General features: G+C 43.3%; 1 protein-coding gene across 3 annotated transcripts; it reads left to right on the top strand.

Moving 5' to 3' along the window:
• Window positions 1-27524: 27524 nt before the first annotated feature.
• Window positions 27525-67509, top strand: SLC22A15 (solute carrier family 22 member 15). Of its 3 annotated transcripts, XM_063118984.1 has the most exons (13): window positions 27618-27703; window positions 28583-28984; window positions 32937-33155; window positions 34312-34444; window positions 35887-36051; window positions 38936-39065; window positions 43061-43276; window positions 46217-46357; window positions 50281-50366; window positions 56943-57063; window positions 59193-59265; window positions 64788-64976; window positions 65962-67509. In XM_063118984.1, the coding sequence occupies exons 2-13, from the start codon at window positions 28928-28930 to the stop codon at window positions 66043-66045; spliced, it is 1614 nt and encodes a 537-aa protein (XP_062975054.1). In that variant the 5' UTR covers window positions 27618-27703; window positions 28583-28927; the 3' UTR covers window positions 66046-67509. The 3 variants fall into 3 exon arrangements, with proteins under 3 accessions (XP_062975053.1, XP_062975054.1, XP_062975056.1); XM_063118983.1 differs by lacking the exon at window positions 28583-28984 and having other exon boundaries at window positions 27525-27703; XM_063118986.1 differs by lacking the exons at window positions 27618-27703; window positions 28583-28984 and adding an exon at window positions 31091-31117.
• The last annotated feature ends 4580 nt before the right edge of the window (window positions 67510-72089 follow it).

The following is a 72089-nucleotide window of genomic DNA, read 5'->3' as shown; positions in this document are numbered from 1 at the left end:
TCAGTAGCAATACAAAGGGCAGAATGGATGCCCATTATCGCAATGCTAGACAAGGATCTTCCCCTCCTTTTATCCAAATATCTCCTGAATTTACACTGCCTCCGTGTGCAGAGAACAGAAATCCCAATCAGAATCCCAAAGAAACCTGCCCTAAGAAACTTCAGAAATAAAACTTACTCCCAGATAAATGAATACGGGATTGCAGCCTCCTCACATCTGTTCACCTTACTCTAGCAAATGCAAGCCCCTCCTGTCAAGGACAACTATGCACTCACAGAATCTGGACTTGTGGATTAGGCAACCAGCAGGTGCTCTCCAGAAAGATGCTTTCGGAACCAAGGAGATCCAGGCACACTGAAACAATATATGCACTATGCCCCAATATATTATCTTGCTGGGTCAGAAAAATTCTGGGACAAGACTCTAATTTGCAATTGACCAGACATATACAAAACAAGTAAAACACACCTACCTCATTGACATAGCAATACCTAATGACAAAAAAGGAAGAAGAAAAGGGGGGGGGAATATACACCACTGGCTATGGAAGTTAAGTAACTATGGCAACAGGAGAAAGTTACAATTATTCCATTAGTCACATCAGTCACCAGCATCATATATATATCCTTCAGAATCTAGGACTACCGAAATACATCCACACCAACATCCAAAAAGCAGCCATACTTAAAACATATTCAATAGTCAAGAAAATTCTGAATCAGTAAAAGACAGCATGACTTGGCAAAGCCCATCATGTTTATCTTGAAAAACCACCACAAGCAAGAAAAGAGAGATGATGATGATGATGATGATGATGATGATGATGATAAGCGACAATTTTATTATTATTATTTAAGAACAATGAACAATTTTCAGCAATTGTTAAAAAATATACGTCATGCCAATTATATAAAAAAAAATGGAGAGGAAGGTCTATGTGTCAAAATGAATTATTTTTTAAAAATAAATTACTGTCTTCTAGCACCAGCTAGCGATCCACTTCTTCCTTTGCACTACGGAGCAAGTAGGCAGAAAGAAGTCAAGCCAGCCAGCCAAACCACAAACCACAGAGGATGGGTAAAAACAATTATCTATGTTGGGAAAGAATTTTGTTCATGACTCAAACTTCCTGATCCCAAGTATTGTTGCGTAAGTTCACCTGGAGTCAGGGCCGGTGCTACCATAGAGGCCACTCAGGCGGCCGCCTAGAGTGCCAAGCTAAGAGGGGCGCCGGGCACAGCGCAGCACTCACGCGCGTTGGCTGTGAGCCGGCCCGGCCCGAGGATTCAGCTGGGCCTGGGTGGGTGAGATGGCGTCCCGCACCCACCCAGCTGAAGCGAAGGCAGGGACGCTGGGGTGGGGGTGGGGCGGCTCCACGTTTGGACTTCTGGAACGCGCCCGGAAGAGAGAGAGAGAGAGAGAATGTATGGGTGAATGGGGTGCATGGGGTCTTTGAGTGAATGCATGTGTTCATGCGTGTGTTTGTTTGGTGTGAGTGATGCTGAGTGTGTGTGTGCGCGCGTGTGTGAGTTGGGGGGGATTATTTGGAGGTGACATTCCTATTAAATAATGCATTTTAGACCCATAGACATCCTTTCCAATTTGTTTGCTATAATTGGCATGACGTATTTCTTGCATTTTAAAATAAATTTAGCAGTTTCAAGTTTTGTGCTTATTTTTTTCCAGGAAACATATGTTCTTAAAAATCAAAGTTGCCATTTTTTTGGAGTGGGTAGGAGGGTGGGTGAAAGCAGCTCACCTTGCCTAGGGCGCAAAACAGTCTGGCACCGGCCCTGCCTGGAGTGAACCCCCGATATGTCCATTTGCTCCCCACTCTGTTTTCCCTCTCCGTAAGCACTAGAACGCTCTGTACCAGCAAACGATAACTTGATACTAGCTGCGGTTTAGCAGCGCTCCAACGTAAACAAAGACTTGTAACATTGTATCTCTTGGAAACCGCAAACACATGCTTACAGTCAATCGAGTCACAGTCCGTTACCCAAGCTTGCGTAACATCCCTCTTTTGGCTGCACATCAGAGGCTTTTCTAGCAGTGCGATTTAGACATATAGAAATCACTTATAGAGGTCCAACTTGTACAGTGACGGTGAAAATAAATACCTGGGATGCCTAAGAGGGGGGCGCACACCGAAAAAATGGCCACGGTAAACACATACCCTCCCATGGCTCCAACGCCACCCCAGACATCATAGGTCATGAAACTGACCAGTCAAGCCCAGCCAAGTCCTTACAACTGCCCCCTAGCCACATCACCTTATTAGGGGAGGGGCTACAAGTGCAAAGCACACCTGGGAGCAAGGAAACAATGCACAGGGCAATGGCGGCAGCCAGGTATTTTCGGCTGCAATTCTCCTTCTGACCACTGCATGGAGGACTTCTTCCCAGGCTTCAGTGACGCAATGGGTGATGTGGGCCAATAGGAGAGGGGCTAATGACGTGTAATATCTAGATGTATATAAGCTATTGTCTTGCCTCCGCACGCCCTGATTCAGCAGCATGAGCACCAGGAGGTCACCTTATTCTCGAGAATAAAAGTTGTTAGCCCAATGCTTTGTCTGTGATCTTTCACAAGTGTACTAAAATTGGATATTAGGTTGCACTTGGAAGGAAAATTAGCATATTTTTGCAACAGTATGAAAAATGTAATTGGGTTTTGAATAAATATTCAATTATTACAGTTTTGAATTTTATTGTTATTATCTTCCTTAATGGGTCGTTGAAAACCACTATTCTGAATAATGATTTTTATAGTGTAGGGTAGGGGGCACTGGGCATGAGTTTGTGGAACCAAGGGGGTGGTTACCTGAAAAGGTTTGGGAACCACCGGATTAGACCTTCTTCAGGTGGGAAGAGATGTTTATTGCTTAAATAAAGCTTTATGGATTACTTAGCAGGTGTTGTTTTTTGTCTCCTAAGAAGGCAGGAGGTTTTTTAAGAAACATGACACAGGCTGTGCACTTGTGGCAAGGGGTACTGCTTATTGCAGCTTATTGCTTGGCCATGTCCGGTGACTTACTTTAAAAACCTCCACCTCCAGCCACCTCCACCTCCTCTCCTCATGCACAGCTGCTCGACTCTGATGCACTCTTAAAACACTCTGGGTGGCAAGCCAGCCTCTCAGGGCCAAGCTACAGGTGCATCTGGGTTGCTTTCAGCCTCTCTCTGCCTTATGCCAGCCAGCCAGCCAATGACTCCAGCCTCCAACAATCTCCCCCCACCTCTCTGCCAAAGTCTCCCAATGGTCCAGCCAGGCTGAGTACTTGTACCCTGTGGCCAGGGGTAGGGTGCCAGCTTATAGGTTGGCCGCATCCGGTAACACTTTTTTTAAAAAAAACCTCTGCCACTAGCCACCTCTGCTTGCACCAACACTGGACTCTGAGACACTCTTAAAAGGCTCTGTGTAGCACGCCAGCCTCTCAGGGCTAAGCTACATCCATCTCTGAGTTGTGACCCCGTCTGAAAATGATGCCAGCCAAAGCCTCCAGATAGTCAATGGCTGCACCAACACTTGATTCTGAGATACTCTTGAAAGGCTCTGTGTGGCACGCCAGCCTCCCAGGGATCAGCTACAGAAATCTCTGAGTTGTGTCTTCAGTCTAACTCCATCTCTAAGAGATATGCCAGCCAGCCAAAGCTGCAAATCTATCTATTTTTCTCTGACATGCACTTCAAACATTCTGCATTGCATGCCAGCAGTGCAGACAGAGCTTAGCTCACAAGTGAATAAAGTGAAATGGAAGGGAAGGGATAGCAAAGCAAATTAATTACATGCCAGGTTATAACATCCACAGCAACAGGACATTCACAAAGACGAGGGCCTCTCTCTTGACTGGCACCTCACTGTTGGTTGTGAGAATTTTTTTCTAAGGATGACCCTTCATCACCCATCACCTCTGGCCTGTTCTGTTTTGCCCTGTGGGCTGTTTTGACTGACTTCTTCTTTCCCACATTTTGATCTTTGGACACCTCACCTCTGCTGAGGTTCAGGTGCCCGACTGCCCACCAAATCTGCAATAGGAAAGGTGCCCTGTCAGCCCAGCACTTCTTAGCTAAAAACTGGAGATCCCCTTGATGCCAAGGGCTGAAACTGCTCAAAGTGCAGAACCCCAAAGAGGAGGTTTGACAACTTGAGCTTGAAGGATATGGCTCCAGCAGTTTTTTAAAATAATAATTTTAAAACCTCAAACTTTTAAAAAAATTCCTAAAAAAATCAATGGACGAATGGATGTACCTTTGTTTTGTCCCCCCCGCCCTACATTAAAGCAATGTAAGGCAAGTATATGCTATTGTCATTAATTTCTTAGACGTATTCTAGTAAAAAAAAAATCTACATAAAGTGTAGAATTCTACATAATATTTCAGGTCAAATACTTGTGGTGGGACAAAAAAAATAACTTTGTTTACTAAGTACAAGTAAAATAAACACACTGAATTAGATCCTTCTCTGGTCATTTTTTGATGCAAATTGAACATTTTCTGATGTAAATGATCCTATGCAAATAATCTCGATTTGCACTGGGAAATTTTCCAATTCAAAATTCAATTCATCACTGTCAGAGAGTAACAAGTGCTTTCAAGTGATACTTTTATTTTGCCATTTCTCTCCATCTTTCACAGAATTCTATGGAGATCTGGATAATCATTTTCAATGTATAACCCTCTTGTTTTCCCATTACTATTCTACCATTTTTTTATTTGGGGGGAAAAACTGTTACAAAAGTAAAGATCATAGAATAGTAGAGTTGGAAGGGGACTATAAGGCTATCAAGTCCAGCCCCCTGCTTAATACAGGAACCCACCCTAAAGCATACCTGACAGATGGTTGTCCAGCTACCTCTTGAAACATGGAGGGTGCTTCAAGGTGGAGGGTTCCTAGTGCTACCAATGAGAAGACACTGTGCAATCTTCCCTTTCTTAAGGGATTCTTGGCTTAGAAATGCAGCAGCAGCAGCATGAACCAAAATATCAAAGAATGAGGAGAAAGGGTGGGTGGCACTAGGGAGGGACAAGGAAGAGACTATATAGAACAAAGAGCCACTCGGGAGTTGGGCTGCTCCATGTAAAAGTGGTTTCGGTCAGAGCAGATCCCCTCCCTAGCTGGCCTGGAACCCAAATCCTTCACATGCCTGAAGAGATGAGTGGAAGATGCTTGGAGAGACGGGTTGGCAGTATGCTCCCTCAGCCTCTCCATGGCCTCTACATTTTCCAGGGTGGGGGGGAGCATCCATGTGTGTGAGCAGGCTGCTGCTGCCACTGCTTCTGCTACTACGGCCCTGTTTCCCCAGGCCTATTAAGGTTATGGCGTCTCTCTGTTTTTACTATATCTATGGCCACAAACTATGGCCTCTTTATGGCCACCATAGTTTACAGCCACAGACATAGTAAAAATAGAGAGCCATCATGATCGTAACTTTAAATCACGGTTCGGCTTTCTTCAAGGAGGATGTGATAGATAAGTCCTGGTGGTGGTACCTCTGGATTGGGTATTTGGGAGGGGAGTGGGGAGTGGCCTGGGAATGGGCAGTGAGGGGGCTGCAAGCAGCTGGGGGGGGGAGGTAGCGGTAGGAGGGAGAGAGAGAGACTGACCAGCCAAGCAGCAGCAGGCCCTTTGGGTAGAGATTGTAAACCGCCCAGAGAGTTTAGGCTATGGGGCGGTATATAAATGCAATAAATAAAAGAAAGAAATAAAATTCTGAATTTCCACTCAAATTTCTCAAAATCCCTCCTGATTTTTTCAGGAAAATCCTCACAAATCTGGGGGAAATCCTTACATTGCTCAGCCTAACATTGCTTTATACATTAGTCATAGAAGTTTGTGACTTGTACCAACTGTCTTATTCCTTATAAGGGAACTAGGTGACTGGTCAAGGGTTATAGAAATCCCCATTCTGGAAGAAAAGAGAAGTAAACCAAACTGTTGACCACATGAAAAGCAGAAGTGATGTCCAGTTTAGGGACAAACAAGTATTTATTTATTTATTTATTTATTACGTTTCTATACCGCCCAATAGCCGGAGCTCTCTGGGCGGTTCACAAAAATTAAAAACATTCAAAGTATAAAACAACAGTATAAAACCATAATATAAAATACAATATAAAAACTCAACCAGATAAAGTATGTAAGAAAGGATGGTCTAAACCTATGATGTGGACCAATACTTAGATATTTTAAAATAAATTAATATGTATTAGGCGGGAGGCCATTAACTTTGAGAAGGGGTTTTAAACCTGAACACAGAGGAGGATCATAGAATCATAGAATAGCAGAGTTGAAGGGGCCTACAAGGCCATCGAGTCCAACCCCCTGCTCAATGCAGGAATCCACCCTAAAGCATCCCTGACAGATGGTTGTCCAGCTGCCTCTTGAAGGCCTCTAGTGTGGGAGAGCCCACAACCTCCATGTGGAAGATGTCTTGCTTTTCCCTCAGGCATGAGATCCAGGATTGTTGCTCTGAGCGTAGCATGTAGGCCTCAGTGACTCCTTGGTTTTGCCTGTGAGAGATGAAAGTCCCTCTGCAAAGAAAGAGCTCCTTTCCAGAATCCATGAGTGGTGCAGGATTTGTGAGTATACAGCTGCAAGAGTTGTGAGTATAAGTTTATTTTGTTTTGCTTCAGTGAAAGGTTTTTAATTATGTGAAACTTAATATTTTCTTTAATAAAATGCATTTTATGCATTTTAAAGTTTGAGTAGATTTTTGAGTTTTGCAAACATTCTGTTTTGAATCCTCAAGCACACCTGCACCTACACGCTTGGGCCAAACCAAAGATATTTGAGATGGGTGTGCCTGAGTATCTAATATCAGGGGCCCTGGAATTTTAGCTTTTCAGTTTTTCCCCTACAGAAGGATGAACTTGCAAAAAAGGACATATTAGTTTCCAGATTCTTTGAGCAATCTCTACACCAGCGATATATAGCACACTTGTGATTCACTGAAGTTTGCGAGTCCTTTAGATGATAGTTTAGCTAGGGACGGTAAGCACACTGGCACCCATTTTGGGGTGATTCGCATATCCAGATGGCCTGCTCTGTGGGGCTCCGGGGCTCACGTGTCAGGATATGGTGTGCCTTTGGAGACCCTCCTGTTTCATCTACTCGCTGTCGTTGTGGCAGCGAGCGGGGAGAAAATATGGCGGTCTCCCCACACTTACAAAGTGACGGATAAGATAGGAGCTGGGGAACCGGCTCCTGCCTTTGAGTGTGGCTTGCCCATAGTAACAGGCCAAGGGGCCTGAGTCAGCAATTAATTCCCGCACAGTCACATGAAGAGCCAGGGAGGGATGCTGCTACCAAATTATAAATAAAGAGGCCCAAGTTGAACCCAACCTCTGCGTCTGTGTCTTATTTACTGGTTCCTCCTCCAACACGCAACAATGTATATCTGCATATGTTTATGTTTGTATGTATTTGCACATTTGTTTAAATAATAATAATTTCTATCCCACCTTTCTCTCTAAAAACACACACACTAAGTTGCTTACCAAGGTTAAAATACAAAATAAAAATAGTAAAACAGACAAAAATAATCGTTCTATCACTATTGCGGCTTGAAAAATATATGGGGAAATGAAGTAGATTTAATTAGACATGTTAGGACTTTAAAGACCTTGCTGTCTTGGAGGATAAACTTACAGGGCTGGCATGTAGAGGGAAAGGGCTGGCATGTAGAGACAGACATGGAGGGAACCAAACATACTCTGAGGCAAAGTGACCCACAAAGTAGGTGCCACCACTGAGAAGGCCTTGTGCCATGTATCTCACCCAATGGTGGGACACCAAGGAGGATGGAGCGAGAGGTAAAATTTCTGCTCGTTTTCTACTAGTGGCACTTGGGAAGAAGAGATGGTGCCTAACGGACTGCCCCAGAGCCCCTCAGTGCCTCCTACTTCACTGGCCTACTACTTAACACATGAGTTATATGATTCATGAGCGCACCTCTATTAATGCTCAATACTATTGGAAGGGCCCCTACCCATGCACACCTGCAATACTGATTTTGCTGAGGTGCTTAGAATAAAATCTAATCTAATGATCATCCAACAATACTTCTGAGCATATCTGCAGAAACATTGACGTAATCCTTACTGAGATGGTAAAACCCCACACACAATTATATCTGAGCTTCAGACTGCATGTGAGGGCTCCCATGATTTAATGTCCACTTATTTAACAAGTCACCCTCCCTATTTAAAACAAACAAACCTAATCCATCTTCTCCTTGACATCTTGTTTTATGTTTTGTTTTTGATGGAGTACTCAATCATCTAAGTTCCTACTTGCAGTCTAAAGTAGTACACAGTGAGAATAAGCCAAAGTTAAAGCCTAATAAAAACACTGGTCTTCTTCTGGACCCCCAAACAGAAATAATTGGGTGGTGTGTCCTCTTCAAATGTCAGTTTCTATGTGGCATATACTATTTCATTATACACTTAGAAAGGTAAGGAATATCTACAATACTTGTTTCAGCACCAAGCAGGCTGGACATATCATGAGGACCACAAGAATAATTAATTGTGTCCCAGGTTGCCCATTCACTTAATCCCACAGAATACAGTGGGGACCATTGAGAACCAACTCTACACCTATCTTGAGTTCTCTTTCTTGGACATACAGGGATATGACAAAGAGAAGGAAGGGTCTTGTTTATTATACTTTTTCTTTGTAAAAAGGAGGTTATTGTTGATTTGCCAATTTATTTATTTCAGGGCAGAAGTTCTCCAAAGGTGGCTTACAACAATAAAATACATAAAAATAGTTAAAATAGTTAAAGCGATAAAAACATAAACACAATAAAATAGCAATAATAACCAACACTAAAACCAACAGCAACAGCAATAACAGAAACTTTATCAAGAGAAGCCCAAGGTAAAATAATATGTTTTCAAGGCCTTCTTAAAAGCCTGCAATGATGGACCTCTATTTTATTTATTTTATTTATTACATTTTTACACCGCCAAATAGCCGAAGCTCTCTGGGCAGTTCACAAAAATTAAAACTGTAATAAAACAACCAACAGGTTAAAATCACAAATACAAAATACAGTATAAAAAGCCTTCACCCATATCTTTAATGGCAGCCTCTGATGGCAGCTTGTTCCAAAGACAGGGGCAATGGCAGAGAAGGCCCTCTCATGTGGGTAAATGAAGAGGGGCTCTCTTTCTGATCTTAAAGATATGGGTGAAAGTAGTCCTTCAAATCGCTTGGTCCTAAACCATTTAAGACTTAAAACCAGCACTTTAAATTGGGCTTGAAAACACTATAGACACAGGACAAACATACCGCACAGCCAGTTAAGCAGGGATGAGGGAACACATATTTAAAAATGATTCATCATTTACTACCTCACTCCCCTATAGTCAGTCTGAGTCAGTCAGGATTTAAGAAAACTAGGAGATTCATCATGATGTACACAGTAGTTTATAGCATATGTCTTTTCCAAAGGATGGACCTCAGTAGAACTGCTGGAATTTAATATTTTGTCCAGTCTCTGATCCCCAATTTCTAGGGATTGAGAGACTAGGGGTCCTACTAGTACCTTTAAGAACTATAATGATAAGATTACTTATTTTTAGAGCAGGGATGGTGAACATGTTGTCCTCCAGATGTTCTTGGACTGCAACTCCTATCAGTCTTAGGTGAGGGATTACTGGAGTTGCAGTCCAACAACATCTGCAGAACCTCATGTTCCCCTGCAAAAATGGAACAGTAGAAAAAGAGTCTCAGAAAAGGAAATTCTTTAGTTTTAATTTGTTCCACGGATACCAAGACCCTCAACTTTCTAAGCAAAGAGCAAGATGAGAAAAGAATGGATATTCTGTCTGCCTTCTGTTTTGGTTGCAGGTGTGTTTACCAAGGTAGGTGAACACAAGACCATTTGTCCATGTCACAGCCACAGAGTACACATTGTGTCACCTCATTCGGCTTCTTGCAAATTGAGTTTGTCAGTGCTCAGCCACAGAGGCAAGCAAAATGCTGCATTATGTCTGGGAAAAGCAGTATAAGCCACCTCATAATGAGATCAAGAAACAAAGAAGCGTGAATGAAGAGCTAATTGCATTTATAAAGACATTAACAAAGGAACTGAAGGGGCTTCTGGTCTCTCTCCCTCTAGATATGAATAAGCAAATATGTATTAAGTATCATTGATGGTTAGTATTATCAGGGTAACCTCACAATTAGCCCTTGCATCAGAATCCGAAAGGCAAAAGACTTCTATTTCTGAGTTTTGCCATTTGCCTTATTTACTCTTCAAAATAAGAATGAAAGTCAGGTTTTATCCTTTAAGACGTCCCAAGCAATTAAATGTCCGTCTGCCAGTCAGCCTGCCTGCCTGCCTATCTATCCACCTGTCTGTCCCTTTATCCTCATCTCTCGCTGCTCCTAATGTTAGGGACATTCTCCCAGTCAAGGAAGACGCACAGTCCAGGCAAGTCCAGATGCAAATGCTTTTATTCAGAGTACTGCCCCTGTAGGAGAAAGGCAGCCTCCAGCAAGCTGAAGGCCAAACTCTCTGACTACAGTCCATGTTCAGCAATCTTAAACATTCAAATTGCTTTGATGAACTCATTCTTCCCTCCTCCCTCCCCTGATTGATTGCAGGTTCCATAAACATTGTAAATCGAAACTATTCTACATAAACAAAGTTCTCTACCATTACAGCTACCATTACAGTCAACAGTGTTACTCTCTGTTCCTGATAGGCGCCCCAAGGGCAGCGGAGGGTACGAGAGCCTGCACTGGTCACTTGCAAACTGCCTAGGGGGATTCCACACGTCGTACTGAGGGCGCTTCCATGCGCCCCCAGTGTGCCCCCAAAGCGATCGTGTAGCTTGCCTTTCGAAGAGACGAGGAAGAGGCGTCCTCGCCGCCGCCGCCGCCACCCACCTACCTCCTCACCGGCCGGGTCGGAGAGCTCGGCGGAAGAAGGCTCTCCGACCCGGCCGGCAAGGAGGTAGGTGGGTGGCGGCGGCGGCAAGGACGCCTCTTCCTCGTCTCTTCGAACAGGCAAGCTACACGATCGCTTTGGGGGCGCACTGGGGGCGCATGGAAGCGCCCTCAGTACAATGTGTAGAATCCCCCCTAGTCAGGGGCCATGAGGTGTTTTGATAACGGGAGGATGAGCCCTTCCTGTCCGAGTGATATGCAGTTTGGGGACAGGAATGCAAGGTTCTCTGATATGGAGCACAGGAAGGAGGAACAAATGGATGGGAGTGGGGAGGAGTCAGAAAATGGCTGAGAAGTCAGGGCAGAGCCGATTGTGAATCCACTGGCTATTCTCAATTTTATTCCTTCAGGAGGGTTGGGGCCGGTGCCAGGGTTCCGGGGTGCTTGTGTGCGTTTTCTCATGGGAAACAAAATATTGGGGATTTATCAGATTTGTTTGTCACTGCTATGAAAAGCGTTAACCAATAAAAATTGCAAATTTGGTATACACAGTCCAAGGTATGCTGATTACTAGAAACATCTGACAATCGGAAATATCTCTCTCTCTCTCTCTCTCTCTCTCTCTCTCTCTCTTTCATCAATGAAACATTGGCATGGGATATGAAGTCTACTTCATAGAATCATAGAACAGTAGTGTTGGAAGGGGCCTATAAGGCCATCGTGTCCAACCCCCTGCTCAATGCAGGAATCCACCTTAAAGCATCCCTAAAAGATGGCTATCCAGCTGCCTCTTGAATGACTCTAGTGTGGGAGAGCCCACAACCTCCCTGGGTCATTGGTTCCATTGTCATACTGCTCTTTCAGTCAGGAGGTTTTTCCAGAGGTCCACCTGGAATCTGGTAACTTGAGCCCATTAGTCTGTGTCCTGCACAGACTAATGGTTGAGATGATTGAGAAGAGATCCTGGCCCTCCTCTGTGTGACAACCGATCAAGTATTTGAAGAGTGCTATCATTTCTCTCCTCAATCTTCTCTTCTCAAGACTAAACATACCCATTTCTTTAAGTCTCTCCTTGTAGTGCTTTGTTTCCTGATCATTCTCGTTGCCCTCCTCTGAACCAGCTTGTCTGCATCCTTCTTGAAGTGTGGTGCCCAGAACTGGACACAATACTCAAGATAAGGCTTAACCAGTGCTGAATAGACAGGAACCAGTACTTTGCACGATTTGGAAGCTATACTTCTCAATGCATTTTTTTTTTAAAAAAAAAAAAGTTGTTACAGTAGTTTTTAAATGTATGTGTCTATTGTATGGTTTTGTGGGGTTTAATTTTTGTATATTGTTTTAAGTGTTTTTATCTTATGTAAACTCCCAGAGAGCTTCAGCTATGGGGCGATATACAAATCCAATTAATAATAATAATAATAATAATAATAATAATAATAATAATAATAATAATAATATTAATCCCAAAATATTATTTGCTTTTTTTGCAGCCACATCATGATCCCTGTTGGCTCCTATTCAGCTTATGATCTACAACTATTCCAAGATCCTTCTTTCTAGTAGTATTGCTGAGCCAAGTATCCCCCATCTTGTAACTGTGCATTTGGTTTCTTTTTCCTAGGTGTAGAACTTGGCGTTTATCCCTATTAAATTTCATTCTATTGTTTTCAGCCCAGCGCTCCAGCCTATCAAGATCACTTTGAAGTTTGCTTCTGTCTTCAAGGTATTAGCTGTTCCACCCAATTTTGTGTCATCTGCAAATTTGATAAGCATTCCCTGCACTTCACAACAGCAGCCAGGGAGCTGAGCCATACATCTAGTAGAAAATGCCGGGGTATGGTTATTCCAACTTCCTGTACTTCAGCATTCCTTAGGCTGGCCATGGGATTCTTGCATTGGGGGGGGGGAATGGGGAAATATGGAATGAATAGGGTGGGGAAGCCACTTTTTGCCAATCTGAGCAAATTAGACTTAGCAAATTAGTATTTAAATATTTAAATTAGTTGGCTGGTTCTGATACAGCACAAAAACAAATCTACTACTCAATAAACTAAACGAATTTGATAATTCAATACTTTCAAAGCTTGTATCTCAGGAGAATGTCATAAATAATCTCTTCAAGGAACGGAAAATGCCCTGCTGTCAGTGTCATCGTATTGAGCATGAATGTTGTACATTTGGGGTCCCCCGGCAAGTGTTTTGATTCCAATTGAATGTTGATCCACCACATAATCACCTGAGAGCAGAGAAGCCCCTGCCAGCAGGGAGGAAGAGCAGGTGCTGCTGTAACCCCCTGTCTGTTTTCCAGGTTTGGAATTCTAAGAGCCCCTTGAATTCCAGCTGCACAGCAAATAGCAGCTGTGGGAAGGATTTTCAGTGCAAAAGTAGAGGGGTGAGAGAGAATTAATCCTCCTTTCTACATACCACAGTCCCAATCCAGATTAATTTTAAAAAATTAAAGACATGGGGAATCCCAAATCCAGATTTCAATATGCAGCAAATAATGCCAAATTTGTCCCTCACCATTTTTCCACAAATGTTGATATTTTTACAATGTGCTGAATTTTTTTTGTTGCTTATATAATAGAGGTGTTTTGTTTTTTAAGAATACTCCCTATTTTTATGTGTTTACAAATTCTCTTCATTCTGCTGTTCTGGTACATACTCAGCACCAAGAATTTAAATTCAGAGACAAGTGTAGTTAAAAATAGAAACAGGAGACCCTTAAGGGATGCAAATACTATATCAATGCAATAAATGCTCTTGGTTTTATATTAAAACTCCCTTTGAAGCTGTGACATTTCCCTCAACCTAGGCCACGTCTACCCCAGCCATCCTTCCTGGGGTCAAGCTCGTGGTCGTCCCTGTGCATCTAAATGACGCACAGCTGATCAACGAGGGACAACCTCTCAATTGTCCCAGGATTGGGACAATTGTCCGAATTGTCCCACTGCACTTATCCTGATTTTCCTAGCGGTCCAGGGACAACCCCATGATCCACGGGTGCTGTGCCACTCGCTCTTGGGTCCTCCCTCCTTCCTGTGAGTAGCAGGGCTGAGCAACCGGGCACAGAGCCCTGTGGGGGGAGTCCATGCCCATTGGGGGTGACGGGGGGAGCATTTTCGCCATCCCTGGGATGGCTGTCAGCATTTTGCGGTGCCAAGTTTTTCATGGTGTTTTTTTTTTAAAAAAAACGTACTTTTGGCTCAGGATCGCACCTTTGCAATTGTGCAATGTCTCCTTTAAAAAAAAACACAACCCGCTGCGCCAGAATGTCCCTCTTCCGTTTTTGGATGATGCGCTGGCATTTGGACCCTGGAGGACGAGCCCAAAAGCTGGAAAACCCAAGATCCTCGCCCACTCTGTCCTGGAAGGCCTGCAGGTGTAGATTAGGCCCTGGTATCTGCAATGTTGCAATCACTTAGAGAAAGATAACAAACTGTCCAGCCACAGGCTTGTGTAAATTAGCTCTCCAAGTGATCAGAAGCAGAATATATAACTGAGCTGTAGGTGAAAAAGAGAAAAAACGCCAGTATATATTGGTATTGGTATTTCTGCTTTACTTGTGTATTTCTTTATATAGTCTGCCTTTTTGTCACATATAGCAGATGCCCAAGGTGGCTTCCACAACCAATATAATTAAAATAAGTACACAATAAGAATTTAAACACAATAAAGCCGAGAAAGAAAAAATAATAATTTCAATAATTGACCTAGAGAACAAACAGGCCCATATCCTCAGTGGAACAGAATACTCCTAACTTGTTGCTGAAATGCCATCAGGGAGGAGACCAACCAGTTCTCCCAAGGGAAGGAGTTACAGACTTTGGGTACCATTACAGAGAAGAACTTCTCCGACATACACACCCGCTAATTGATCCTCTCATAAAAATACTAGAAAAAGCACTCTTACTGCTGGTAGAAGAAACAAAATTTTGCAAAAAATCCTGGTAGTTTCCAGAGGTTGAACGGGTGGATTTAACAAATATCCAAGTTTGATCTGAACAATTCAGGGATTGTCCTGTTTTTCACTGCCATGAAAAACTACAACGGTGTTTCTCAAACAACTTCTTTTCTGTGCAAAAATCATTTTTCTTCACTTTAAAGGCTTATGTTGAGAGCAGAGATAAGCAAAAGTTGTGGATTCATGGGTGCATTTGGAATTTTGAGGACGTGTCATGAGCAACACAAAATAATTGGCTGCCATTGTGGTACGGCGAGGAAGAGCGGCACAACGGACAGACGAATAGGAGGAGGATCAATAAGTGAGTGAAGCATAGAGGAGAAGGAGAGGAAGGAAAAGGGAGGAAGTAGAACTTCCAGGCAGCGAAGGAATGGATGGATGGGAGGAGGAGATTTTAATTTTTGTGAACCGCCCAGAGAGCTTCGGCTATTGGGCGGTATAAAAATGTAATAAATAAAATAAAATAAATAAAATAAGGAAGGGAGTGGAGGGGTTCGCTGGGGTCCAGCAGGTGCTCCGGGGAATCTTGATGAGTGTAGGTGTAAGTAAGTAAGTGGGTAAGGGGGGCAAAATGGCATCCGAATATTGATCCGGACCTCTGTATCTCGCTCCGGATCAGGGAAGGTCCAGATAAGGATCCAAAGCAGTTCGGGGGGCCTGTTCACAGCCCTAGTTGTGCTTGCTTTGCTCACAGATCTTTCTTGGTGAGTTTCCAGAACATATGAGGTTGCCTCATACTGAAGGTTTTTCTCAGCCCTGCAATTCAAGATTCTTTTAACTAATGTAACTGGGACCTTCTTGCATGCAAGGCATGTGTTTTACCATCCAACTATGACCTCTTTCAGAAAATTCAGAGCCCTGGTCAGAAGCCCAATTCTTTTGCAAAATCCAATTAAGTAGAGTGTTCTTTCAAAAGGAATATATCATTGGCTGAGGAATTCAGGAGAAAATATACTTTCCCCATTAACAATAATAAGTTATAATAACTTATATATAATAACTTATATATAATAACTACTCCATAACTCCTAATGTGTGTCCAGGTCCAGCTCCCTTCTCATCAACTACTACCTGTTAAACCAGATTTCCCCAACCTGGTGCTCTCAAGATGTGTTGGACTACACCTCCCATCATCTTCAGCCAGTGTGGCCAATCCATGTGCCTGGATTTTGTGATGGAAAATGAATGTTCAGAGCCAGGCAGGAGAAAGGTATCATATTCATATTTATTATACGGAATGCCATACTCATTATAAAGTTTTACACTGTTAAATAGACAGACAGATGGATGATGGCAGGAATGTATGTGTCAAATGTTCTTTTTGAATTGTCATGATGCCTGAAATATCTCAACAAGTATCAATGTATATTTAAGACTCTCCTTCTAGCCTCTTTCTGTTGTCTGTCTTGCTGAATCACTTTTAATTTGAACTTGGAAGAGATTCACTCTATTAGATTTTGCACCTCTTGCCAACAAACAAACAAACCCCAAAATTGGTTTCTGTCAGTTCTATTTTCTGTTGAAAAATTACTTTTGTTTTACTTCAGAATCCATTACCTTCCCTTCTATTAAGAAGCAAGCATTCTCCAGCTACTAGAATCTAATATGCACTTAGCTGATTTTTAGGTTTGCTAAAACTTGCTTTGCAAACTTGTTAGAAACTCTTTAAATAAAAGGAGTGATTAATATGGATAAGCTCCTTATTTACAAATTAATCAGTCATAGAATCATAGAACAGCAGAGTTGGAAGGGGCCTAAAAGGCCATCGAGTCCAACCTCCTGCTCAATGCGGGAATCCACCCTAAAGCATCCCTGACAGATGCTTGTCCAGCTGCCTCTTGAAGGCCTCTAGTGTGGGAGAGCCCACAACCTCCCCAGGTAACTGGTTCCATTGTCGTACTGCTCTAATATTGTTGTACTGCTCTAACAGTCCCTGTACCCTCCTAATTAACACCAGGGTTGTTTGGTGTTAATCCAGTTTATTGATGTTGTTATTGCTCCTGCAGAGGGTATTTTACACTCCAAGAAAGTATTTTCACCTAGGAATCCCTAACTGCTAGAATGTGATTGCTCAGCAGATCACATAAAACAGTCTGCAGTCTGCTGAAGGCTGAGAGGACTAATCACCTGTTTAATGGAAGTTATGAAATACTAGTAATATTTATTTATTTATTTATTTATTTAAAACATTTGTATCCTGCCCTATATCATTAAGATCTCAGGGCAGCATACAGACAAAAGCATACAGTATAAAACAATAAATATGCACACTTAATAATAGATTTACAGGCTTCACTACCCCAAATTGGACATGGAATGGAACCTGACCCTGGGTGCTGACATGTGTAACTAAATAAATAATAAAAAGGAAACAGCAAACTACAAAATGTCCTAGTGGTGCTCGGTGAACAGTGATGATCACAGAAATCCCTAATTACAGGAATAATCACTAGCAACCTGAAGAAAAGACAGTTGCCTGCGTCTCTGAAAGAGCAAAATCTCAAAGCTAAAAAGAGCTTCCTAGAGGGCAGAATGCGAAAGCTATTCAGTTCAAAGGCTCTCAAGAGTGGGTTGGGAAAGAACATCAAATCTGTAAAGTAGACCAGCCGTGGAATTAAGCAGCAACAAACTATCTGCATTGTTTGAATCCAACTACATGTGTTCTGATGTTCATATATCTTCACAATCAGCCCTGGGCTCCATATCTCACCTGTACCTGCACTGCAAAATGAGCTGTTCTGGTTACAGGAATGGTGAGGGCAAGGTTCTGTGTAATGATTTTAAATGTTACTGTTAATCTCCTGTTAACCTTCAAAGCTTTTCACGGTCTAGCTCCTTCCTATCTCTCCTCTCTCATCTCACACTATTGCCCCGCTCGTGCTCTTCGCTCCTCTGATGCCATGTTTCTTGCCTGCCCAAGGGCCTCTACTTCCCTTGCTCGGCTTCGTCCATTTTCTTCTGCTGCCCCTTACGCCTGGAACGCTCTTCCAGAACATTTGAGAACTACAAGTTCAATCGCAGCTTTTAAAGCTCAACTAAAAACTTTTCTTTTTCCTAAAGCTTTTAAAACTTGATGTTGTGCGGACTTTATACTGTTAGTTTTACCCTACCCTGTGCCTGCTTACCCTACCCTGTGCCTGTTGGCATTCTCTTCCCTTCCTTATTGTTTTACTATGATTTTATTAGATTGTAAGCCTATGCGGCAGGGCCTTGCTATTTACTGTTTTACTCTGTACAGCACCATGTACATTGATGGTGCTATATAAAATAATAATAATAATAATAATAATAATAATAATAATAATAATAATAATAATAATAAATGCAATCCCACTCTTTTTTGTTGCTGCTGTTACAGATTTTATTCTTGTTCTTAATCTGTTTATATTAATTTAAAGTTTTTATATATATATATATATATATATATATATATATATATATATATATAGTCTCCATGGGCCAAAAGGCCACTCAATGGCCATCTTGTGCTGGCACTCACTTGCCACCTCCCCTCCTTTTCAAGGCAAGGTTCATTCAGCTCCTAAGAGCTCCCTCCTACCCCTCCCCATCTGTAACACTGTCTTTATTTTTTAATTCTGGTCAGGCTTCTCTCATCTTAAGAGCTCAGGTGGTCCTGGATTCCAGCTGCAGTTGACTGCCAATCTCTATAACTAACACCTGCTTGGCACAGAGTGGTGTTCTTCACTTATCATTCCAGCCGGTCTATTCCAGGCTCAAGCCTGACTTAAGAGGCCAAAAACATCTTTGCACTCACTCCACATAGTTCAGTGGCTACTGCATTTCTGGAAGAATATTTTTTCTGCTAACTTTCCATATGTCCTGCTTTTAGATGTCCAAATTCCCAGGTCACAGCTTGCCTGGTGAATTAGGGATTTAGCTCCTCTTTTCCCAGTGCCATGCATCTGTCTTCACCAAAGTATACCAGCTTGTTAATATTTTGAAAAGAGTAATTGTTTTATAATAAAATATAGAAATCAGGAATATTCCTACTAACAGAGAGAATCTCATCTCTCACTGCCACTGAGAGATATTATGCAGCGACATTCTGTTGTTCATGGAATTACCAGGAAGTCCTCATCTGAAGATCTTGAAGTGTGGCTGGATATATATATGGGAAGTTAGTCTACTAGATAGTGTGGTCCCAAGTTGTTTAGGGTTTTGCATGTCAACAACGTACATGGCTTGGTAGCTCATAGGCAGCCACTGCGCTTCTACTAACTCAGGTGTTATGTGAACATAGATAGGTGTCCCCAGTGATCACTCTAGTAGCTGCTGCATTCTGCACTAGTTGCTGCTTAAGGGCAGCCCCACATAGGGCATCATCAGACTAGCATTTCATCACATGCTCACTACTGCCCACTTATGGATGTTCGCGCGTCCTTTAGATGTTGCTGTCCACCTCCCACTCCTTCCACCCATTTTCCTGCAAAATAGATTTAAAATCTGACTTTTTTTAAAAAAAAAAAATGGAATGTGCTGCCATCTCCTGCTGTGCGCAGGAAAAGCAGTGCGATAAAAATGGCCCCTGAATGGGTCACGTGGTCTTTGTTTACTTCCTCATTCCTCTCCGGGAAGAAAGAGGAAGTAATGAAGGGCAAATGTGGGGGCAGAGAAGCAACGGTAAGGAAACATGATTTTCCCCTGTGTGATGACGCTCATAGTAGTCTAATTGTGAGGTTAACAGCGCATGGATCACCATGGCTGTCCCTATCCAGAAAGTTGCTAATGAGTGCTCCAAGCCACTGAGGTCACTGAGCCTCAGTGACAAAAATGGATCTAGGATCGCCCCCAAACCATGTACCTGCTCTTTCAAAGAAAATACAATCTCATCAAGAAAAGGCAAACAGTCCAGTTCACACATCTGGGAACTGCCCACCCATAGAGTCTCATCAGCATTCAGCTTCAGATTATTAGAATCATAGAATCATAGAATAGCAGAGTTGGAAGGGGCCTACAAGGCCATCGAGTCCAACCCCCTGTTCAATGCAGGAATCCACCCTAAAGCATCCCTGACCAAGGGTTGTCTAGCTGCCTCTTGAAGGCCTCTAGTGTGGGAGAGCCTACAACCTCCCTAGGTAACTGATTCCATTGTTGTACTGTTCTAGCAGTCAGGAAGTTTTTCCTGATGTCCAGCTGGAATCTGGCTTCCTTTAACTTGAGCCCATTATTCCGTGTCCTGCACTCTGGGATGATAGAGGAGATCCTGGCCCTCCTCTGGGTGACAACCTTTTAAGTATTTGAAGAGTGCTATCATGTCTCCCCTCAATCTTCTCTTCTCCAAACTAAACATGCCCAGTTCTTTCAGTCACTCTTCATAGGGCTTTGTTTCCAGACCCCTGATCATCCTGGTTGCCCTCCTCTGAACACGCTCCAGCTTGTCTGTGTCCTTCTTGAATTGTGGAGCCCAGAACTGGATGTAATACTCTAGATGAGGCCTAACGAGGGCCAAATAGAGAGGAACCAGTACCTCATGTGATTTGGAAGCTATACTTCTATTAATGCAGGCCAAAATAGCATTTGCCTTTCTTGCAGCCATATGGCACTGTTGGCTCATATTCAGCTTGTGATCTACAACAATTCCAAGATCCTTCTCGTTTGTAGTATTGCTGAGCCAATAGCCTTCTTCCAAGCCATAACTACATCCAGGCACCAGTTCAGAACATGCATGGCCTCTCCTGACTTAGATATCACAGAGAAATAGAGTTGGGTGTCATCATTGGTGACATCCCAAATCTAATAACTCCCAATGGCTTTGTATACATATTAAATAACATTGGGGATAAGATAGTGTCCTGCATTGAGCAGGAGGTTGAACTCAATGGCCTTATAGGCCCCTTCCAACTCTACTATTCTATGATTCTTTGATTCTACACCCTAAAGTTCAATTGCGAAGGGGACGAGGCACAATCACCCAATATTGTTCCCTGGAACTGATCCTGGAAGTAAGAGCTGAACTTTTGTAGAACAGTAGTTCAAAACCCATGGAGGCAGTCCAGAAGGATACCAGGCTGTCAGGCTGTCAGGCATGGTGAGTGAGAAAGTTTCTACACCTACGTTGGGAACAGGCAGACTTTTAATTTCAGTGGCTGGGTGCAGAGGGGGGCCGCTTCATCCAATAGATCTGGAGGGCACCAGGTTGGAGAAGGCTGAAGTGGGGATTTTTTTTTTAAAAAAAAATCATTTAAAAAATCAAGACATGAATGGATTGGATTTTACTTGCCGTGGCTAAAGCCCTCCTTAAGAGCTATCAACTTGCTATGTTTCATCTCTTTACCTTTAAAAATTATGTAGATGTAAGCATTTTTGTTAATTTCCATTTTAAAATTCCTAAAACATCAAAGCATGAACCGATCTGATTCAATCTTGGTGAGGCTAAAGTCCTCCTTAAGAACTATCACTTTGCCTAGTTTTATCTCTTTATCTTTAGAAATGAGGGAGCCGTAAGCAGTTCTGTTAATACCAGTTACCCAAATACTGAACGGTTCTTCGAATGGGGGGACTCCAAAATTGAGGCAGAGAATCACCTCTATGGAGCTCCAGATCTATGGAGCTCTATGAAGCTCTATGGAGCTTCTCTGCCTCCAGATCAAGGCAGAGAAGACCCACTTTGTACACCTGCTATTAGATACTTCTTTAAAGATGGGGAGGACCTTAAAAGACTTCCTGTTATTTTCCCATAATTTTGGCCCTCCCCCACTCCCATTACTTACTAAATTCTAGCAGTCCTGGGTCAGCAAGTGAATGCATGGCTTTCTTCCCTCCTTCTACACGTGGGATGCCTTTCTGTCAAGAGGAACCCTACCCAGCCTAAAATCCACAGGGGGAAATGATTGATCACAGCTGCAGTACTGCTGCCAGCTCCAACCTTTCCTGCACCATGATGCCTCTCATTCGGCTGTGTCCATTCCTGTATCCTGGTCTTGATTAATTCCAGTAGTTTTGGGTCGGTTGTGGCCTTGGTACCCCAGAGCATAGGCAGGGCAGGATCTCGGGGCAGTGGTCCTGATCGGTGAATGCGTGTATATAAGAGAGACTCTCAGAAAACTACTAGTGGGGCTTTAGAGACAGGTGCCATTCTTCCTGTAAGGCCACGTTTAGTTCGCATGACCTTACAGAAAGAGCGCCATCCGTCTCTACAGCCTCCTAGTACTTCTCTAAGAGAGTCTCTTGTATATGTCTTGTGCACAGCTATAGCCGTGGGGAATGTTCTCTCCCTGCTGTGCGTCTTAATCGCTACTCTTTTGCCACTCTGAGAATTATTTTTGCCATCTTGCCCCTGCAATCACCCAAAGGCCAAGCCAAGTGTGTTAGTTATCAGGCTCAAGGGAACTCAGTCACATCTCTTCACACCTCTGCTTCCATCCTCTCTCCTAAAGCATCTTTTGCCTCATCAACACAATTCAGTTTAATAAATGCAATTTTTAAAGGCATTGGGGGATGCACTCTCTGAAACTCTTCTGCTTCCACTGAGCCTCAGGTGCTGCACCCAATGAACCAGTTAGAAATGCCAAATCCTTTTAGAATGTCAGGCACTGAATTTATATCCTACAGCAAATTTATGACAGAGTCAGAAGTGGGGCATGTTAATATTATTGAAGCATGCAGGTTCACTTTGCTCATGAAACTCGACTGATGGCTGCTCTGTGCCCCATATTAAATCAGTGGATGGCCCTAAACACATATCTGGTAGCTGGTATAAAGAATATTTTTCATCAGAGAAAGCACTCCACCTTTGAAAGTGAGCCTGAAGACTGGGTGAATTAAGAAGGCAAACATATAAGAAGTTTTACCAAGCATCCCTGGTGTTGGGTATATTTTTTTACAGTCAGAGGGCAACTAAAGCCAGATTCCAGCTGGACATCAGGAAAATCTTCCTGACTGTTAGAGCAGTACGACAATGGAATCAGTTACCTAGTGAGGTTGTGGTCTCTCCCACACTAGAGCCATTCAAGAGGCAGCTGGACAACCATCTGTCAGGGATGCTTTACGGTGGATTCCTGCATTGAACAGGGGGTTGGACTCGATGGCCTTGTAGGCACCTTCCAACTCTGCTATTCTCTGATTCTAAACTGATATTCTCCAGCAAGGAGAGGAAGCTCTGCAGCACTACAAGGCAAGTGGTCAGCCAGCTGTTGCTGTGTTACTGACTTTTGGAGGTTACCTGGATTGTGGAACTTCTCAGCTACCTAGAATCATAGAATAGTAGCATTGGAAGGGGCCTATAAGGCCATTGAGTCCAATCCCCTGCTCAATGCAGGAATCCACCTCAAAGCATACCTGATGGATGGTTGTCCAGCTCCCTCTTGAAGTCCTCTAGTGTGGGAGAGCCCATGAACTCCCTAGGTCATTGGTTTCATTGTTGTACTGATGTCCAGCCGGAATCTGGCTTCCTGTAACTTGAGCCCATTATTCCGTGTCCTACACTCTGGGATGATCGAGAAGAGATCCTAGCCCTCATCTGTCTGACAACCTTTCAAGTATTTGAAGAGTGCTCTCATATCTCCCCTCAATCTTCTCTTCTCAAATCTAAACATGCCCAGTTCTTTCAGTCTCTCTTCATAGAGCTTCCAGGCTCTTAATCATCCTCGTTGCTCTCCTCAGAACATGCTCCAGCTTGTCTGCATCCTTCTTGAAGGGTGGTGCCCAGAACTGGACAGAATACTCAAGACCATTTGTTTATCAATCTCAAACTGCAATCCTGCCCCCTCAACTTCTGCTTCACTTTTTCCAGGGGGGTCATAGACCCGCTTTTGGGAGAAGACTGAGGCAAAATAGGAATTGAGCACTTCAGCCTTTTCTTTGTCATCTGTTATCAATTTGCCATCCTCATTAAACAGTTGAACCACCATTTCTTTCCTCTGTCTTTTACTACTCACGTATCTGAAGAAAGCCTTTTTATTGCTTTTAGCATCCCTCACTAATCTCAGCTCATTCACAGCTTTAGCCTTCCTGAAGCCATTTCGGCACTTCTGTGCCACCTGTCTATACTCTTCTTTTGTAGCCTGGCCTTCCTTCCACTTCCAATATGTATCCTTTTTTGTTTTCAGGTCATCTCTAAGCTTTTTGTGGAGCCACATTGGTTTCCTTTGTTGTCTTCTATCTTTTCTCCTTGTTGGAATTGTTTGTAATTGTGCCTTTAAAACTTCCTTTTTTTAAAAAAAAAAACTCTCACCCGTCTTGGACTCCTTTTCTCATTAGGGTCACTTGCCATGGGACTTACTTATAATAGTTCTGAGTTTATTAAAATCTGCTTTGCTAAAATCCAGAGTACATGTATGGCTTCACTCAGCTTTTGCTGCCTTTATAATCAAGAATTCAAGTACGACGTGGTCATTTTCTCCCAGAGTTCTCGTAACTGCTACTTTATTCACTAAGTCATCCATATTGGGCAATATCAAGTCAAGGATAGCTATCCTCTAGTTCCTTCCTCCACTTTCTGTAAGATAAAGTTTTCACAGGATGTGGAGGAAGGAACTAGAGGATTGGCAATGCTTGACTATTTCAGCCACAAAGCCTGAGCTCTCTCCTGCCACAGAGATTTACCTTTCTGCAGCTGCCTTACATGTGAATAGGGCCATAGTTAGCTAATATCAATGGTATTTAATTTTGAAAAACATCACACAGGTCATAAACCCCAGTTTTTCTGTTTACTTTGTAAGCAACATCAAGTCAAATGTTGTTAAAACAAGACAAGTATGCTTCACAGAGACCTGGCTGGGAGATGACAGTGGCCCAACATGGGCCCTGCCGCTCCCAGCTGGGTACTGTGTTAGTGAGCAGGTGAGGGAAAGTGGACGGGGGTGGGGGGGCAGAGTAGCTGTGGTCTACAAAGACACTGACCAGAATTCCTGTCCGGGAATTGAATCACATCGAGTGTGTGTACCTGATGCTAAAGACCAGGGATAGTGTACCGGCCACCCCGCTGCCTATCAGACTCCCTGGCTGAGCTCACGGAACTAGTCTTGGAGTTGGTGTCGCCCAGGCTTTTGGTCCTGGGCAACTTCAACATCCCATTTGTGACCAGTTTGGCAGGTGCAGCTCGGGAGTTCACGGCATCCATGACAAACATGGGAGCCACACATTCTGCAGGTCACACCCTCGATGCTGTTTTCAGCTCTGAACAGATGGATCTGTGGGCAGAGGTGATGAACACCTCTGTTGTCACGGACAGATCATTTTCTGGTTAGCGTTAGTATCACGGCTACTATCCGCCCCTGCAGGGTGGCGGACCTATTAAAATGATCTGCCCTCGAAGACTGATGGATCCTCTTGGATTCCAGATAGCCTTAGAGGGTTCTATGGCTGGTATCATTGACGATCCTGTCGAAGCTCTGGTCAATAAATGGAATCAAGACTTAACTAGGGCTATCAACATGATCGCTCCCAAACGTCCTCTCCGACCTGCTTCTAACCAGGCACCTTGGTACACAGAAGATCTCAGGGAGTTGAAGCGGGAAGCACAACTACTAGAGCACCAATGGCAGAAAACTCAACTCATATCTGACAAGACATGACATAGAGAACATCTTCGTTCTTATGGGGTGGCAATACGTGCAGCGAAGAAAGCTTTCTTCTCTGCACACATTGCGTCTGCGAATTCACATCCAGCAGAACTGTTCAAGGTGGTGAGAGGTCTAACTCAACCTTCCCTGCTGAACCTGATTTTAGAGCCTTTGGTAGTTCTCTGTGATGCCTTTAACAATCATTTCACAGATAAAATTTCTCGGATAAGAGCCAACTTAGATGCTGTCAGTATAGCAGAAGCTGACAATGGAGTGTCCAGCAACTCCACAAGTAGGGTTACACTAGATCAGTTTCAGTTGGTGAGTACTGAGGACGTGGACAAGCTGCTTGGTCAAGTGAGGAAGACGACTTGCCCTCTTGATCCCTGTCCTTCATGGCTGGTTGTCCAGGGCAGAGATGCAGTTAGACAACAATTACAGCATATTATTAATGCATCTCACAGAGAGGGGTGATTTCCATCATACTTAAAAGAAGCTGTAGTACAGCCACTGTTTAAAAAACCCTCCCTGGACCCCCTGGACCTTAATAATTACAAACCAGTATCAAATCTTCCGTTTTTGGGCAAAGTGATTGAGATTTTCTAGACCCATTTCAAATGGGCTTCAGAGCAGGATACGGAGTTGAGACCACTATGGTCGCCTTAGCAGATGATCTACGCCTGAGAGTGGGTCCCTGCTGGTACTTTTGGACCTTTCAGAGGCTTTCGATACCATTGACCATGGTATCCTTCTGGATCGCCTGAGGGAATTGGGAATCGGGGGCACTGTGCTTCAGTGGTTCCGGTCCTACCTCTCGGGCAGGTTCCAGGTGGTGATGCTTGGGGATAGCTGCTCCTCAAAGAAGGAGCTGCCGTGTGGTGTACCACAAGGTGCCATTCTTTCCCCAATGCTATTTAATATTTACATGAAACTGCTGGGAGAGATCATCCGGAGGCATGGGGTGGGGTGCTATCAGTATGCTGATGACACCCAAATATATTTCTCTATTTCTCAAAGCCCTATGAAGTGAGACTGAAAGAACTGGGCATGTTTAGCCTGGAGAAGAGAAGACTGAGGGGAGACATGAGAGCACTCTTCAAATACTTGAAAGGTTGTCACACAGAGGGGGGCCAGGATCTCTTCTTGATCCTCCCAGAGTGCAGGACACGGAATAACGGGCTCAAGTTAAAAGAAGCCAGATTCCAGCTGGACATCAGGAAAAACTTCCTGATGGTTAGAGCAGCGCGACAATGGAACCAGTGACCTAGGGAGGTTGTGGGTTCTCCCACACTAGAGGCCTTCAAGAGGCAGCTGGACAGCCATCTGTCAGGGATGCTTTAGGGTGGATTCCTGCATTGAGCAGGGGGTTGGACTCGATAGCCTTGTAGGCCCCTTCCAACTCTGCTATTCTATGATTCTATGATTAATCCTGGGTTTCCCTGTGACTGGCTAGTCAGCTCTCGCTTCTCACCCGGAGGCAATTTAAAAAAAAAAAAAGGATGCGGGGGGGGGGGAGGCGGGGTTTTTTTCTTGGTGTTGAACTCTGTGTCGGGAGATCTGGAAGTCCCTCCCCACCCCGCCCCCGCCGCCGCCCCTGCTAATTTCGCCACCGTTGAAATCGTAGCTTCCTCTCGTATCACTTGGAATGAAGAGGCGCTTGCGAAGCCACTCTGATGGTTTGTTTAGCCTTCCTCAACCTGGGGCGCTCCAGATGTGTTGGACTCCAACACATCTGGAGCGCCCCAGGTTGAGGAAGGCCCATGTCTACGCCGCCCAACAGCCGAAGCTCTCTGGGCGGAGAGCTCAGGCGAGTCGGCCCCGCTGGAGGCGCGGCGGCGGCGGCGGCGGGGCACAGTCCGTGCTCGGCGCTGCCCCTGGGAGGGAGCGCGGGCCGCGCCTCACCGCGGCTGCGCGAAGCCCTACGCTTCCCCCCTGCTCCGAAAGGGCGGCGCTGTTCTCTCGGACGCCTCTTGAGCCAAGGGGGAAATGGCGTCGACAGCAACCCGGAAGTCCCGCCTCCAGGCGACGCTGCACCGGACTCCTCGACGCGACCTTCCCCTTCCGGACATGCGCGCTTCTGCCCTCCGCGCCGCGGGCTCTTCGGCTGTCAGGCGACGCTGCTCCGCTTCTCTCGGGTCCGCAGAGTCCCGGCGGAGGGGATGCTCTTCCCGGGAGGAGGCAGAGGAGCAGGGCCGCCGCCGCCGCCACGGCCCTGGGCCCGGTCATGGAGGTGGAAGAAGCCTTCCCTCTGGTGGGCCAGATGGGCCTCTTCCAGGTCTGGCTCTGCGTCGTGCTCGCCGCGCTGCTCCAGGTGAGGAGGGGAAGGCGGCCGAGAGGGGCGGAGGCCGGGCTGGCGGCATCGTCGCCCTCCCTGCCTGCCTGCCTGCCTGCCTCCCTGGGTTGGGACACCCACGAGCCCGGGGGGAGGAAGCAGCAGCGCCTCGGGAGGCGCCACAAGCGCTTGGGCCGCACGGGGCGACGGCGGCTCCGCCCCGGGGAGAGTCTTCCCGTGCCTGTGGCGGTGGGCCAGCCACGCCTGCCTTCCAGGCCCGCTTGTTTACTTTGCATTTACATCCCTGCCTCCCCCCCCCCCTGCAAGGAACCCAGCCCTGCGAGGTAGGCTGGGCTGAGAGCCTGTGACTGGCCCAAAGCCACCCGCTGAGTTTCCATGGCCGAGTGGGGACGAGGACCCGGATCTCCCGGCTCCCAGCCCAACACCTCAGCCGCTACGCCACGCTGGCTTAGAAGCAGGATGGCCGCTTATGTACTGCCAAAAGTAAGGGCTCGCCTCACCCGAAAGGAGGGTGCAAGAGGACAGACATGGCCGTCAACTGGCATGGGTGCAAATTTGGAAGTAATTACAAGAATTTAAACAGACTACAACTCCCCATAGTGGGGGAAGGATATCACCAGGGATCCCATGTGCTCATTCATCTGCCCAGTTGGTAACGGTTGACGCTTCCCTTTGTGGTTCACACCAAATTCAACTTCTCCTTGTTCCTGATTATCTTTTACCTCATGTTCTTCCAACATCGCTTACCTGGCACAGTGTGCCTCTTCTAAAAGTGCTGCCTCTCTGCCCCCACGCCCATCCAATTTGCATAATTGAGGCAGGCACCAATGGGATTTAATTTTATTTGTATTTTATCATTTATTTATTACATTTTTATCCTGTGTTTTTTCCTCCAAGGAACCCAAGGTAGTTTATAAGCTCCATCATACCAGGGGTTAACACGCTCCCTACCTCGCTTCTCCGCCCGTGTTTTCCTTCCTCAAGTTACTTCCTCTTTCAAGAACAGCAAGTCCACAACGATCCCGAGGCCCATTGAATCCACCATTCTAACGGTGCTGCTTCTCCTGCACACAGCAGGAGAGAGCAGCGATTCCAAGTTTTAAAAACATTGGACTTAAAGAGGGGTTTTTTTGTCACGCAAGGAAGGCCAGAAGGCGCACGGGAGGCAGACGACGTCATGGGAGGGACCTGAGCTAATCCTGTGAGTGCCCAGGAACGAGCATGCAATAAAACACTCCTTGGATGGAGCTGTATATGATCTTTTTCCTCTCCATTTTATCCTCACAACAATCCTGTGAGGTAAGTAAGGTTGAGTAAATGACTGGCCCAGAGTCACCCAGCAAGCTTCATGGCCAAGTGTGGACTAGAACATGGATTTCTCGAGTCCCAGTCTAACACTCTAGACACTGCTCCACACATGTATTCATGACAAGCAGCCATCAGTAGCCATGAACTTGTCTAATTCCCTTTTGGCGGCCGTAACTGCATCTTGTGGTAGTGCACATTTCATTTATGTGCTTTGTGAAGAAGTACTTCTTTCATCTGCACCAAATCTCCCCATTCTGCTTCATGGGATGACGGCAGGATCTGGTATAATGGGAGAATGAGAAAACCTCTTCCTGTCTGCTTTCTCCACACCAGGCATATCGATAGTCACTTTTCCCCCCTAAGCTAAGCAGTTCCAGATGTTGTTGTTTTTCCTCATAGGGGAATTTCTTTAGTCCCTTGATCATTTTGGTTTCCCTTTTCTGTACCTTTTCCAATTCTACAATATCCTTTTTGAGTTGCAGTGACCAGAACAGTATATAGTATTTCAAGTCTAGTCACACCATAGAGCAGTATGATATTGGCAGTTTTATTTTCAATTCATTTCCAAATTATGCCCAGGGTGGAATTTGCTTTTCTCACAGCAGGGTTGACATTGTCTGTAACCCCAAGATCTTTTTCTTGGTCAATCACTACGACCTTGGATCCCATCAGCATATATGTTAAATTGATTTTTTTTGCCCTAACATGCATACCCTAAATAATGCACTCGACGTAGGGCTGCCTTTGAAGACGGTTCGGAAGCTGCAGCTCGTGCAAAATGCAGCGGCCAGATTGATTTCGGGAACCAGAAGGTTCGACCATATAACACCTGCTCTGGTCCCCTTGCACTGGCTGCCTGTATGTTTCCGAGCCCAATTCAAGGTGCTGGTTTTGACCTATAAAGCCTTACATGGCTTGGGACAGCAATACCTGATGGAACGCCTATCCCAACGTGAATATACCCGGTCACTACGTTCAACATCAAAGGTCCTCCTCCGGATGCCTATTCCGAGAGAGGCTCGGAGTGTGGCAACGAGGGACTGGGCCTTTTCAGTGGTGGCCCCCAGACTATGGAATGATCTCCCTGACAAGGCTCGCCTGGCGCCAACGCTGCTATCTTTCCGGCGCCAGACTTACCTCTTTGCCCAGGCATATGGCGGTATATCTTAATTACCCACATGTTTAGTTTTTTAACAGTTTTTAATGCTTTATGTGTGTATGTTCTGTGTTTTAGAATTTTAAATTTTGTATACTCATTTTAATCTTAATTTTAGAATTTCTGTAAACCGCCCAGAGAGCCCTGGCTATGGTAGCGGTATATAAGTGCAATAAATAAATAAGCAAACATGGCCACCTTAGTTTACTTCTAATTCCAGATCATTTATGATTAACTTAAAAAGCACACTAAAGCTCAGCTAGAATATATATTGCATGTTAGGAAAGAAAGCAGAGGCAGATCCTTGTGGGACACTGCTGTTTACATTCCTCCATTGTAAGAATTTATCATTTATTCATATTCTCTGCTTTCTGTTCTTTAACCAGTTACCAATCCATAACTCATTCCTTGAGTTTGCTCAAGAATGTTTGTCAAGTCTTTTAGAAGGGTGCAATCCTATGTATGTTTAGACAGAAAAAAGGCCTGCAACTCCCAGCATGCCGCAGCCAAGCAAACAATGTCTACCAGATTACCACGTCCACATATTTATTGAGACTTTGCAGAAGCCACGTTGATTCTTTTTCAGCAGGACTTGTCCTTCTATATTTACTATTTTTATCTTTAATAAGGCTTTCCACTATTTTACCTAGAATAGAGATTATGGTAAGAGGTCTAATTACCCAGATCTCTTGTGGATGCATTTTTTAAAAATTGGTGTTAATTTGCTACTCTTCTGTTCTCTGGTACAGAGGCTGATCTAGGGAATATACAGTGGTGTGAAAAAGAAAGTACACCCTCTTGGAATTGTATGATTTTACATATCAGGACATAACAATCATCTGTTCCTTAGCAGGTCTAAAAATTAGGTAAATACAACCTCAGATGAACAACAACACATGACATATTACACCGTGTCGTGATTTATTTAACAGAAATAAAGCCAAAATGGAGAAGCCATGTGTGAAAAAGTAAGTACACCTTATGATTCAATAGCTTGTAGAACCACCTTTCGCAGCAATAACTTGAAGTAATCGCTTTCTGTATGACTATCAGTCTCTCACATCATTGTGGAGGAATTTTGGCCCACTCTTCTTTACAACGTTGCTTCAGTTCATTGAGGTTTGAGGGCATTTGTTTATGCACAGCTCTCTTAAGGTCCCGCCACAGCATTTCAGTCAGGTTGAGGTCTGGACTTTGACTGGGCCATTGCAACGCCTTGATTCTTTTCTTTTTCAGCCATTCTGTTGTAGATTTGCTGGTGTGCTTGGGATCATTGTCCTGTTGCATGACCCAATTTTGTCCAAGCTTTAGCTGTCGGGCAGATGGCCTCACGTTTGACTCTAGAATACTTTGGTATACAGAGGAGTTCATGGTCGACTCAATGACTGCAAGGTTCCCAGGTCCTGTGGCTGCAAAACAAGCCCAAATCATCATCCCTCCACCACCATGCTTGACAGTTGGTATGAGGTGTTTGTGCTGATATGCTGTGTTTGGTTTTCGCCAAACTTGGCGCTGTACATTATGGCCAAACATCTCCACTTTGGTCTCGTCTGTCCAAAGGACATTGTTCCAGAAGTCTTGTGGTTTGTTCAGATGCAACTTTGCAAACCTAAGCCATGCTGCCACATTCTTTTTATTTATTTATTTATTTATTTATTTATCACATTTCTATACCGCCCAATAGCCGGAGCTCTCTGGGCGGTTCACTCTCTTCTTTTAGAGAGAAGAGGCTTTCTCCTGGCAACCCTTCCAAACAAACCATACTTGTTCAGTCTTTTTCTAATTGTACTGTCATGAACTTTAACATTTAACATGCTCACTGAGGCCTGTAGAGTCTGAGATGTAACTCTTGGGGTTTTTGCAATTTCTCTGAGCATTGCACGGTCTGACCTTGGGGTTATTTTGCTGGGACGTCCTCTCCTAGGAAGATTGGCAACAGTCTTGAATGTTTTCCACTTTTGAATCATCTTTCCCACTGTAGAATGATGGACTTTAAATTGTTTGGAAATGGCCTTATAACCCTTCCCAGATTGATGGGCAGCAGCAATTGCTTCTCTAAGATCTTTGCTGATGTCTTTCCTCCTTGGCATTGTATTAACACACACCTGGATGCGCCAGACCAGCAAACTGAAAAAACTTTGGCTTTTATAGAGGTGGTCATACTTGCTGATGATCAATTAATCACGGGCATTTGATTAGCAGCACCTGTCTGCTACTTAGCATCTTAATTCCTATGGAAGCAGTAAGGGTGTACTTACTTTTTCACACATGGCTTCTCCATTAGATGCTAGATTGTACGGGCAGGTCAGTTGAAGTAAGATGGAGAAGTGGAAAGCACATTTCCAATTTTCTTGTTAGTGTTGTCTTGCTATTGTTGATAATCATATTATCAATCATATTGCAGCCTTTTGGCCACACACAGAGACCAGGAAATCTGTAAGTAACCATGGTTTCCCTTATCATCCAAACTGAGAAAGTGTACTTAATTAAAAGGTTCTTGGTTTGATTGCTCAAAGTGTGAAGAGGCTCATGCACAGGCTTGTTCATACATTAATAAGTTGAGATATCATTGTCTGAACTAGGCCACCATGAATTAACGATATGTTCCTGAAGCTGAAATGTATGAAAACTTTGACTTGGTAAACCTAAAATACTGAAAATCTGATCTGAAAACCAAAGAAATTTTGAGCGGTTGTGTAGGTGCAATCCAAGAAATGGGTTATTTGAGTGCCTGAATATTGTTGCCTGTTCTGAGCTTGATCTTCATTCTGTCTGTTATTGTTTCAGCTCTATGTGGCCAGTGAAGCAATCCTCATCGCACTAGTGGGGGCAACACCGCCTTATCGCTGGGATCTTGAAGGGATCTCAGCTAATCAGAGCCATAATAGTAACAATGTGTCAACTAATGAAGAAATAGCTTTTGGAAAGTGGCTCCTGACAGCCAATGGGAGTGAAGTTCAAAAACATGTACACTTTAGCAGCAACTTTACATCAATAGCCTCTGAGGTAATAAAACAATAAGAACTTTTGTGGAAAGCCTTGATATGCTTAACCTTCTGAAGTAGTGTTTCAAAGTATCTGTGTTGGTCCATAAAAATATTCTAAAATTTAAAGAAAGTAATACCTTTATTAGGACCAACCCAAATGCCACAAAATAGTGAGTTTTGAGTTCTCCAGCTCTCTTCTTCAGGCTGGCTGTTAAGCAAAATCATGGGGGTATTGTGATTAATGAATAAGAATTATGTATGTCTGGGATCAGATTATCATGTACTGTACATATTGGCTCACTAGACTCTGCTTCTGAAAAGCAACAACAAAGACTCTGTGGGTGCTTAAAGTGGGGCTTGAATAATGAAGTAATAAACTGTCTATTCCAGCCCCACTAAGCACACACAAAATATTCGTAAATGCTCAGTAAATGTTCAGTAGTAACTTGAACGTGGCCCAGCCTCTGTGATGCAGCATAGCAGGATGGAAAGTGCATGCATTCAATCCTTCCAAGAACATGGCCTATATTTTGTATAAGTACGTAGTATTAATTACCAATTAAAAAATTGGGTCTGAAACATGCCGCTGTTCTTGAGAAGATAAGAACTGAGGCTAAATTATGAAGCATTTATTCATTTATTTGTTTGATTTATTTGACAGAAATAGCTTTCAAGCATAGATGTGGCTGCAGTTTTTAGCAGCGACCAAAGCAACTTTACTTGCCACACTTATTTAATTTGCTCAAATAATCGTGGTATAATTTTATACTGCTTTTCAAAATCATGTGATGAACTTGCCGAATAAGATCTCTTCAGTTGTCATTTCACTTATTGACCTGTAATATGTGAAGGTCAATGCTTGAAGGATGTTTGCTGTTCAAATGGCCCTGTCTATGTTCTTTGCTTTCGTGTGGCACATGGGAAATAGAGGTGCAACTGTGCCCACAGAGAGAAATCCGTAAACTGAGAAATCCCAATATTTTCAATTTGCACCAGGAAAATCTAACGCTCTGTCTGGTATTATTTTTTGGGTGCACATTTTACTAGAGTGTACTGAAATATGAGCGAGAAGGTTGCTTCTGAGTAAGGCTTGTTTTTTATCCCGTTAAAAGATACTTCTGTAGTTCCAGAAAGAGCTCTTGGGTTTTACCTTACACTGATTTTTCTCGCCCTAGTGGTTTTTAATTGGCAACACCTCATACAAGATCAGTGCTGCCAGTTCATTTTTCTTCAGTGGTGTATTTGTTGGAGTGATGACTTTTGGACAACTCTCTGATCGTTTTGGACGGAAAAAAGTATACCTTGTAGGTAAGCAATGGTAGAAATAAATGGGAGAAAAACTTCAGACTTTCTCAGCTTGGTCTTTAGAGAAAGCCCCATGCAGCAGACTGTCTTCAGTCCTGATAGAAGATCCTTGTATTGAAGTAGTATACTTCAGGCTTCTTTTTCCACATTTTATGGGCGGTTGCCACCTCTCTCTGGGGCATTGGAGGCTGTTTCAGATAGAGGGGTGGGTGGGGAGTGATAACAGAGTTTTCTAATAAGGTTTCTTGTGAGAGAGAAAAACCTGAATGGCTTTTAATTGGGTCTAATTGCCACATTGGAGATTGGGGGAATTTTGTCCTTTGTGTCAAATTGGTAAGCGCTTGTATGCTGTTATGTGCTGCCGGGGGCGGGGTGGGAGTTCTCTTCTATTAGCATGTGTGCCTTGACCATGCCACGATTTATTTATTTATTTATTTATTTAAAGCATTTTCATAGCGCCACCTCACCATTTCTGGTATTGTGGCGCTTTACAATCACATATAAAACAATTCCATTAAAAATGACCATTTTTAACTGTTGTCAACCGCCCAGAGAGCTTTGGCTGTGGGGTGGTATATAAATGTAATAAATAAATAAAATAAATAAATCTTGTTTTAAAGGAGAGCCTTGTATTGAAGTAGGATCTTTGTAATAATAATAATGATGATGATGATAATAATACTAATAGTTACCCGCCTCTCCCTCCAGATCGAGGCAGGGCACAACACAAATACAACATCATACATATATTTGTATCTGTATTGTGTAAAGAGACCTCTGCGTCAGTAGACCATGCCTTGCTTAGATGGCCAAGTTCTTACAACACTATAGCTCTAACCTACTTATCTGAAGAAAATAAACATCTAGATACCTGTTGTTAAAATATTTTGTATATTTTTTTCTTATTGATTGAAACATTTATAGCTTGTACCATGCAGGTATCCAAAACAGCTCATAATAAGTCATTCAAATAATAACACTAATCTTGCTGAAGGCTCATGCAAACATGACTACCAGCTCTTATTTCTGGCTACCAGAAAAACTGGGCAGCAGATAACAGTTATAAGAGGCAGGAGCTATCCTCCTCTGGGCTGTGGGTCGAAGCTTCCTCTTTCCCTCCCCAGAAAAGGCTATGGGGACAGTCCTCACTCTGGCTCAGGTGTTTTGGTGGTAGTGGCCATTGTTTCTTAAAGCTCTGGCAGATCCAGTATAAATAATACCCCTGGAAGTCACCACCAAGTAGTGGATGGCTGTTATGTAGAACTGCATTAAAAGGTTTCAGTGTTTTGACAAAGTGGCTGATTTTGGAAGAAAGCCAACAAACCAGTGTTTACCTCTTGGGAATAGTTCTAAAGCATAGGTGGGCAGTTTGTGGCCCTCCAGCTGATTTGGCCTACAAGTTGCCAACTCCTGTCCTAAAGGAAAACTTTCTGCTTGCCTTCCAGGTTTTGCCCTTGACATTGTGTTTGCTGTTGCTAATGGATTCTCCCCTTCATATGAGTTCTTTGCAGTATCTCGCTTCTTGGTGGGAATAATGAATGGCGGAATGTCATTGGTGGCTTTTGTCCTGCTCAATGAATGTGTAGGCACTGCTTATTGGGCTCTGGCAGGTACAGTTTTTAATTACTATGTTTTACATTAAGTTGGCTCAAACTCTACTAACAAAGGGCTCCTTTACAGTTTAAGTAATTAGTAGATAGAACTATATACTGCATGCATGTATTAAGTTAGTCCCATAATGTTTCAAAAGCAAGTCCACTTTTCTTTTTTTATCATGTGCACACGTGCTGTGGTGACCTGTGATTAGCTCTGGCTTCCCACAGTTCATATACAGACTCAGCAAGTATGAGCTTGCATGTCAAAGGATGCATGTGGTGTACCTGTCTATAATATGTAAAATAGTTTTATGCTTGTATTCTTTGCATGCATTTGAATAGTTCTTCAGTCACGAAGCTCGGATGCAAGCAGCTGAGCATATTTATTCTTACTTACTTTAAATATCACATATGCAGGATATGGACATTGTACTTAATGTATCATGTGCTGCACTATCTCAAACTATCAGTCTAGCTCTGCCCACGCCAAGCAAAGCTGCTATCTAATAAATGTTATATGTACTAGAACTTCAGATATTGGGCAGTTTAAAGATGTAATAAATAAAATGATTCTATAAAATAATAAATAAAATGGCAAATGTGCCAACTATTTTGGAGCACCCATTAAACTAAAGATATTTACGGTAGGGCAACCTTTTGATCTAGAGAGGTCTTAACCAGTTTTTGAGAGGTCCAACTTTCCTATGTTGTTCTTTATGGTCTCTGTGCCTGTGTGGAGCTTGTTTTGGGAAACTTCTATAGGGGAGGAAAATGTGGCAGCTCGTATGAAGGGACTTCTTGTCAAGATTTTGAATTTCCCAGAGCTATTAACTTATGAAACCACAGTTTACTTCCTAAAACACCACTACCTATCTTTGGCTTATGAATTTCCTGTAAAAATATTTCCGATTTCATTTCCATAATTAATTTATAGATTTTGTTCCTTTTGGTATGCCCACCCATCCCTCTAATATTTAGAGAAATACAATTTGTTATTCCAACACTAGATGCCCCTCTTTCTCTTTGATTATCCCTTTAATCTTTCCCCGATTTTCCAAATCTTTTTGCTTTTTGTTTCCCCCCTCCCTCCCTCCCTTCTTGCCTCCCCCCCCACCTCCCCCAGAAATCCTCCCTCTTTGTTTCCAGAGGCGTGCACCTGTTCCAATTTCTTAGAGCTGGATAACTCCTTCGTATCTTCCCCTTTTTCCTAAAACTTTGTAACCTCTGTTCTTAAAACTATTTTATATACCATTTTTATTTACGTCTCTATTACCCCCTTTTCCCAAAATTAAGTATATATTATATGATAAACAATACCGTTAATAACTGAGATAAGAGTAATTAAACAATAAATTTTAAAACTGGAAAAAAATACTCAAAAGTTGAACAGAGTTTAAGCTTCCCTATGAGAGGATTAAATCTTTTTCAATCCTCTCTGGGGTGGTCAACCAAACTTATTCCCTTCATAAGTTGGCCCTGTGAATTAGGTCTCCCCACTGTAACGTTTAATTTTCTGCATGTCTGTCCCTGCCCCACCCTCACTAGTTCGCCCCTTGTCCCTTGCTCTTGCTTCAGCCTCTGTCTTCTCCTACCTGCTGTTCCCGGCTGCATCTACTTCTGCCAGCTTGCTCATTTGCTTTTTTGCACCTACCACCATTCCAGTTTTTTGCTTTCATGATCTCTTCTCCAATTTCTCTTTTAAGCTACTACAGCCCCCTTCATTTTGCCTCTCTTCTTTCCTTCCTTCCCCTCATTCCTCCTTATGTCTCCTTCCCCCAGCACACAAACCAGGAACCTGTGGAATGACTTTTGGAACTGTGCCCTGCAAGTCCTGGTCATACTGGACTTTTATGGCAATGAATTATTATTTTATTTATTTATTTATTTATTTATTACCTGTCTCTCCATTTTGATTGAGGTGGGGAACAACAGTAAATATAAAATACATAAAAATGAATTAAGAACATAATATACTTTGTTAAAACATTCTAAAAACATCCTAGAATTTCACAGGATAGGCCTGCCGGAAGAGATCAGTCTTGTGCCTTGGAGAGTCAGACCTTTACTGCATGCATGTGGGGTTGTGGAGCCTTTCTTTCGTGAATTTGCCTCTCTGCTTCTTTAGTGAATTCCCCCCCCCCCATTTTTTTGTACTTCTGCGTACTTTGGGATGCACCCAAGCATGCAGAGGCCTCCCTGCTGTGCACGAGTGTCCTTAAGGGATTGGCATACCCCTCCCATGTTGGCTGTTGGAGGGAATGGGGCGTGCTCTGAGGGAAATGCCATACAATTAATCTTGGACAAATTAAAATAATAATAATGCTGGACTTTGAGAGTAAAAAATGAACAGTAATGGATGAAACCATTAGAAATAATCAGCTTTTAGGCTTCTGCTAGAATGTGCTCTTATGTGAAGTCTTTTAGAATACATTTTTCTCTGAGACATCGCAATATATCTAGTAATTTAGATGTCTATGTATTATTATTTTTATAGGAATAGGATCTGTTATATTAATTGATTTAGCATGTCCTTGTTAGGTTTCCTCTACTAATTTGTAATTTCTCCTAAGGAAAAATGTGTATGATCAAATCGTGTTGAATCAGTTTGGCATAAAATCATATTTACACCTACTTATTTCTGCCTTATGCATATTTTGTGACAAATGTTTGGTTACGTAGTCTTTAAATATAGGCACCTTCCCATAATAATTTATGATAGATGTGCTTAAATGTAATGCAGAAAAGGCCAGTGGTAGTCCAATTTATTTTGTTGAAGTTCTTTGTTTTTATAACATTGTTTAGATAGCCTCCTCTGCTTATCTATTCTGTTAAAGTGCCTACATTAGCAAACATCATTACCTGCTCAATAACACATTTTTCTCTATCTCCCTTTTGTTAGGATCAATTGGTGGCCTGTTCTTTGCTGTGGGAATTGCCCAATATGCTTTGTTAGGATATCTCATTCGATCATGGAGAATGCTAGCAGTTGTGGTTAACCTGGAGGGAACATTAGTCTTTCTCCTCTCTCTGTAAGTTCCGTAGTTTACAGTTGTTCTGGTTGTATTCATAAAAAAGTGTTGGAATCAGTTGTCGCTGAATAAGGGTAATTATTTTTTAAACCCCCTTTTTTTTTAAAACCCTATTTAAAAACTGTTTGATTTCTTCTCTCCATCACTCCCTGTACCTAGTCTCACTAGGTTTAGATGTAGCTTTAGCCGGTTCTCATAGGATTTATCTTCTGCACTTCTTCATCTTAATAACCCTCCTTTGAATCCTTACCAATGTCATTGTTGAAAGGTCCTCCCCAGGACTGAACACAAGATTCAAGTTGCGGTTTTATCAGTATTATGATAAAATGATACTCTCTTATCAGAAAGGGAGTATCATTTTCAGAATTGTGCAGGTTCTGCTTCTGTTGAGGGGTGACTTTGGCCTTGTGTTGCAGCATCACTTTTGTGTTGTTAGTTTTATCCTACTCTCCCTAAAACTCCCTTGGAATTGATGCAGCTTTGCTAATTTGCCACCATTTCTAACATTTGTGCATTGTGGTTTTTCCCTCATTTGGACAAGCTCTGAACATCAAAGTTAGTTGCTCCCTGCCTCCTGTTTTCATTAGATGTATGCTACAGACGCTCCGACAATATGTACATTGATGGTGCTATATAAATAAATAATAATAATAATAATAATAATAATAGTCTTTCTTTTGATGAATCAACTCAAGCCACTAGCCGGGTTCTTATGATTGCTGGCGGGAAAGGAGAGATTGTGGCTTTTCCCCTTGATCCTGCACGTGCATGAATTGTTTACATAATTACCCGCACTGCGGCATGGATTGGCATATTGTCTGAACCTGGTACAGAGCAACCCACCCTACAATCCACCATGTGCGGTGTGGGTTGTGAGTACCAAGCTGCGCTGTGTGTCCAGTTTGGATGACATGCTAACCAGCAGTGTGAGTAACCAGCATGTCCGCGGCACGCACAGGGGCCACAGTGGCTTCTTCTTTTATACCCCCGTGACCATGTGAACTCATTCACTGTTTAGAGGTAAGCTTGTAGACATTTGACAGACAGGCTTTTAAGACCATTTGCAGCAGGTTCTTTATCTGCAGAATAAAGTTTTAACCCTCAACCCTAACCCCAATTAACAAAGTGCATACATCTTCACTTTAAAAGTTAGAAACATCAAAATGGCCACCATGACAGCTTTAAAATGTATCCAGATACATGCCCATTTTGAAGGAAATCCAAGCATGCCCTGTTTTTTTTTGAAATATTTAAAGTTAAACATAAATCAGAATCTTCCTCTCAGGTAACCAAGTCAAAAATGAACACGGGGAACTTCAAGATAAACGGGGTGAGCATACAGACCTTGCGTTGCCACGCTTGGGTCGCAATACTTCTAAAAACATAATTTCTTTCACGCCATGCACTCATTTCAAACTGCTATTACGTGTTGGTTTTTCAAGATGCACCCCCCCACACACACACCTCCATCACAGTTCACACACTCCAGGGTATGCCCAGCCAATAACTGTAATATAACTGTAAAAAATACTAATAATCACAACAACAAGAAGAATTAGAACAAAAACGCTGTCTGTCTTTATTACCAGTAAGGGGAAAGTGGATGTACCCAGTGGGACAGTGGGGTCTGTGTTACAAGTCATTTGGCCGGTCCTGACTAGGTACCTGCCTTTGAGGAGCCACATCACACATCAACTCGTGCAACTCATTGGCTTCTTTCCACTGTTACCCTTTGGAGGGTTCTGATTACCCTCAAGGGCAATGGGCACTGGGCATGTCCACATGCCATACAGCACATCATCCACTTGCACCACATCTATTCAGTTGTTCACCAAGGTTATGGTGGGTACCTTGCAGTGCTGTGTTGCCTATCTGTTATTTTACTTTGTATATTATTTAAGGTTGTGTGTGAGGGTTTGCTGGGGCTACTGCTTCACCAATGCACCCAAAAAGTGTCAAAAGTCCTACAAAAGACAAAGAAAGAAAAGTAACTAAGTATCCCGTTTTGCTTATATTCCCCCCCCCTTCCAACATTGGGATTGGAGGATGCTTCACATAGGCTGATCACTTATCACGATTGGGAGATTAACCTGTCAATCAACGTTAAAAAAAATAGGTTTCCCCCTCCCACTTTACCCATTCTATAAAAATTAATAGCAAGCAAACCACAGGATGAAAAATTCTGAAAATCGATACAAATGACCCCCAATCATCACTTTCTAAGCACAGTAAGTTTCAGAGATGTAGCTTTAAAAACAAAGAAGTTATAGGCATTCTTTCATCCTATGCGAAAAAAGTTCCAAAATGGCGGGTGGAGCCTTGCGGATTGCTCTGCAAATGGGCGACCGCTTCATGACAGTTCGCCTCGCCCGCTCCAATATCGCTTCTACAAAGCGAAATGAAGCGGAGCACAGCCCTACTATTAATTATGAGGCTTTTTCTCCATCACAGTCCTCTTCTTTTCCTTCTGTTATTCCTGCTAACTCCTTGGCTGTTTCTGTTTTTAATTCTTCCTTATCCTCAACCCTTGATAATTTTGCTCCATCATTAATACGGATGGTTCATCCTTTTCAACCCCCAACCTTTATTTATTTATTTATTTATTATTGCATTTATATCCCACCTTTTTTCCTCCAAGGAACCCAAGGCAGCATACATAATCCTCCTCTCCGTTTTATCCTCACAACAACAACCTGTGAGGTAGGTTGGGCTGAGAGTCCATGACTGGCCCAGAGTCACCCAGTGGGTTTCTATGGCCCAGTGGGGACTAAAACCCGGATCTCCTGACTCCCAGTCCAACACTTCAGTCACTACACCACACCGATTCCACTGGTGCAGATTGTCTTCTAGTTCTTCTGCTCCTGTCACCCTTTTCCAGGGAGTTTCCTCTTCATTGGCTTTCCTCACCTCAGCATTCCCCACTTCTGGTTCAACTTCCTGTTGGTCTGCCACCTCGTGGGCTTCTCTCTGCTGCTGAAGTTCCTCTGTTCTGTCTAAGAACTCTTGGTCTTCTCTTATTCCTTGGAGGGTGGACACTCGTTGCTCAAGTACACTCACTTTTTTTCTAATACAGCAACCTGCTTGCACTTGTTGTACGTTTATGCCATGTTGAACTCAGGCAGGAACACAAACATTGCACACACATTGCAGTTCACCACCACTGGAGAATCCTTTCCATCCATAGTCCGTTTTTGTTTCTGCCTGATCTGGAATAGCCTGTGCTTTTGCCTTGTCCTCCTTGAAGGTTAACAACAGAGTCCTGTACTATATGGGGGTGTGTTACAAGAATACCTTTTTTTTGTTAGGGACCTCCCCTTTGCCCTTGCCCTCCCCTGCTGAACTCCCCCTGACAAACTCCTGTTTGCTCTCCCTGTTCACTCGCTCTTATCGCTGTCTCTCTGGAAGCTGACTTCCAGATGTACCTTCTAATCCAGCTGGGGCAACTTCCCCTTCTCTGCTCTGCTCAGCTAGCAGTCAGGAAACAGAATGAGGCTCCCTGCCCACTCTGCCGGTGAGAGCAATCAGGCCACACCCCTTCAGGCCCAGCAGCAGCTGGGCCTGAAGGACATGCCCCTTGAATCAGCACATGGCGACTTTGAATAGGCAGCCTCCTGGATGTACTCGAGGCCTCTCTCCTCCTTGCCTTGGTCTCCTCTTCCACTACACTCCCCCTGACAAAGTCCTGTTCTCTGTCCCTGTTCTCTCGCTTTGTTCGCTCTCTGGGAGCTTGTTCCTTATGTACCTTCTATTTCAGCTGGGGCAGCTTTCCTGATAAACAGCTTCTGAATATATTGTAGAAATATAAGTTCACCAACCAATTTAGCATACGCTATTAATTATACTTTATGCATGCTTTAATTGTATGTCAGTAAGTGTGTCAATGTCCATTTGCTACTCTATTTTCAAAATAAAACATGTTTGCAGTGTGTTATATTTACCAGCAAGACCGGTGTTAAGTGTCAGAACGGCCCTAATGAATTGTCCTTTTCTTCTAGATTCATTCCTGAATCACCGCGTTGGTTGTACTCACAGGGACGGCTGAGCGAAGCTGAAGATTCCCTCTACCTCATTGCAAAGAGGAACCACAAGCCAAAGTGCACGTTTTCGCTTAAGCTCCCAGCTGAACGGAGTTTTAAGGAGTCTGGAACCATCCTGGACCTGTTCCGATACAAAATCCTTTGGGGGCGTACTCTGATCATGATGTTCATCTGGTATTTACACAACCTTTTGAACCTAGTTTTCGAAGTGCTGCTATTGTGCTGTTACTGAAGTACAGTGAATTACTCTGTGTTGAGGATTTGTTTGTTTTATTATTAGGGACCCTTTATAAAGTAAGCTTGGTTTTGATCGCTTAGTTTCTGCTTCTGCTTCTTCTCAGCTTGAAGCCACTTAGTTAAAAAGGTTTGGTAATTCTCATCCTTTCAATCTACATGACTGAAATAGGAAAGTGCTATCCATTATGATTTACTTGGGAAGTGCTTTTGTTACACCAGTGTTTTCCACAGAAAACACTAAAGTATGGAAATAATACATTTGTGAGCGCACAATTGCGAAACCTGAGAACATTGCCACTCATTGGCTCAGTTCAGACAACACATTAGTCAATGCAATGTGAAAACGCCACTCAGTGCTTAAGTTTTTAGGATGTACTCCCTACACAACATGCTCTAACTCCACCATTGTGTGACTGTGGGCTATTGTGGAGTTGAGTAAAATCCCTTGCGATGTTTGACAGTTCCTCTGCCCTCTCTCCCTCTCCGGTCCTCCCAATGGTGTCCCATTAGCCATTGTGGCCAAACAAGACCAATCTCAGTGTCTCTCCCAAAGTGGAAGGCACTCCTTTGCCGCTTTTGCCAGGAACTCTGTAGCCAGTGGGAAAAGTCAACTCAATGCAATGGAAAACTTCACGGAGCCCACCACACAACACACAACGCAATGCTTGTGTAGGAACTCTCCTCTGCACAGCGTGGATAGTCTGCATAAATTATTTTCCAAAAGAACTCCACCGTTGTATGGAGTTTTCCTGCCAGACAACACATTTCTCAACAGTGGTGTAAAAACTCCACCGTGGAGTTCTAAAACCACCATTGAGAAATATTTTGTCTGAACTGAGCCAGTATGACTGTTGGAGAAATAACAGCAGTATAACACTGGTATTTCCTGCAGCAGTTGTAACATTTGAGATGCCCTTAGGTTTAGTTAGTTTCTTCCACATTTTGTTTTAGCTTGTGTTCAAATAACAGCATTAGGGAAGGGGAATGGCTTTTTTTTGCTTATATTGGGCCTGTTCAGAAGACCCTTAAACCCTGCTGGTTAAGGCTTTTGGTTAAGCAGCAGGGTTTAAGGTGTCTTGTGCAATGCGCTTTGCTAAACCCTGCTCACTTATTAACCACAGTTGGACTCTCTACAGCAGGGTTAGCGGCTCTAACCATCCCTTAAAGTATTGTGTGCAACAGCACGGCTTGTGGTTAGTGCTAATCCCAGAGAACCATAGTTTCGCTAACCACAGAGCCTGAAGTGTCATCTGAACGGGGCCATTAACTTTTAGAGGCCAGTCTTGATCTAATGTACCAGATGGGCACATAATTTTCCAGGTTTTGTTCCATTGTCTGGGGATTGTGTTTTCTCTGTGTAACCAATAACCCTACAGATGTGTCTATAAGTTATTTTTCATATTTTGCTATGTTTATTACAACACATCTAAATTCACCAAATCAATTTTTCGTTCTGCAAGTTGAGAAAACTGATTTGGATCAATGGTTAAACAATGATTTGTTTAGACAAGAGTGCAGAATCTGTGTGGACCGTATGCAGTCCATGGATCCATCAGGACCCTGCCCATAATGCTTCTGTAATAGCAAAAAAAATTGGTGCAGATTGCTTGGTCTGTGGCTATTATTAACACACACATGTACAGAGATCAAATGGTCTCGGATGGCAGAGAAAACATCTAGGCATATTTTCCATTTCACTTGACAGCCTATAACTTAAACCATTCAACCTACTGTCTGGATGATGTTTCTAATGTGTTAAAGGTTTTCAGAATCCTTGGACTGAACAGTCACTACTGACCAAAAATGTGCAGATGTAGTTTAAGGTTTCTGGATCAAAGCAGAACATTTTATTTTTTATTTTTTGCCATGTGTTAAACTTTAATGGAAGACATAAGACTCTGAGGCTCCGTGATCTGGATGGGGAAGTTGGATTAGGTGTCTCTGGTGTGTAGAATACCCAAAAAGGACTTTGGATGAGGGAATGGTTGAAATACCAGATACCAGAATTTAGATGCCCTGTTTGTATCACCGGAATGAACAAGAGGACCCGGAGAGGATAATAAATAAATGTGAGCATGTGCAAGTTGGTGATAGTTGAATCTGTATTGTCAGGCATATATATACCCAAATATATAAACATATGCCAGAATTCATTCACGTTGTGCAATATGTTATAAGAAAACTCTACTAAGAATAGTCAAAGTACATTGAGGTGTAACACCAATTACTGGAATGTGTTATTAATAAACTTTAATGAGAATAATCAATGTACATTGAGATATGGCACCAATTACATAAATACAAGGCTCATGGTGAAAAATTACAGCTTGAGACAAAATATCTTATAAGCAGCATTGAGGAAAAACCATTTGAAGAGCATAAAGATGGATAAATACAGTGTCATGAAATTCATGTACAAGAACTGTCTACATCTAACACATGCATCTAACAAACCTATCTACATCTAAATGGTAACTCTGGATTGTGAAAACCGTTTCAAACTTCAGTAGCAGAATGTTTGAGTTACATCAATGAGAGTCATTAAGAAAGAAAATGTGTTGTGAATTCTGACAACCATGGTTGACTGAACACTTCCTGAATGGGATTTGAAAAACTATATTACCCAGAAAATTGCAAGGAGTAAAATCTAACCTTGTCTGTAACCCTCCTGAGAGAAGTGTAAATCTTAATCGACGGAAGAGAGACTTCAAATCATGCATTGATTATGCTGATATAGTCAGGAAGAAACCACAGCCAATAAGTTCCATCCTTTGGCATGCATTAAGTATAACGCTTTCCAGGTTATGGCTTTTCTATAGGCAGGAACTTAGAAAAGGCAACTTGGCATTTTACATCTTTTCTTTTTGTCCTAAACAGGTTTGTATGCAGCTTGGTTTATTATGGACTTACTCTCAATGTGGGTGACCTCGGTGGCAGCATCTATGCTAACCTCGCTCTTTCTGGACTAATAGAGATTCCTGCATACCCTCTCTGTATCTACTTGATTAGCCAGAAATGGTGAGTATTGAATACTATCATAGAGGACCTTTTCTTCTGTCGCCCCAGTTTATGGAATGGCCTGCCAGAGGAGATTCGTAAAATGAACTCTCTGTGTGATTTTAAGGCAACTTTAAAGACTAGCCTTTTCTGGCAGGCCTATCCAGATCAATGTAAATCAAGAATTTTTAAGATGTATTGATTCCTGTTCTAATGTTGTTCCCCACCTTGATCCAAAGGGAGAGGCGGGTAAGAAATAAATATTTTGGTATTTATTATTATTATAGAATCATAGACTAGTAGAGTTGGGAGGGGTCTATAAAGCCATTGAGTCCAACCCCCTGCTCATTGCAGGAATCTACCCTAAACCATACCTAACAGATGGCTGTCCAGCTGCCTCTTGAATGCCTCTAGTGTGGGAGAGCCCACAACTTTCTTAGGCAATTGGTTCCATTGTCATACTGCTCTAACAGTCAGGAAGTTTTTTCCTGATGTCCAGTCGAAATCTGGCTTCCTGTAACTTAAGCCCGTTATTCCGTGTTCTGCACTCTGGGATGATCAAGAAGAGATCCTGGCCTTCCTCTGTGTGACAACCATTCAAGTATTTGAAGAGTGCTGTCATGTCTCCCCTCAATCTTCTCGTTTCCAGACTAAAAATGCCCAGTTCTTTCAGTTTCTCTTCATAGGGCTTTGTTTCTAGACCCCTGATCATCCTGGTTGCCCTCCTCTGAACACGCTCCAGCTTGTCTGCATCCTTCTTGAAAAGTGGTGCCCCAAATTGGACGCAATACTCAAGATGAGACCTAACCAGGGCCAAATAGAGGGGAACCAGTACCTAATGCAATTTGGAAGCTATACTTCTGCTAATGCAGCCCAAAATAGCATTTGCTTTTTTTTGCAGCCACATCACACTGTTGGCTCATATTCAGCTTGTGATCTACAATTCCAAGATCCTTCTCGTTTGTAGCATTGCTGAGCCAAGTATCCCCCATCTTGTATCTGCGCGTTTGGTTTCTTCTTCATGGTCTCTGTGCATCACACTGATGGGCTCTGCACCTGTGCAGAGCTTCGTTTGGGAAACTTCTATAGCCTAGAGTTTTGGAGGGAAGCCCTCCCCTTCCTGAGTATATATCCGGGGTTCCCGCCTAAGACTCTCAGTTCTTTGTTGACCGCCATTGTGTTAGCTTTAACTTAGGGACTTCTTTGCTCGTTAGCAGCACTTAGAGTTTTTAAAAAAGAGGCTTTATTCTATCTATTCTTCTGTCTCCTAGTATTTCATCTTTCTGTTTTGTGTTTTAATTTCCTTCGGATATTTTTTATTCCGTGATCTTTGATCACTGTGCCTTAGCACATGGCCATTAAGGCACCATCTCGAAAGTGCGTCCGTTGCGGGAGTAAGTTCCCTCCCTCCGACGGGCATTCTTTGTGTGTCTTATGTTTGAGTGAGGGACATATAGTTTAAACTTGCCATCACTGTATGTTCTTCATCAGACAAATGAGAAAACACTGGGCAGATCACTTACATTCTCTACTTTGGGATAAGGTCCTCCGAGCAGTAGAGACACCTCCGAAGGCAAGTAAAACTAGACCGATGGTGGCAACAGCTACAAATACATTGGACGACACGTCTGTCCGAAAGCATGGTCTAAAAATAATACAAGTCTTTTTAACTGGATCGGTCTCAGGCCCAAGTATTAGCCATGACCCACTGGGATCTCTTTGCACTGTGTTCCCTTTGAAGTGCTAATGTTAACCTGAGATGCACTTTCATTATCTTCTTCCAATACACATTTTATTTCTAATGGATATTGTGGTTGAGGTTTAACTTTAAAAAATTGCTAAAAATCAGGGCTTGATCCGATTTGTTTCAAAGTCGGCTTGCATAAGGTCCTATGTGGAAGCTATCATGGTGCCCAGTTACATGTCTTTAACTGTAAAAATGACAGCGATGAATAATGGGGGGGGGGGGGGAAATACTGAAATCTTTAAAAATCCCCTATAAATCAGGGGATGATCCAATTTGCTTCAAAGCCGGGATGTGTAAGGTCCTATGTGGAAGCTATCTGGTGCCCAGTTACATGGCGCTCCCTCTGAAGGAGCAGGTACGTAGCTTGGGAGTACTCCTTGATCCATCATTGTCACTGGAGGCCCAGGTGGACTCTGTGGCACGGAGTACTTGGGGTCAGCTTAGGCTGATCCGCCAGCTACAGCCTTTCCTGGACAGGGACAACCTAGCCACAGTAGTGCATGCACTGGTAACTTCCCGCTTAGACTACTGCAGTGCACTCTACGTGGGGCTGCCCTTGAAGACGATGCGGAAATTGCAGCTAGTGCAAAATGCAGCAGCTAGACTGCTGGCAGGTACATCTTACAGAGCCCACATGACACCGGTTTTAAAGGAACTGCACTGGCTGCCTATACACTTCTGGTCGGAATTCGAGGTGCTGGTAATGACGTTTAAAGCCCTAAACGGCTTGGGATCTTGGTACTTGAGAGAGCGCCTCTCCTTATATATGCCTGCCCGAGACCTTAGATCTGTTGGAGGAGCCCTTCTCCGCATCCCACCAATGCAACATATACGTTATGATGGGACAAGGGAGAGGGCTTTCTCTGTTGTGGCACCCCGACTGTGGAATGCCCTCCCCTTGGAGGCCCGATTAGCGCCAACATTGATTGCATTTTGACGCCATGTAAAAACACGGCTTTTTAACAAAGCCTTTGATGGTTAAACTCAGTGGCACATTGTTTTAACTGTTTTAACTGCATCTATTGCTTTTAAATTATATATTGTTTTAACTTGGATTATGGTTTAATTTGTTTTTAACTGTGTATATTTATTGTTTTATACTGTATGTTTTTATCTGTATGCCGCCCTGAGATCTTAGTAATATAGGGCAGGATATAAATATTTTAAATAAATAAATAATAATAAATGTGTGTATCTTGAAAAACGATGGAGATGAATGCAGTTTTGTAAATGGAGGGGGGAAATTTTAAAAAATCCCCTCAAAATCAGGGGATAATCCAGTTTAGTTCAAAATTAGCATGACTAAGGATCTATTTAGAAGCTATCATGGTGCCCAGTTGGAGATGAATACATTTTTGTAAATCGGGGAATAGTTGAGGGTTAAGTCTTTAAAAATTCCCTAAAAATCAAGGTTTGATCCGATATGGTTCAAAGTTGGCATGCATAAGGTCCTATATAGAAGCTATCATGGTCCTCAGTTCATGTGTGTATCTTGAAAAATGACGGGGATAAATGCAGTTTTGTAAATAGGGGAAAACTTTAAAAAATTCCTAAAAATCGGGATGATCTGATTTGCTTCAAAATTGGCATGACTAAGGATCTATTTAGAAGCTATCATGGTGCCCATTTTCATGTGTATATGTGCTTGGGAAAGGGTCCGAATCCATCCGAACCTCCCCGAACCACTTCAGATCAATTCAGACTTCCCCTGACCTTCAGATTTGGAATTCGGAGGTCTGAATCACCCTGATCCGCTTCGGATTCGGAATTCAGATCTGAAGCGGAAGACTCCTTTTGAGGTTTCGCTGGCGATGAACAATATTAGCTTTAAGGTTAGCAGTGGAATTTGGACCTCCCTTGACTTTGGCTCTTCCCATGCTGGGTCCTAAAATATATCAACCTACCGAGGCTAAAAGTTAGCGCTAACCTCAGCATATTGTTGTGAAATTTACCAGTACTCCCACTTTCAGACACTATCAGCCTAGAAAACTGATTAGTAAGCAGTTACTGTATGTTGCAAATGTTTTTGGCATTTTAACAGTTTTGATCGCTGCTTCTGTTCAAAAAGCAGGAAGAAGATGTCATGGGAATAAAGAATAATAGTCTTGCTGTATTGAAGACCTTGATGCAAAGAACACCTTTTTCACTTTCTCCTTGTGTTGTATTTTTATTGTTCCCTTCCCCCCCCATTCAACAGGTTTGGCCGTAAACGGACCCTTGCTGCATTTTTGTCCCTGGGAGGACTGGCCTCCCTTATTGTTATGTTTCTTCCAGAAAAGAAAGGTATTTTTATTTTAATTGTGGAGAAATCTGTGATAAGCTACTAACATTTTCTAACTAAGGCTTTATGAAAAAATATATAAGAGCACTCCATATATATAATGCTATTTACCAAAAGCTGAGAAAGATTTGGTGGGAACCCTCCCCCAGTGTCCTACTGCACATGCTCAGTCAGGTTCCCGCCCATCTCCTCAGTTCTTTTTCAACCGCCATTGCAGCAACATCATGAGGAACTTACTCGTCTTCGGACTGTGATAGTTAACAGAGATATCCTTATTCTCCATCTCTTTTTTCTCTTTTTCTCTTTTTTCATCTACAAAAAACAAAACCAATTTTTTTAGTTATCTTAACTTCACGATTTTATTGCACATCGCCATGGGGGGCATGGCCCTCTGACAACCCTTCAGAAAATGCTCAAACTGCGGGAGCAAGTTACCACCATATGATGTTCACCGTTTATGTTTATTTTGCCTTGGTGAGAGCCATGAGGTTGAGACTTCCCATTGTACCAGGCATTTTCAAAACAAACATGACGACACCGTGCAGATTGCCTTAGATCTGAATTGTGGAAAAAGGCGCTGGAGGCGGTGCCTACTAAAAGGCAAGAGAAGCCTGTGACTGTTCCGCAAGAACAACAATCAACAAGCACCTCATCGGGTCTAAGTTGTCTGGCTGGCGAGGGGAATAGACAGCCAGGAGAAGTGCCTACTATGGGCCACTCCCTGGTTGCTATGGTAGTGAAGAAGCTATTGCTATTGAAAAAAGTTCAGACATTGACTCGAAACAAACAGAAAACACACACGAATGAGCTCAGAAATATCTGATGAGCCTGTGCCAAAGATCCCCAAAGGCATCCTGAATCCGCCACCCCTGTTAGATTCACCGATATCAACAGCCATTGCTAGGTAATAACCCTACTCAAATGGCAGATGTCTTGTCGATTCAAACTGTCCATGTGGTACCTATGGAGGGACAGATATGGGACTCATCCCCACTACCGCCTGTTTTGTCTGCACCTCAGCAGTATAACTCCCCCAGGGGACTGAGGAGATCCTCTCCAGAGAGAGCTAGAATGCCCTTGCACGCTTGAGGCTGGGAGGGAGACCATCACGACTCTCCTGAGCCAGACAGGCATCACCCTTGGGATCAAGATTTTGAGCGACATCATTATACCCAGAACCGTCATCAATCGTGCTCACCGACATTTGACTGGGATCAACAGTCTGAATGGTAATTACCGCCCAGACCAGCTTACTACTGGGGTCCTTGGCACCAGCCATGCAACCCTGTCCAATATACCTACCCGTAACCACCGTCTCCTCGACATCGATGCCCCCCATCGGCATTGATCACAAGACTGGAGGAATTGTTTTTAGTACCGCAGCTGCCGTTGGTACCAACCTGTCAACCACCCGCACCATCAGTGCATCTGGTATTGACAGCTCCGCTTCCACTGACTAGCACACAGCACCGGTACAGTCGAGGCTGAGGATGACATTGGTGTCGAGAATATCTCCTCAATGCACAGAGACGGAAAAAGACACCACGACTCGCCCTGACAGCTCACCTGACTCGGCAACTGATGGCTATGAGTTTGATTTGCCTTCTTGCTCTTTAGTGGCCCCTTCTGTTTCATCTCCCAATGCCCTTGTGGCATCGCAAGACCTGATTTCCCCATCTGAGGATGTTGGTCACTTCTCAAACCAAATTCAAAGGATGGCACAATCCCTAGGTATAGAAACCTGCCATTCGACTCAAAGAATTACTGACCCAGTGTTCAATGCTGTGCACATGGAAACTACTGTGACAGTTGTGATTCCACTGTTGCCCACATTGCAACAGACTATATAGCAAGCATGGAAGTCACCTGCATCTCTAGCACCCACTTCTAAGAAACTTGAAAATATGTACAAAGTGTTGGAGAAAGATGCAGAGTTCTTATTCATCCACCCACAACCGAACTCAATAGTGATTGAATCAGCACAAGGCCATTCCCAACACACCCATGCTGCCCCTGTAGATAAGGATGGCCGTTGATTGTACTTGATGGGATGTAGACTTTATTCCTCTGCATCAAGCTACCATGGCCAGATACCAGCTCTTCCTATGGGACAAAATGAGTTCCCTAGTTGATCATCTTAATGAAGACCACAGGGAGCTAGTATGTATATTTCAGACAGAAGCAGTACATATGGCTGAAGAACAGCTTTACACCACTTGACACCAACCAGATTGTGGGGCAAAATTGATGGTAGGGGCGGTGGCCCTAAGGTGACATGTGTGGTTAAGATCCTCAGGTCTTTCAGAAGAGGCAAGGTCCCAAATTGAGGACCTCCCCTTCAATGGCATAGGTCTGTTTAATGCCAAAACAGACGAGGCAATGGGCTCAGTTCAGAAGGTTAAGACGACTGCTAAAAAGATGGGATTAGCACCTCCTCCACAACAGTATAAACAGAAAAGTGGTATCGCCAAGAAACATCCCAATATTCTCATTTTCAGGCTGGGTCTACCTTTAGACAACCACATCAACAATTTCAGCCTCAAAATAAATGACAACCACCATATAAATATTGTCCTCAACGTCGAAAGAACGACGGCAATGATAAGCGTTGGCTTTGACTTTCTGTCGCCTCAGCACACTATGACACAGTTTGGACACCGACTCCCCACTTCCTTTTCAGCATGGACTCAGATAACTTCCAACTCCTGGGTCCTCAGAATTGTAGCAACAGGAAAAGGTATAGAATTCCTGGCAACCTCTCCACTGGGAGAAATGCGAATCACACAATCCTCCCCCACAATACAAGCAGTAATTCTCGTACTTTTGCAAAAGGGAGTTATCATACAGGCACCCTGGGACCACATTCTAGAGGGCTTCTCTTCCCAGTACTTTACTGTGCCAAAAAGAGATGGGAGACATTGTCCAATCTTGGATTTCAGAAATCTCAACCTCTTCATGAGAACCAGGAAATTCCGGATGAAATCGATAGCCCTTATTCTACCTCTACTGACCCAAGGATGCATGGTTCGCATCAATCAACCTTCGAGACGCATACTTTCACATTGATATCCATGATTCCAGTCAGAAATTCCTCAGGTTTGCGAAGGGAGACCAATTTTTTGCTGAAGGTAGTGCCCTTTGGTTTGTCAACCGCACTACACGTCTTTACCAAATGAATGGCTGTGGTGTATGCATACTTGAGGCAGATGGAGATCCGATTGTACCCCTACATATATGACTGCCTGGTAGTAGGGACATCCAGGCAAAGTTTGACAAGGCAAATTGATAGCATCCAGAATTTGCTGGCCAATCTCGGTCTGTGTCTCAATGAGGAGAAATCAAATTTCATCCCATCCTGTTCGATAAAGTTCATTGGAGCCATACTATGCCAACATCGGTCGAGCATACTTACCTCGGGACAGAGCTGCAACCCTCATTATGCTAGCAGAACAGATCAGTCATCAGCAGATTGTAAAAGCGTTTACCATCCAAAAGCTGTTAGGTCTGATGGCAGCCACTACTGCTGTAGTGCCCTTCGCATGTCTAAAGATGTGTCACCTCCAACTATGGTTTTTGAAAGTGTTCAACCCAACTGTGAATGCCAGGAAAACGAGGCTTCGATTACCAACCGAGGTGGCTGCATCTTTACTATGGTGGACTCAACCAAACCACCTCCTGGTAGGGATACCATTTCATCGAGATCCCCCCATGATGTTGTTGACCACGGATGCCTCTCTGCTCAGATGGGGCACTCACTACAAGAAGCTGATGATAAAAGGTGTGTGGTCAAACAGGCAGAAACAAACTCACACCAATGTTTTAGAACTCCTCGCCGTCCAGAAAGTGCTCAAGGCGTTTGTTTCTGTGCTCAGGGACAACCATATTCAGGTGACCTCCGACAACACTGCACTGGTATTTCACCTCAACAAGCAGGGAGGAACAAGATCCATCCAACTGGTCAACTTGACAGTACAGATCTTAGAGTGGTGCATTCGACACAACATCATGATCATTGCTGTTCACATAGCAGGCAGGGACAACAAGCTGGCAGACTATCTCAGCAAAACTATCTCAACATCGCACGAGTGGCAACTGCACTCACAGGTGGTTCAAACCATCTTTATGAAATGGGAAACACTGACCAACAACCTCTTTGCAACACCGGCCAACTCAGTATGCAACCGCTTCTGCAGCAGAGCGGGTCGAGGCGGGCATTCGAGGGGGGATGCCTTCCTTCTGACTTGGTCACACGAACTTTGCTTCCTGTTTCCTCCCTTCTCTCTGGTAACAAAGGTGTTAGAGAAGATCACAATAGACAATGCCGACTGTATACTTGTGATGTCAGGGTGGCCCAGGCAGAGTTGGTTTGCTCCACTACTATACAGGTCATTGGGACACTACTGCCACCTCCCAAGGCGTCCAGACCTGCTGCATCGACAGGAGGGACACATTTACCACCCCGAACTCGACATGTTGCGCTTGACAGCCTAGAGATTGTTTCAACAGAAACCAATCGTCAGATAACCTCTAAAATACAGAAAGTCCTTGATGTGGCATTAAAACCATCCACACTTTATTCATATTTAAGGAAATGGTTGAAGTTCAAGGATTTTGCATTGTCTAACCAGTTTGAACCAGACTCCTGGTCAATTCAGCAAGTTTTATCATTTTTGTTAATGCTGGGAGACAATGGTCTGCAGTTCTCTTCATTGAAAGTTTATCTAGCTGCCATATCGGCATATCATAATCCCTTAGATGGGTATTCTGTATTTTCTCACCCACTAACCCGACGATTCCTAAAGGGTCTACGTAATTTGAAGCCGCCTGCCAGACCACCCGTTCCATCATGGAGTCTGTCTGTGGTGCTGCATGCCCTAACCTCCAAGCTGTTTGAGCCTATGGCTATGTCGGACTTGAACTTACTAACTTGGAAAGTGGCCTTTCTTGTATCCATAACATCAGCAAGATGAGCTAGTGAGCTTGCAGCACTGTGGATTGATGAGCCCTTTCTGGCGTTTCATCGTGATAAGGTGGTGCTGCACCTAGATACTCAGTTTTTGCTGAAGGTAGTGCCAGAGTTTCACGTGAAACAAGATCTGATCCTACCAACTTTTTTCCCATCTCCTTCGACAACTATAGAGTCCGCTTTTCACATGTTGGACGTCAGGCGTGCGCTTGCCATTTACAGGGCACGCACCAAACGTTTTAGACAATCTCCCCGTTTGTTCATTTGCTATGGAGAGCATAAGAAGGGACACCCAGTGTCAACACAGAGGCTTTCTGCATGGCTCGTACAGACGATCTGTTTGGCGTACAAGTTGGCCAAGATGGACCTGCCAGACACAATTAAGGCCCATTCCACTAGGGCTGTCTCTACATTGACAGCATTTGTCCAAAGGGTCTCCTGATTGGAACTGTACCGTGCGGCAACATGGTGTACACCGACTACATTTATCAAACATTATAGACTGGATGTTCGTTCTAGAGCCGATTGCTCTTTTGGAAGAGTACTCCTTTCGGCGATTCTGCAATGAGACACCAACTTGCCACCATTAAGTCAGTTTGCTATTCTCCCATACGTGTGAGGCACAGAGACCACGAAGAAGAACAGGTTGCTTACCTGTAACTGTGGTTCTTCGAGTGGTCATCTTTGCAATCACACAACCCTCCCACCTTCCCCACTTTGGTGTCTTTTAATTCTGTACACTGATTTGGGTCTGACCCTCAGTCCTGGGGCTGCAATGGGGTCTCAAGTGAACTGAGGAGATGGACGGGAACCCTCCTGAGCGTGCGCAGTAGGATGTTGGGGGAGGGTTCCCACCAAATCTTTCTCAGCTATAGAAAGTTCCTGAATGAGACTCCACGCAGGCGCAGAACCCATACGTGTGACTTCACAGATGACCAGTCGAAGAACCACAGGTACATGTAAGCAACCTGTTCCTCATATGAAGTGCTCTCTCACAAAGAAAAAAACCACACATTCCTACACATAGAAAACAAGCACATCTGGGAGTAGGCTGGGCTTGAACCCTTTCCCCTCACAAGCCAGTTCTCCAGTGTGTGTATGTGTGGATGAGCCTTCAGTCATGTAAGTCTCCACCTGATGTCAGAAGTAGTACATCTCATGTGCAGGTTGATGACCTCCATGAAAGCTAGGCCATAAATTGGCAAGTGGAAACATTAGTGAAATGTAAACTCTTCCATATCTAGAACATCCAAAACAGTTTGATTCGGTTCAGTTGCTCAGGGGGAAGAAGCTATTGTGGCTTCTGCCCCTGTGCATGCCTGCCATTTGCATAATCACCCGTGTGGCATCATGGGTTGGTGTGTTGTCCGAACCCAGTGCAGGATATATCATACCCATCCTACAACCCATAACATGTAGTAGAGGTTGCAGGGTGGGTACGAAACTACCGCTGCAATGCCATGTGCTGAGTTTGGATGGCACACTAACCCCATCTTTTAATCAAGCTGGTGTTCTTTCTTAGAAGGAGTGGGAAAGCAAGCACCAGAATGAAGCCAAAAAGTCGCCCTTATTTGTTGTAGAGTGTTCACAAGGATTGCATTTCTTTCAACAGCTACAGGCGTATTTGCAATTGTAAACAGCCATTCATTGTCTTTGCTGGGGAAGCTGACGATTAGTTCAGCATTTAACATTGTTTATATCTACACATCAGAACTTTATCCTACAGTGATCAGGTAAGACAAGTTCTTTCTTTCTTGGTGGCTTCTGTTGTCTATATGTGACCACCTGTTCCCCTCTTCTCTTGAGTGGAAACACTAGTTTTAAATTCATAGGCCTAATTTTCAGGCTGGGTTTCAGGAAATTTCCATAGATTTACTCTCCTTGAATGGCTTGCAGATGTTCTTAGAAGGCTTCTGCGCCTGCTAAAGTACAACATTTAAACACGAAAATCCTTGCTTAGCCAAAGAAGACAATTCAAATAAGAAATGTGAAATTTTTTAAATCCACTTGAATTTTAGTTTCCTGTGTACATACAGTCTTCTCAGAGTCCACGCAGAAATGCCAAACCAGTTAGTTGTTTCATACTCATCCAAACCCAGTCAGAATGGAAATATTGGTAAGAACATAATAACTTTTTGTTATATATTCATCAACCAAAAATATCAAACATCTTGCTCTCATAGAAATAACCAGTGTGGTATAATGGATAGTGTGTTGGATTAGGGGAGGCCTGGGTTTGAAGCTCACTGGATGATCTTAGGCCAGTCTCAGCATAACTTACCTGACAGGATAGTTGTGAGGACAAAGTAAGGTAACCCTAGGCAAATAAGTACATTCTTTATTGCTGAGGATTGGTGCTTCGACTAGATACTTTCAGCAATCCCCAGATATCCTTCTGGACTTAGACGCAGGCACCTAAATGTGTTTCTTTAGTCCACAGACCTTCCCACATATTAGTATGTAATACGTTATCAGAGCAAAACAATAAAACAAGGCTAGATTAAGATATATAGGATAAATAAAACAATATATAATACAATAAATCCTAAAGAAATTAATAACTAAACATAACTTTAAAACATAAAATCATCAATCAACTTTACATTGACGCTATTCAGATGACACGCTAAGCCATGGTGATTAAACATTTTAAGTTAAAACATTATGGTTTAGTGAGTCATGCAAACCATGACTTAACATGTCATGTGAACCATTAATAACCATGATGGCTACATAACCATGGTTTAAGCACGTTCGCTGAAGCTGAATCCTGGCAAGGCAGAAACCCTGTGGGTGAGTGGTTCCCAAGCTCGGGAAATAGGTTCATTGCCTCTTCTGGATGGGGTTGCACTCACTCTGAAACATCAGGTTTGTAATTTGGGGGTACTCCTAAATCCATCATTGTTGCTCAAGGCCCAAATGGTCCCAGCAGCTCGGAGTGCCTTTTACAAGTTTTGGCTGGCTCACCAGCTATGGCCTCTTCTGGACAGGGATAGCTTGGCCACAGTGGTACAGGCACTAGAAACCTCAAGAGTGGATTACTGCAATGGGCTCTATGTAGGGCTGCCCTTAAGACTGATCCAGAAGTTGGAGCTAGTTCAGAATGCAGCAGCTCGGCTGTTGTCAGGAACTGCCTCTTTTCAGCATATAACTCCTTTGCTGAGGGAATTGCACTGGCTACCTATTGGCTACTAGTATAAAAAGCCCTTAACAACTTGGGACTAGGATACCTGAGAGAGTGCCTTCTCCCATACCAACCCGCCCAGTCACTGAGGTCATTGGAGGGCATGCTTCTGGTAGTTCCACTTGGACCTTTGGCCCAATTGGAATCCACCAGGAGAAGAGCCTTTAGTGTGGTGGCCCCTTCTCTTTGGAACTCCCTGCCCCTGGAGGTCAGGCAGGCGCCAGCACTAGGCTGCTTCTGGTGCCTCCTGAACACAACTGTATTTCAAGAAGCCTTTTTCAATTGACCAGCCACTATTTTTATCCTTTGTTTTAATTTGAACAATTTTAATTTGCTTTTTTAATCTTCTTTCTTTTTACTATTTATCCCTCTGTGAACCACTCCGGAATCTAGCGGTATATAAATATTGTAAATAAATAAAATAAATAAATAAAATAAATAAATAAAATAAAATGGAAACTAATATCATTATAAAAAAGACATTCCAAGAAAACATGTTGCACTGTTTCAGCCTGTCTCAACTGACAACGACACAATCTCAGTTGAACTGGAATTTCTACAAAACGTCCCTTCATGATGGAAGACAATTAAAACAAGCTGTGCATATTAGTTGAGGAAAAATTAGTTGAGGAAAAAATCTTCACATAAATTCAACTGCTGTGTTTTATTTCTTCACAGAAATGTCGGCATGGGAACCTGCTCTATGTTCTCACGAGTTGGCGGGATCATTGCTCCTTTTGTGCCATCTCTGGTTTGTCTCGATTTTTCTTTTCTACCCCATCTCAGCCCCACCCTAACACATGAAGATAAAGTTAAAGATTAACACAATCTTGGTTCTCTGTAAAATAAAAGCTGCTGCTAGTATGTGTGTGTGTGTGTGTGTGTGTCTGTTTAGCACTTCTCTTAGATACTGTTATTTTTCTTAATGGAGTAAAGAGTGTGGGTTGTGGGGGGGAATTGGCTCTTACTCTCTAACTTCATGTTCCCCACGGAAGGCCCTGGATACCTGACTTTGTCCAATATAGGCTTGCTTTAGGTGGTATACATAGATTGGATTTTTGCCAGCTAATACAGCTTGGAAGAGTCTTAGGCTCTCCCAGCCCATGATAGTTACAGTGAGCATGTCTGACAATAAGTGTGCATGTGTGTGAGAGAGGGTGAGAAGAGAGAACATGGGAGCTGCCAAAGCATGACAGTGAATTGGTCCTTCTGTGAACTGGCCACCTGGAGCTGGTACGATTGCTTAAAACAAATGCACATTTGAAGCTGCCTTGTATTGACTCAGGCCATTGATTCATGTTGCTAAGTATTCTCTGCCTGGCAGCAGCACTCCACAATGGTCTTTCTTGGCTCTGCTCCCTAAGAACTTCCTAACGTGTAGTCTTTTATATGCAAGAGCTATGGACGCTTCCCAATGGGGCTACTGTTTTGGCTCTTCTGCTGGCTCTCTTGGACACCTTCCTGTTAATTTCTATACAATGATGCAGCTGGAAGAGACCACAAGGCCATCCTGGTCAACCCTCTAATTGTGACTTCTCTACCCTTTAGATGTTTTGTACTACAGCCCCAGCCAGTCTGGCCAATGTTCAGGGATTGTGGTGGTTGTCGTCCAAGATATCTGGATGGCAGCAGGTTCAGGAAGGCTACTCTACTCAAAAGTCAGGGCCATCTCTTCATCAGCCACACACTGTCCAAGCCACGATTTGTCACATGCCCGCAAAATAAGCCCTCACAAGAAACAGCATCAGCTGCTTGGAGCAATTAGCCCCATGTATTAGGATTTGATCCTGCCCACTGCATTCATCATCCGTGAATACTTGGTGAACATTTTATTTCAGCTAACGGAGTTTAAATGTTGCACGGCACCTCAGGAGGGAGGCAGGGCTTTGCTCAGCATTGAAGGCAGTTTGATTACAGTTGTGAAGATAAAATGGAGAGGAGGAGGATTATGTACCTTGGGTTCCTTGGAGGAAAAAAGGTGGGATATAAATGCAATAATAAATAAATAAATAAATCAAACTACTAGAGCTATGTAACTGCTTTCAGCTACTGAAAGATGAGACTGGAAGACAGTCTGTAGAGGAAGGATTACAGGGTACCTTTTGCTGCAGTGAGCAAGAGGCAGAGGGTCAGCTGAGCAGAGGCAACAATCCCAAGGCCTACAAGAACAAGAAGAGAAGAATAGTCGTTGTGGGAGACTCCCCGCTGCATGGGATTGAAACTCAAGTATGTCGCGAAGACCCATGGACTCACCAGGTATGCTGTCTTCCTGGAGCACAGATTAGAGATGTGACTGAAGGGTTGGCCAAAGCTCACAAAGCCCACAGACACATACCCTTTTCCTCCCATCCATGTTGGAACAAATGATATTGCCAAGCGGCGCTGTGAAGAAATCACATCAGACTGAAGCTTTGGGAAGGAAACACAAGAACATTGGGGCCCAGATAGTTTTCTCATCCATCCTCCCAGTTCTTGGAAGAGGAATAAAAAAAGGAAAGAAAAATACTCTGGGTGAGTTACTGGCTACGAAGGTGGTGCCGACATGAGAGATTCGGATTCTGGGACCACGGCCTACCCTACTTGAAAGATGGACTGCTGGCAAGGGATGGGTTGCACCTCACAAGGGATGGGAAGAATGTGTTTGGCCACAGCATGAAGAACTTCATCCCGAGGGCTTTAAACTGAATCCTATGGGGGCAGGAGACGTAAACTTGGAGGCAACAATGGATAAAGGCTTATGCACCATCTGCTAGAATTATTTGAGATTGTCAACAAACATGTAGACAGGGGTGATCTGGTGGAGATTGCTTACTTGGACTTCCAAAAGGCTTTTGATTGTCCCTCCCTAAAGACTCCTGAACAAACTTTGCAGTCATGGAATAAGAGGAGAGGTCCTCTTATGGATCAGTAACTGGTTAAAGAACAAAAAGCAAAGAATAGGAATAAATGGTAAATTCTGTCGATGGAGGGGAGTAAACAGTGGGGTCCCACAAGGATCGGTATCGGGACCAATTCTTTTCAACTTGTTCATAAATGATCTGGAATTAGGAGTGAGCAGTGAAGTGGCCAGGTTTGCCAATGCGAGCAAATTATTTAAGATTGTTAAAACACAAAGGGATTGTGAAGAGCCCCAAAGGGATCTCTCCAAGCTGAGAGAGGGGGCATCCAAATGGCAGGTGCAGTTCCATGTAAGCAAGTGTAAGATGATGCATGTTGAGGGGGGGACTCAACTTCAAGTATAACCTAATGGGATCTGAGCTGGCAGTGACCGAACCAGAAAGAGATCTTGGGGTTGCAGTGGACAGCTCGATGAAAATGTCCACCCAGTGTGCGGCCACTGTAAAGAAGGCAAACTCCCTGCTAGGCATTATAAGAAAAGGAATTGAGAATAAATCTGCTGGTATCATACTGCCTTTATACAAATCTATGTACAGTTCTGGTCACCACACCTAAAAAAGGATATTATAGAGCTGGAAAAAGTGCAGAAAAGGGCAACTAAAATGGTTAAGGGGCTAGAGCATCTTTTTTGTTTTCAGGTCATCTATAAGCTTTTTGTGGAGCCACATTGGTTTCTTCTGTTGTCTTCTGTCTTTTTTCCGTTTTGGAATTGTTTGTAATTGCGCTTTTAAAATTTCCTTTAAAAAAAACTCAAAGTGGGCTGCCTACAGGCCCGAATTCTCCTCTTGGTGGCCAGTGTGTAAAAGGCCCCTTATCACATAAAACTGCTCTGCTGGACGGCTCTTTGCAGATGCAGTAGCGTCAGAAAAAATACTTTTTTTGCTGCCCATATCGTCATGTATTTGGCTCTAGCCCATGTTCGATCGGATTCACTCCAGGTTTTCCACCAACATTGCTCTAGTCACCGTCTCACTCATCTCATTGCTGCCAGCTCCCTAGAAAACCAGGGGGCTGGTGTGGCTCCACTTCGTGAGAGAGGGTACTCAGGGGCATCGTCTGATGAAATTCAATAAGCCTTTTCCAATGCAATGTTTTCTTCAAAATCTGTTCCTAAAATAGTTTTTATAACTACAAGAGGAAGAAGACAATTTATTGACATACTTGGAGAAACTCTTTATAAATATGTCAATAAATGCTCCAAGTCCTCTTATCTTGATATTACATCTTCTACTCCTGTCATCCAGTTCTTCTTATTTATCTTCCATTAATCAAACACTTAACAGGCCTAGCCAGTGAAATTTTAAGGATGTTTTAATCATGTATTCTATGTTTTTAATCAGTTTTTATGTGTTTTATATTCACTGTTGTTCCCTGCCTCGATCCAAGTGGAGAGGCGGGTAAGAAATAAATTGTTGTTGTTGTTGTTAACATGTGACACACTCACAAGTCTAATGTCTGATTCATTCTTTTCTAATCTTTCTAATATTTCTTTCTGGCTACTCTGAATACTTTCTAGTTTAGCAGATTGCTGTTTAGTTGTTTTTTAAGTCTCTTCAAGATTCATGACCCTTATTTCAATCTCTGTTAACCTTTCTACTATTTCTTTTTTTGTTTGTTTTGCCTCGGTTTTGCCTCATCTATCTTGGCTATTACTTTCTTCTGAAATGTATTGAACTGTGCTTCCAGTGTTTTTTTAAATTATTTTATTATTATGCTATTTGCCTCAGAGTTTTTTCCCCTTATAATTTCTTATAGTCACATTTCTTATATTTGTTCTACAGTTTTTAATTATTAAAAAAGGAAGAGAAGGAAAAAATGGAGAAGGTTTAGACATTCAACTCTCACAGAATTGACATCAATTTCTAGTATCAAACAGCTGTTAGAGTTATACAGAGCAATTCGTAGTTAATGCGCTGCTATCAGTGTTAAATGGTTTTCCATAATAAAGGGTCCGAAGGACAAAAAATGGCTTAATTGATTCATTCAACATCAATAGCAATGAAAGACTTCTTAGAAGACTGAGAACTGTTGGTTATTACTTCAGGGATTTGTTTACTCTAAACTCTAAATGTAATTTAATTTGTCAAGACTTTGTAAGAATGTGGTCAATATACATACAGCCATTAAGTTGGTCAATTCTGTCAAGAAACAGTTTTTTTTATAGAAGAAAAGCCTGGCTGTTCTTTCTCTGGCAACAGAATTACTTTAGCCCTTCGCCTCCTTCTGGGGGATGGGACTGCTCCAAATGCCGCATTTGGGGTGGCTTCAGGGAGTTCAAGTGTTGCTTCCTCACCTTGTGCTCCTATGTTCGCTCCCCTTTTTCAGCGTCGGCCCTTCCATAAGCTAGAGTGATGCAACTACATCACAAACTAGATTTTTTTAAAAAACAACAACAACAACACTATGTAATGGGAGCACCATTTGAATTTTCTGATTTCAGCCCCCAAATCACTTGGGTTGACTGTCCCTTCTGTATATTGCACACTTATTGCAAGTGCTGCTACAATGGCGATTTGCTGAAGCTGCCAATCCATCAGCAGCCTGAAGCCAGGGGGTTGCACGGGACAAGACTACACAGGGGACAAGTCTTGAGATTTGGAGGTAGCTCAGCTTAGTGAGCAGAGATACACCTGATGTCTGTGTTAACAGAATATGACCAGGGCCTGCTGTATACAGCAACAGACTGACTGCTAAGAAAGAGCTGGATGAAGTAGAGGGGCCTGAGTGATAAGGTGTTTCACCTAATCACTTGCAGGTGCCGAATTGTGAAGAGACCTGTTTTTTTCCTACAAGAATTTAATGGGGATCTGAGCAAGAGACTTCACTCTAAGTCACCTGGAAGTGCATTCTAGATTGCTTAAGTGGGCAACCATGTGGGATCTCAAAGTAAACATGAAGTTCTCGTCAGAGTGTTTCTTGAAGCCCCTTAGATCTAATTTGGTGATGACATAACCCACATTATACTGTGAGGCTCCACATGTACTAGAGTGGCACTGCCTCATATTTTGCACTGGACTTTTAGTGCACTTCCTCAAAAGTTAGCACACCTTGAAATTGGAGCAACTCAAACCAGACTCTCTTACTAGTTCTGAGGAAAATGCCAATTTTATGATGCTGGTAAGAGTAGGAAGGGAGTCATAATTCAGCATTTATAGGTAGCATTCTGTCAGAAGAGCTGCTCTGTTCTTTCCCATTTGCCTCTGACAAACATGGTTAGGAGACAGAGGTCTGAGACTAGCCTTTCCCCCATCTCCTGTCCCTTTCATATTCTCCCTCTCTCCTGGCAGTTTAATTCCTACTCATGTTTTTTACCTGTTCATGCATCATTGTAGAATTCCCATGATCCCATGCTACATTTTTTCTTAATTTTTACAGAAATCTTTGCAATGGTATCTGCCGTATATTGTGTTTGGAGTGGCAAGTCTGTTATCTGGCCTTCTGAGTCTATTATTGCCAGAAACCCTGAACAGCCCATTGTTGGAGACAATATCTGACTTGCAGGTTTGCTCGTATCGGAGGTTGGGCAATGAAGCCATGGCACTGCAGAAGTTAGAAGGCTCACGGGTACGTGCATTTTCTAGCCCTCTCTTGTTTTCTAACCCCCTCTTGTGGTAACAGCTATCAAGTTGAATCGGAAGGCCTGTCTGCACTAGTGTTGAATGGTGTCAACTTTGCGAGTAACCTTAGAAAGTGTTTGGTTGAAATGATGGCTAGGCAAGCATTTCCTAGTCAGTGGCAGGAAAGCTTTTTTGACACGCAGCAAGCCCCTCCCATTGATCAAGAGGCAGAGCCTATCTAATGAAACTTCACAGCGTCATGGTTCCTTTTTTCTTTAGAAACATAGCAGCCATTCTCCCTTCACTCTTCTCCCCCCACCCCAAAAAAAGAAACTTGTGTGGAGGGAAAATACCAGGGAACCCTTAGCGGTAAGACTAGACTTGTGAAGACACAATCTACTACCAGAAAGTGAGCCACCATCATGTAGAAATGCAGTTGTCTCAAGCTGGCTGCTAGTGTGAAAGCCATTCATTTGCCTTCTCGTGTTTTGTTTTGGTTTTTGCATTGTGAAAGTCAATGACTTTTTACCTATGAACTTACAGGGTCTTGTCAGGAGGGTTAACCTAACATGCCACAAATTTATGTCCCAAATACAATCCAAATCACAAATGTAAGGTTACTGTAGCTTGGCCAGATACTTTCATTTCTCATAATAGTAAAGACATTTTTGCAGCTTTTAACAAAATTTCAAAAGCAGTCCACATATGTTATTTCAGTAATCTTACTGCAGCCAACTTACTGAAGAATATCTCTGTCATCAGATTCTCATTTTCCTTTTAGTCTGACCAAGATAAGTCTTGTTATTATCACCATATTGCTGATGGAAGTCTGAAGTTGGGATATAATGGCCTGCCAAAGGCTACCTTTGTCTTCTACTTTCCACCGATAACTTGGTGAAAAGACCTGTAATGCTGAGAGTAATCGTTATCAAAATTGTATCCAAAACTTACTGAAGGATATCTCTGTCATCAGAATCTCATTTTCCTTTTAGTCTGACCAAGATAGTTCAGCTGAGAGTGGAAGTGAGGATGAAGAATTCTATGATGCTGATGAAGAGACTCAAATGATCAAGTGATGGATGAAACACTTCTGTTAAATATTATGTCCTCTTTGAATTATCCTATCAACTTTAACTGTTCAAACTCTAAAAAAAATGCAAGGAATAATGAGTGGGCAATAGAAACATACTATTGTGCCTGCTTTTAGGAGAAAAGTAGGCCGTGATTCAGAACTGTTGCAGTGGGATGACTATTTGTCACTGGTGACTGCTCTGGCAGATGGAGACTTTGTGATTCTGGGGCAAGCAAGGAATTTGCAAGCCACTAATGATGGGATGCCAGTTGTAAATCCTAACAGTGGATCCAGTATGTAGTCTAATCTCTTCTGCATGTGTGTTAGTTTCCCCCCCCCCCCAAAATGTGGATTTTATTTGTAAGTTGGGTGTGGCCTATTTGTTCAGCTTAGATTTTATTTTATCCTGGTGGAGCTTGACTGTGGATAGGCATAAACAATTTGACAGGAACAAATTTTGTGAAATACTGCAAGATTGAGTGACCTTTACGCTGTGAATGCAGTTCCTGCTGGTTCTGCATTGTGTGGAACGTTTGGTAAACATGGTCTAGGAAGTTTCCCCAGACTGCAATAGGTGCTGGATGCGATCTGTACTGGCAGAGTTCTGCAAGGCTAATTAATGTTGTCTAGGGACCAATCTTCCTAGAACCAATTTTTTTAATCGCTCTATATTGTGAAGGAAGTTGTTCAGAGACAGGGACTTTCTAGATGATTGATTTTTTCATCTGTTAACTCAGTCGGTGCAGGGAATCTATACATGTTTCCCCCAGCTTAGCAATTTGGTTACAGGAAAATGGCATTTTCCTGGCTGTTGCTGAAAAAGCAATATTTACTATTGCTAAGACATGCAGTTATGAGGGCTAGGCTGAGGTTGCATGAGTTTCATGGGCACCTTTTAACTAGTGACCAGCAACACGTTTTAGAGGCTAACATTTTTAAGTCTTTCTTTCCTTTTTTTAATCTAGTTCTGAGCCATGTTGCCAACACCCCCAATGCTAAAACAGAAAGATATAGTCTAAGGAAGATGTGGATGTAGCAGGCGGTAGCAAAACTGTGCTCTTGCTCATGCCAACTGAAAATATGCAACCCTATTTTTGCTGCTGCTGAGGTTTCAGTCAGTTGCTTCTAGCAGCTCCTGCAGAGGGAGGCCAGGGGGATGGAAGGAAGTTGGTACTGGAAAAGCAGAGCTACTGGAAGCTACCCATTTTAAAGGGGACAGAAGTCCAGTCAGGCTTTGAAACTGCTCTGAAGTTTCTGAAATTTCTTTGAAACTAAAGTGAAGTAAAAATGCTTGTCCAGAGATGCTAATGGAGACCTGGGCTTGTGGGGTTTTCTGCTTGGAATTCTCATGAAAGTAATCTTGTGAACTTCCCACACCTCAAGAATAAAGCTGAAGAAGCCCTTGAGAGCCTAAAATATGTCAAAATGCGTAAAACCTTTTAAAATTGGTAAATCTTGATTTATTTGAGTAGTTCGCCTTGCTTCATTTAGTACTTGAAGAAGCTGTGTTGCCACAGAATACATGTTTAAATAATAGCTTCATAGACATCACTATTTATGCCAGCACATACACTAAATGTGGGTGGCATCAGAGTGGAAGCAGAATGCCATGGCTGTCCAAAGTGAAACATCTTGGGGGCTGTCTTCACATCAGTTCAATGAGAACGGCTTCCATCTTTTCTCCACTTTATTCTGATTTTGGCTCTGATCTTATAGGGTTGCTCTGGAAAAAGTGGACCATGCCTCTCCCAAACCAGGTGTTTACATCAATCACACTGCACTCTGCTTTATTTTCTGATGATTTGGGTGGAGTCCCGGTGGCCTACATGAACATCCTCCTTGTTCTCCCACCCACCCCCTTCCCACGGCCTCCTTTCCCTGCATGGTAAGGAGAATGAAGCATCCTCAGAAAAGATCATAGCCTTCTGTCTGGAAAACTGAGTTCCACAACGACAACAACTCTGCCAGCCCATTTTCCCTCTAAAAGGTAGTGGAATGTACCCTAAAAATGCTTCCCTGCAACTGGCTAAATGTTGATATATCTGTAAATGGGTCTATCTCCACATTGACATACCTGCACTGTGATATATCCACACATCTATATCTGCTCATAGGAATCAGTGTTCCTGTGACTGGATCAAAGCTGCTCTTGTATTCTCTGCTCCAGTCACAGCAAAGTTCTTCAGGCCCTCAAACTAAGAGGTCTTGGAATAAGAGTGTAAGGAAGAAATGAGCAGGAGGGAAAGGATTTGGAGAAGCCCCCCCCCCAAAAAAAGAAGCACAGCAGAATAAGTAGCCAGAGGGAAGAGGGGGAGAAACCCAGATCATGAAACAGCAGGACCTTTGCTAGTGCAAAGTCTGGATGCAAATCAACAGTAACCAAATCTAATGGAGGGTTAAACACTGCGATGTAGGGATGGAACGATAGAATGAAATTGTTCTGATAGTGGGAGTACCTTCTTCAGAGAATTGTAATTTAGCCCCATTCTGGTGCTTTGCAATAGTGTTTTACTGCTAAATCGAAGTAATGGCCATCACTAGTTGAAATGCTGAGCTGAGATCCAGAAAATTGGAGAGGTAGAAGATAGAGATAGATAATGATGTAATGAATGCTGAAGCGACTGTATTGAGAGGCATAAACAAAGGTGAGGGAAATAAATAGATATAGCCCTGACTACTGAAATGGTGACCAAAAACAATCGCGGGGGTGGGGAGCAAAGGGAGGGAACTACCCTTTGACCTAGGTCTCCGAGATTACAGCCAGGTGAAAGATACTCCCCAGGGAACACCTATCATGTCTACTTTAATACACAGGAATATGTCGCACAGCTGCTGAACCACATGGGAACTTAGATAAAGAAAAAACACACAGTAAAAGTACTCTGCAAAACTGTTTTTTCCCCTAAGATAAGCTCCGGTACGATATCATGTGCTCAAGACAACCTCAAAATGCTTCCACTCCACAACAAAATATCATGACAGCTGGTGCTGGCAGACAGCAGACGCAGGTAAGGGGGGAGGGGGCTTACCTGGGTCTACCGCTGGCTTACGTCCAGCAGCTTCCACTCGAGGACGCTGAAGCCAGGAAGTAGGCCGCAGCCTACTTCCTGGCTTCAGCATCCTCGAGTAGAAGTCAGCGGATGCAGGTAAGTGGGGAATGGGGCGAAGGGGGCTTACTTGCTATCACCGCCACCATATTTATTCTGGCAGCTTCCGGTGCCACCAAAAATGAAAGGGAGTAGGCCGCGCTCCCTTTCATTTCTGGCGGCAGCACCGGAATCAGCCAGAAAAGGATGGCGATGGAGGCAGCAGGTAAGGAGACTGGTGGGGGGTGAAGGGCGAGGGGCGGGGCCGGCTCCAAAGCGGCCTGAAGCTTCAGAGACAATTGGCTTCAGCTTCGGACTACCTTGGCCTTTGCCGGAACTGCCTCAGATCCAGTTCAGAAGGGTCCGAAACACCCCGATCCGCTTCGGATTCAGGGTTTGGACCTGAGGTGGCACACAGCTCTATTTTTCATCATCTTGCCTCTACTCCAGCCATATCTTTCATCATCTTGTCTCTACTTCTTAAATCTATTTACCTGTGCCTTTTCCGAATCTAACAATTTTTAGGTAGTTATTCCAACTCATCAGATCTAATGTAAGAAAATAAATTTTGATTTCACTCTTGATAGTTTCTGTTGCTTCAAGAATGAAACTGTAATGAATGGGATTGTTCACACAACATGCTAACCCACACTTAGTGATTGAGTGTAGATTATTTTGAACCGAAGATTGTTGAGCTGTGGGTTAGTGTGTTGTCTGAACCCACCATGCTTTCCTCAGGATGGGTTAATGTGTTGTTTGAGTGCAGCCAGGGTAGCTTGTTAACCACCCTGAACAACCAACAACAAACCGTGGATTCTCATGATGGCTTGTTTGAGAACAATAAGTGACACTGCATGGTTAACAAGCCACTCTGGTTGCATTCAGACAAAATGATAAAGCACAGTTCAACAAACAACCCAAGGTTTAAAACAATGGTTCAAAACAACCCTCACTCAACCACTGAGTATGGGTTTGCATGTAAGGGAGAAGTGTAAGTTATTACATTTAGGGAGGAAACAACCTACCTAAGGAGGTTGTGGCTTCTCCATCTCTGGAGGTTTTAAGACCATAGAATCATAGAACAGCACAGTTGGAAGGGGCCTACAAGGCCACCGAGTCCAACCCCCTGCTCAATGCAGGAATCCACCCTAAAGCATCCCTGACAGATGCTTGTCCAGCTGCCTCTTGAAGGCCTCTAGTGTGGGAGAGAACACAACCTCCCTAGGTAACTGGTTCCATTGTCGTACTGCTCTAACAGTCAGGAAGTTTTTCCTGATGTCCAGGTGGAATCTGGCTTCCTTTAACTTGAGCCCATTATTCCATGTCCTGCACTCTGGGAGGATCGAGAAGAGATCCTGGACAGCCACCTCTCATGGATGATATAATTGTTTTTCCTGCAGATTGCAGAGGGTTGGATTAGATGATCCTTGTGGTCCCTTCCAGCTCAACAGTTCTATGATTCTACGTTGTGTGAATAGCTACAATGTTTAAGATTTCATAGGCTCTAAAGTGTTGCCAATGTGTGAATTTATTCTGTCTGTCTAAATTGAGTTGGTTGGGAAGGGCACACAAAATGGATGCAGAGACCCACTGAATGGCAATTTGTTGTAAAGACGTTCTAATGATAGCTGTGCTGCTATCTAGTATTGTGCTTATGAGTCACTCTTCATCAGGGCACTTTTAGCAGAAATGGGATAATTAATTTTTCTCATAACCACTTTATTGTCTCTGAAATTAATTGTTACTTTATGGGCAGTACTCAGCCAAAGAGATGAGTGCAGAGGTTTATGATGATGATGATGATGATGATGATGATGGTGGTGGTGGTGGTGGTGGTGTCCTCCTTTAACCAAGGATTTAAAGGCCAGTGGTGCTTCAGTTTCTGTTGCTGCAATTAACTCTTGGTCACTTATACAGTTTTACAAACAAACAGACATATATTGTTTTGTTTTGAATTGTCTTAAATGTGTAAACCGCCCAGAGAGCTTCGGCTATTGGGCGGTGTAGAAATGCAATAAAGAAAGAAAGAAAGAAAGGAAGGAAGAAAGGAAGACATATTTAACCCAAGCCTTTAAAAAGAAAGAAAGAAGGATCTGTTTGTTTCTTCCTATATAATATTGCCAGGATTCGACCATTTTTGTCTGTCTCTTCTGCCAAGACTCTCGTTCACGCACTGGTTATCTCTCGGCTGGACTACTGCAACCTTCTTCTCTCTGGCCTTCCTTCGTCTCACATCAGTCCGATGGTCTCTGTCCACCACTCTGCCGCTAAGATCATCTTCCTGGCCCGCCGCTCTGACCATGTCACTCCACTTCTGAAATCTCTTCATTGGCTTCCAATTCACTCCAGAATCCAATATAAACTTCTCCTGCTGACCCTCAAAGCTCTTCACGGTCTAGCTCCTGCCTATCTCTCCTCTCTCATCTCACACTATCGCCCCGCTCGGGCTCTCCGCTCCTCTGATGCCATGCTTCTCGCCTGCCCAAGGACCTCCACTTCCCTTACTCGGCTTCGTCCTTTTTCTTCTGCTGCCCCTTACGCCTGGAACGCTCTTCCAGAACACTTGAGAACTACAAACTCAATCACTGCTTTTAAAACTCAGCTAAAAATTTTTCTTTTCCCTATAGCCTTCAAATATTGAGTTTGTTCTGACTCTATACTGTTAGCTTCACCCTACCCGGTGCCTGTTTACACTTCCCTGTGCCTGTTTGCATTCTCCTTCCCTCTTTATTGTTTACTACAACTTATTAGATTGTAAGCCTATGCGGCAGGGTCTTGCTATTTACTGTGTTATCTGTACAGCACCATGTACATTGATGGTGCTATATAAATAAATAATAATAATAATTTGCACGGGTGTTTCCCCACCCTCCATTTGCTGGGAGGGAAAGGGTGTTGCTAAGCAACAGTAACGTCAGTGGATACAGGGCTTAGCAACCTGTATCAGCTGACATTGAAGCCA

The sequence above is a fragment of the Elgaria multicarinata genome, chromosome 3 (assembly GCF_023053635.1).
Source record: "Elgaria multicarinata webbii isolate HBS135686 ecotype San Diego chromosome 3, rElgMul1.1.pri, whole genome shotgun sequence".
NCBI lineage: Eukaryota > Metazoa > Chordata > Lepidosauria > Squamata > Anguidae > Elgaria > Elgaria multicarinata.
This window is presented reverse-complemented; position numbering and strand designations above follow the sequence as displayed.

Bases quoted from the DNA above. Each gene is read 5' to 3' on its own strand.
- SLC22A15 (XM_063118983.1), top strand. From the start codon at position 27,617: ATGGAGGTGGAAGAAGCCTTCCCTCTGGTGGGCCAGATGGGCCTCTTC. The intron at 34,445-35,886 runs GTAAGCAATGGT...CTTGCCTTCCAG, and splicing joins GAAAAAAGTATACCTTGTAG to GTTTTGCCCTTGACATTGTG. The intron at 64,977-65,961 runs GTACGTGCATTT...TTTTCCTTTTAG, and splicing joins AGAAGTTAGAAGGCTCACGG to TCTGACCAAGATAGTTCAGC.